General features: G+C 52.7%; 1 protein-coding gene across 1 annotated transcript; it reads left to right on the top strand.

The window, feature by feature from the left end:
* The first annotated feature begins 25,361 nt into the window (after positions 1-25,361).
* Positions 25,362-62,773, top strand: LOC135875115 (oocyte zinc finger protein XlCOF6-like). The gene is made up of 4 exons (XM_065400099.1): positions 25,362-25,586; positions 28,061-28,181; positions 30,634-31,589; positions 61,697-62,773. The coding sequence occupies exons 1-4, from the start codon at positions 25,362-25,364 to the stop codon at positions 62,771-62,773; spliced, it is 2,379 nt and encodes a 792-aa protein (XP_065256171.1).
* Positions 62,774-71,095: the final 8,322 nt, after the last annotated feature.

Genomic DNA, 71,095 nt, shown 5'->3' with positions numbered 1-71,095 from the left:
GTTGGGACCTGGAGTAGTGGGTGAGCCTGGGTCCCCCCACCTGTGGAGTGGCCAACGCCCGAGAAGGGGACAAGTTTTGTTCGGAGCCCAAGAAGGGGCTAGTGCTTAACCAGGCCCTGAGATGGGAGTGAAGATCATCCCAGAGAGGACCAACCATTTATTGGATTGTGTCACCCCAGAAGAGGTTTGTTTGGTTCACATACAGATGGTGTGTGACTCGGTCGGAGGGCTGAGTCACTGAAAACCTACTGCAAAGCAGAGTGCACAGGCACACACCCGACCAGCAGGAGACGGTCGTGGGAGGTGAGTGGCCACACCGTTACACCCCCTCACCCTCATCTAAGTACCACCGCCAACAGTTCAGCTAGAGAAGCCATTGGCCTCCTTCCATGGAAACTTGTCTCTGTGGGCAGCGGTCCCTGTGCAGTGGAACTGCCTTGGTCCTTCTAACTTTCAGGCCTGGGATTTGGGCTTTAATGTGGTTGATGAAGTCACTAGAAACTCAGCAGAGGCCACAAGGTGCATACAGCACAGCTACAGGCCTTAGCAAGTCAGTAACATCCTTGTGCGGCAAGTGGGTCTGGGTGAACAGGACCCCACGTTCTGTCCTACCCCTGCTATCATTTTCCCTAGGCACTGACTCCGGGGGTGCTCCAGGGCTGGAGCACCCACAGAAAAAAATTAGTGGGTGCTTAGCACCCACCAGCAACCAGCTCCCCCCTTCCCCCCAGCGCCTCCCATCCGCTGGCGGCTCCGCCAATCAACTCGTCCCAGGAGGCGCTGGTGGGGAGGGGGAGGAGTGGGGATTGGGCACGCTTGGGGGAGGGATGGAAGGGGTGGGACAGGGCAGAGCAGGGGCAGGAAGAGGCAGGGTGTGGGTCGGGGCTTGGGAGAAGAGGTAGAGGAGGCAGAGCTGGGGCGGAGTGAGAGCGTTGAGCACCCCCAGGGCCCGGAGGAAACCGGAGCCTGTGTCACTACAAAAATACTTTGCACTATAGAAACGTTATTAAGACAGGTCTCAAACAGCCCTATGAACGCGTAAATGTCATCCCACCGCCACAGCCGGGCCAAGCGACTTTTAGACGTTACGTGATTGATCCAAGGTCCCACCGAAAATCAGCGTCAGAACAGTAATGAGAATGGAGCGAGGAGATGACAGAATGAGTCAGAAGCCAAGCGAGGCAGGTCAGGCAGAGACAGATTGAGCCAGGAGGAGACTGAGACGTGACCCAGAAGGGGAAAGGAAAGGAACCAGGAGCTGTGGGGGGGACACTGTCACGGGGCAGACTGCAGACAGGGCACAAGACAGGGACCAGGGTAGCAGGGGTCAGTCCTGCTGGGGGAGAGAGGTGGAAGGGCCCCGAGTCTCCAGTGTCCTTACCCCCGACTATTATGGCAGATAGCTTCCCACCAGGGGGCGCTACAGTGCAATGATGTAGAGCAGGGGTCGGCAACCTATGGCACGCGTGCCAAAGACGGCACGCAAGCCGATTTTTAATGGCATGCTGGAGCCTGCCGGGACTCCAGCGTGCCATTAAAAATCCTGCCCAGCCCGGCCCGCTCTCCTCTGCCCGCGGGGGCAGGGAGCAGAAGCATAGCCGTGCGCACGGGGTGGGCAAATGACCCCACTCTCCCAGCACGGCAAGCCGCGGGGTCCGCGCTCCTGGGCCGGAGCGCAGCAAGCTGCCGGCCCCTCACGCGCCTTCTCCCCTCCCCTGGAGCTCTGCCACCGCGCGCGCAGCGCTCTGGGGGTTGGGGCTGCGCGCTCCCGCGGGGCAGCTTATCAGGCTCTGCGTGGAGCCTCATGGTAAGGGGTCCGGGGCCAGGGGGGTTGGATAAGGGGTGGGCGTGGGGGCAGTCAGGGGACAGGGTGGGTTGGATGGGGGGGGTCTCTGGAGGGGGCAGTCAGGGAGCAGGGGGGGTTGGATGGGGCATGGGAGTCCCGGGGTCTGTTAGGGGCGGGGGGTGGATAGGGGTCAGGGGACAGGGAGCAAGGAGGGTCCTGGGGGGGGGGCAGTTAGGGTGGGGGGTCTCTGGAGGGGGGTGGTCAGGGGACAAGGAGCTGGGGGGTTGGGAGTTCTTAGGGTGGCAGTCACCCAGCCCTCTCCCCTGAGCCCTGACCCCCCACACACACCCTGCCCTCTGCCCTGAGCCCCACACACACCCCAGACCCCTGCCCTGAGCCCTGTACCTCCCTCATACACACCCAGCCCTCTGCTTGACTCCTTCATCCCACCCCCACAACCCTAGCCCTGACTCTGGCACCCCCACACATCCCCAGCCCCCCCTCTGCCCTGACACCTGCACCGCCCCACATCCCCAGCCCCCCCACACTCCATGCACCCGCCACATCCCCACCCCCACCCGGAGCACCAAACGGGAGCTCCTGCACCCCCCCCCCACACACACACATTCCTATCTGCACCCCTCGCATCAAATGGGAGCTGCCCAGGTAAGTGCCCCACACCCGAACCTCCTGCCCCAACCCTGAGCCCCCTCCCTCATTTTAGCTCCTGGCCAGACCCTTCACCCCCAGCCCTGTGCTCAGTGCACTGCCACCCTCAGCTCAGTGCAGAGAGAGGAAGAGAATGGCCAGAACCAGAGAGAAGGTAGGTACCCACTGTATGTGGGGAGGGCCGGGACCCCAGACTGGCAGCGGGCTGAGTGCATCCGGCAGCCAGGATCCCGGCTGGCAGGAGCCGGCGGATGGAACCCCTGAGCGGCAGTGAGCTGAGCCGCTCAGTTCGCTGCCGGTCTGGGGTCCTGGCCGCCGGCCCCACACAGCCCGCTGCTGGTCTGGGGTTCCGGCTGCCGAACCCTTGCCAGCCGGGGTCCTGGCCGCAGGCCTCGCTCAGCCCGCTGCCGGCCTCGGTGAACAGAACCCCAGACCAGCAGCGGGCTGAGCGGGCCGGTGGCGTAAGATCAACATTTTAATTTCATTTTAAATGAAGCTTCTTAAACATTTTGAAAACCTTGTTTATTTTACAATACAACACTAGTTTAGTTATATAATATAGACTTATAGAGAGAGACCTTCTAAAAAACATTAAAATGTATTACCGGCACGCGAAACCTTAAATTAGAGTGAATAAATGAAGACTCGGCACACCGCTTCTGAAAGGTTGCCGACCCCTGATGTAGAGGAACTTAGAGAGCCCCACGTTCAGGAAGCGCTTGTGGGGAATCACAGAAGACTAGGTTTGGAAGAGACCTCATGAGTTCATCTAGCCCAGGGTGGCCAACCTTTTCACACCCAAGGTCACTTTTTGAATTTAAGGGCAACCCAGGATCTACCCCGCCCCTTCCCAGAGGCCCCACCCCTTCCCCAAAGTCCCGTCCATTCCACCCCCCCCCCCACCCTCACTCACTTTCACCTGGCTGGGGCAAGGTGTTGGGGTATGGGAGGGGGTGCAGGCTCTGGGCTGGGGCCATGGGGTTCAGGGTGTAGGAGGGGGCTCCTGGCTGGGGCAGAGTGTTGGGGTGCAGGAGGGGGTGAGGGGTCGGGCACTGGCTTCTCAAGTTGGGCACCCAAATTAGTGGATGTTTTTGACAATTTTTTCCTTACTTTCTGTGCCTGAGTTCCTCCTATGTAAAATAGGGATATAAACACTTCTCTACTTCACTGGGGTGCTGTGAAGAAAAGTGTATTAATGTTGATGAAGGACTTAGATATGGTGATGGGCACCCAGGAGGAAATGAACAGTTCTGTATTCAGTTCAGGGTTTGAATAGTGTACAGTACATTAGGCCTGGGGCCACACATTGAATGTGTAGTATAAAAAGAAATATTGAATCATAACCATTCCGGTGAGAACCATTCCAACTGTGCATTGAACGAGGAGTTCTGTGGAAAATATATTTGATCATGTAATTAAAGATGGTGTCCTAATGCATACACACAAGGTGGAGAAGAGGACAAGTTTTGTTCAGAGCCCGAGAAGGGGCTAGCGCTTAAATAGGCCCTGAGATTGGACTGAAGACCCCCAGAGACAATGAACCATTTGTTGGACTGTGTCACCCCAGAAGAGGCTTGTTTGCTTCACGTACAGATAGTGTGTGATTCAGCCAGAGAGCCGGGTCTCTGAAAACCTACCCCAAAACAGATTTTTAATCTTAGTTATTTGCTTTCCTAACGTTTGACTGCTTGGCTTTGAAGCCTTCACATTCTTAATGTAAAAGGTTTGTTTAATTTAAGTTTATAGATATTGTACTGTAGAAGGAGCTAGTACAATCTGCTACATGCTTTGGGATCCACTTGGATAATAACTGCATGTACACGTAAGAATCTCATTATCAGCCGCTAAAACAGCCCTTAGGTGCAGCAGGCTACAGTAAAAATGTCATTTTAATCATGCAGAGTGATCATTGTGTATTTATGTTAGACTTTAAATGCATGTTAATCTATTTTTATTCTCATACAGACACAATGAGTGAAGCATGTTACCGGATCAGACACTTTGTTCAGGGACATTCAGCTCTTATTTTAATGTTAGAAAATGTCTTGCAGTTACAGAGCAGAAAGGTTTCTTACCCTCTCTACCATTTACCACATGTCTGTCTGTACTATTCTAGGCATCACTTTATGGGACCTGGAGACACTTCAAAATCATGTAGACTCAAAGCCACAACCCAAGACTGAATTTCAGATTATTGCATCTGACACCACTGACGACAAGGCCTCTGCCCTCAATGTTACAACATCGCTGAAGGCCAGTTTCCTGTCTGGCCTGGTGGAAGTGAATGGAGCCACAGAATATTTCAGTGATACCAAGATCAAAACATCAAGCCCGTGTTTCTCTCCAGTACTCAACTACAACACAGTTTAAGCAACTGACTATGAGCCATTTAGGGCACCATAATATCTCTTACCCTGATGTGTTTGACCAAGGCACGGCCACCCATGTGGTCACGGCTGTGCTGTAAGGGGCACAGGCTTTCTTTGTGTTTGATCAGGAAGTTATTTCATCTGAGAATGAACAAGAGATAAAGTGAAAACTCCAGGTTCTTCTTCGAGTGCTTGTTCACGTCCATTCCAATCAGGTGTGTGCGCGCGCACATGCACGTTGGCCGGAAGATTTTTCCCCTAGCAGCATCTGTCGGGTCAGCCTGGGCACCCCCTGGAGTTGCGCCCCCATGGCGCCTATATAGAGCCCTGCCGACCCGCCACCCCCTCAGTTCCTTCTTACCGCCAGTGACGGTGGCTAGAACTTCCCTTGCTCTTGCTCAGCAAGTTTCCTCTCTATTCCGTTGCATATAGTTAGTTCTTAGTGTTGTTCCAGTTAATAGTTTAGTATAGTGTTTGTTGGGGGTGTCCCCCCGCACTCCGGTCCCTGACGCCGTGGTATGCCGCGGTGCCCGGGTTTCAAGAACTGCGTGGCCTGCGCCAAACGCATGCCGAAAACTGACCCGCACGAGTTCTGTCTACGGTGCCTGGGGGAGACCCATCAGACAGATAGTTGTAAGTTCTGCCGCAAGTTCCTTCCGAAAACACTTATAGAAAGGGAAAAGCGTCTCAAGAAGAGGCACCTGGAGGCAGCCCGACGCCCCCACTCCGACCCGGACTCGGGAGACCCGACTCCTACGGCATCGTCCTCGACGCGGAGCGCCATGGCGGCATCGGCGAGTTCGGCGCCGAGGAAGGACTCTTCCAGGGACGCTCGGCACCATCACGGCTCCTCACAGGGCCCGTCTGACGGTAGGCACCACTCCCACTCGCCGGTGCCTCAAAAGAAGAAGAAGCCGGACGATCTTTCTCCTCCGGCTACGCCACAAGATGTGCAACCCCAGGCGGGCCACTCCTCAGGATCTCCTTCCGGGGCTGTGTCGAGTCCTGCCCAGGTGCGGAAGTTGAGTCTGACCCTGCCTCAATCACCGGTGCCTACACTGCAGCTGGAGTTCCTGTCCTCGCCGGAAGTGTACCAGGCTCTTGAGGAACTCCTCCACCAGATAGCACAGTTATCGCCTGCCAGGGAGGAACCCTCAGCACCGGCGGATCAGGCTTTTCACCAGGACCAGGGAGGAACCCAGGGTCCACACTCAGCAACATCTCCCAGGGCCACTGCCACTTTCATGCCACCTTTCGCTGAGCATCTGCCCTTGGTGCCTACGGTCCCGACGCCTTTGCCTCCGGCTCAGTCGTCGACTGTGGCACCGTGCTCGACTCCGACCTCGGCACCACCCTTCACGGCGTCTATGCACCCGTCTCCCACGCCTGCACCATTGTCAACATCGACCTCAATGCAGGCACCAACGGCCCCCCCGACCCCGGAGGCTCCTGTGAGCGTGTCGACGCAGCTCCCTCCGGTGAGACTAATGCCGACGTCTGTTCTGATGCCGATGGCCCCGGCATCACTTCCTCCAATGCTGCCCCGGGAGTCACGTGACCCCTCCAGGGCAGATGGTAGGGAGCTTCCACTACTGGCACACGCTTCCTCGTCACCGGACGAAGCGTTGGCAGGGACGGCCATAGCCCCTGCGTTAGAAGACAACAGAGTCCTGCAGCAGTTGCTCCGCAGGGCCGCCCAGGGTCTGGGCATCAAGGCTGAGGAGGTGGTAGAGGAGACGGATCCCATAGTGGACATCCTCACACCCTCGGGACCTTCACACATAGCCTTGCCCCTTATAAAGACGGTTGTGGACACCACTAAGACCCTGTGGCAGACGCCGGCATCCTTGCCACCTACTGCCAAACACAACGAACGGCGGTATTTCGTGCCCTCCAGAGGCTTCGAGCATTTGTACTCCCACCCGCCTCCGGACTCGGTGGTGGTCGATGCAGCTAACCAGCAGGAGAGACAGGGCTTCCAACGTCCCTCCCCAAAGGATAGGGATGCTAAATCCCTTGACCTTATGGGTAGGAAGGTTTACTCGAACGGTGGTTTGCAGCTCCGTATTGCTAACCAACAGGCCATTGTGAGCAGGTACTCTTATAACACCTGTGCAGCGATGGCGAAGTTCATGGAGCTCGTCCCTTCGGACTCTTGGTCGGAGTTCACTGCCTTGGTGGAAGAAGGGAAACTGGTCTCCCGGGCCTCCTTGCAGGCAGCTTTAGACGCTGCAGACGCCGCCACTAGAGTGATGGCGACAGGGGTGGCTATGCGACGTGGGGCTTGGCTCCAAGTTTCGGGTTTACCCTACGAGGTCCAGCAAACCATTCAGGACCTTCCATTTGAGGGTGACAATCTATTTTCAGAGAAGACGGACAAACGGCTCCACAGCCTCAAAGATTCCCGAGCCACCCTCAGATCCTTGGGCCTGCACACCCCCGCCACGCAGCGGAGTTCGTTCCGCCCGCAACCTCCTCAAAGGTTCCAGCAGGAGAACCGCCAGGACGGTTCTCGGAGGAGGAACAGGAGTGGCAGGAGGAGGCAACACCCTCTGGCCAGGCTCTGGCCAGCCCAAACCACTCTCTGGCCCTAAACCAGTGTGTTGAAGGTGCGATCGAGGTCGCCGTTCCAGATCAGAGACTGGATCTACCCCGCCTGACCTTTTCCTCCCGACTATCCCCCTTCTACCGTGCATGGGCCCATATCACTTCGAACCGCTGGGCGCTCCGCACGATAGAGAGGGGATACTCCATCCAGTTCTGTGCCCTCCCGCCCTTCCACCCCCATTCCCCGTAACCAATTGGTGTGTCTTACTGTAGAACAGGCAAAGGATGACTCAACAGTAATCATACCTGAGTGTGGCATGGTATCTCCAGTGGAGGACTCTGAACCTGAGGGGTATGATTTAAATAAATTAGTGGCTAATCATGCAGACCAACCTGAGTTACAGGCATTACTTCGCAAGCATGCAGATGCCTTTGCTAATGTATGGCAGTCACTATTGTTGTAGAGGGAGGAGATATACCAGCCCAAAGACAATATCCTTACCCAGAACAAGCAAACCCATACATAGAAAATACTTTATTGACATAGGGAGTGCTACATAGAGGTATTTCCACTGCCAATTCCCCTATTTGGCCTGTGAAGAAACCAGATGGTTCTTGGCATCTCAGAATAAATTATAGATGCCTGAACCAGGTAACACCCATTTGTGCCCCTACAGTGGCCAAGATGCCAAATCTAATCAAGTTCTTTAATCCAGAGGCTGTGTGGTTTACTGACCGTGACATCAGTAACAGCTTTTGGACATTATCATTGGCACGCATTTCACAGTAGCATTTTGCATTTAGTTTCCAGGGAGTCCAATATTCCTGGACACATTTACCCCAGGGGTATAAAATTCTCCAACTTTATTCCATGCACAAATAAGGCGGATACTGTCACGGTTTTCTAAACCAATTGTTCTATTTCAATATGTAAATGACCTGTGTTTAGCAACACAGACCAAAAAGGAGCATCTAGAAAGGCTTAACAAGCTCCTACAGATCCTAAAGGAAGCAGGGTTAAAGTGCAATCTGGCCACAGCACAGCTAATGGCCAACCGTGTCTCTTTCTTGGGCCTCATCCTGGCAATAAGGGGGGAGGGATAGCTCAGTGGTTTGAGCATTGGCCCACTAAACCCAGGGCTGTGAGTTCAATCCTTGAAGGGGCCATTTGGGGATCTGGGGCAAAAATTTGTCCTGCTAGTGAAGGCAGGGGACTGGACTCAATGACCTTTCAAGGTCCCTTCCAGTTCTATGACATAAGTATATCTATGTATATTAAATTATATTTATATAAAATGGGGTAGAACCCCAGCGCAACAGAAAGTAGATGCAATCCAAACATTGCCTTTACCACAGGATCCTTTAAGATCCTTTTTTGGGTTTAACTGGGTACCAGAAGGATTTCATTCCCAATTTTGCTTCCATTGCAGGTCCCTTGTACCAGCTATTTAAAAAAAAAAAAGGGTGTCCAATGGAAATGGACTGAGCAACACAGGGAAGCAGTATCCCAGCTGAAACAGGCCATTGTCAAGGCTCCGGTGCTGATCACTCCAAATCCTGAGATACCCGATCATCGGGAGGTAGCGGTGAGTGTTGATGCGTTAGCAGCTGTGGCCTCACAAGAGAGACATGGGAAAATCAGACCTGTGGCCTACGCCTCACGTTTAATGTCACCAATTGAACTGAAGTGTGACAACGGTGAAAAGTACCTATTGGCCACCAGTTGGGCCATACAACACTTTTTTTTCTCTAATTGGCCTCAGCCCGATCATATTACACTCATCGCACACTCCCCTTCCGTTCTTACTGTCCAACAGAGTAAAAGTTGGGCAAGTCTCAAATGCTCGCCTAGCCCACTGGGCATTATTGCTGCAAGAAAAAATATTGCAGTAAAACCTATTAGGACACCATCCTTGTTACCAACTGCCCTATTGTATCAAGGGAAGCCACACGTGTGTCCCAATCTTGATCAATTGGATCTAAGGGGGGAGGGAAAACAAAAGCTTTTCCAACCATTGAACTAGATTCTGTTAATAGATATTATTTCTTTGTTAATGGTTCTAGTTATTACCATCAAGGTAAACCTCATACTGAATTATAAAGAAATGCAGAAATCGGATAAAAACATAGTGAAAGTAATCCGAGAGCTTTCCAAAACAGAAAGAGAAGGATCGCTAACAATAGATCCTTTGTACTAAAGAAATGCACCATTAAAATCTCAGGTGCATGAAGATCCTTGGATGGCTTTACAGATTGACTTTATAGGTCCTTTGCCAAGGACTCAAAGAGGTAACCAATACCTGTTAGTGGTTATCGATCCTTTTTCAAAGTGGGTAGAGGCATTTCCTCTTAAAGCCAATACTGCAAAAGCCACCGCCAAGGTCCTAGTAGAGCAAGTCTTCTCTCGATGGGAGATCCCTGCAAAGGTAGAATCGGACCAGGGATCACATTTCACGGGACAATTCTTTAGAAACTGTCTTAAATTAATGAAAGTCATGAAGAGACTACACATCCCATACAGACCACAGTCATTTGGGATGGTGGAACGAACCAACTGGGCAATAAAAGTGATGTTGAGGAAACTGATTAATGCCACTGGATGTAACTGGGACACTCTCGTGCCTCTAATTTTAATGCCATTGAGAGTGACACCAGCTGCATGTACTGATAAAACACCCTTTAAAGTGATGACAGGCCGAACAATGTAATTACCAAAACATTTAATTGGGCACACCAGTGGCACTCAATTAGAGGAAATAAAAATGGATACCTACCTGCAGAATCTGCAAAAACATTTAAATCAAATCCACATGCAGGTAGCAGCTAAATTGGGAAAATCCAAACATAAGGCAAAGACTTACTTTGACAAAAACCAAAGAGTGAATATTTGGAAGGTTAAAAACCAAGTAATGTTGTTGTTGTATAAATCACCAGAACATGGGCTGTGTAACCGATGGATCGGACCCTTCCGAATCATCGATAAACTCAGTTCAGCCGTGTATTAGATTAAAATAACAGGAGGCAAGTGTAATAGAGACAGAATCTATCATACTAATCAGCTAAGGTTGTGTAGATCATCCAGGTCGCAGGAGCAACTTTCTCCTCAGGACTTAAGTGAACAACATCCAACAAAATTGCAGCAACTGAAGCCCAGAGATTGCAACCATAAAATGGACATTGATATTTCTGATTTGCTCGAAGGGTGAGCCTGAGCCAACATCACAAATTTGGGACTGAACTGTTACAACCCCATGAAACCAAACAACACGGTCATGCTCAATTGCCTGAGCATGTGAAACAGGACATACCAACACAAAAGAAATGGACTATTATACTCAACCCAGGACTTATCCACAAACTGAACAATTTACTGTTTATAATATGTAGAACATAACCCAACTGTTTAATGAAACCCAACGTAAAAGTAATCAGCGGATCACTTTAAACAATGATCAGCACAGGGATCAACATTTAGAAAAGGAGATTATATGCTCTACATATGGGGAATATGTCATAAATGCAATCGCTGATGCATTACGATCCTTAAGATTGGGAAAGGTTCCTGACTTGATTAAAAATGAGCAACTATTAAGTCGGTACTGTTCCAAGTGTTTTCAAAAGCTGGAAAAGGAACAATCCACGTATTTGGATTCATGCCAGCATTTGTCAGTGGGTGCTATGCGAGAGATCGGATCTGTGACACCTCACCCCAACCGAGAGAGTTGTTTTCTTTCAAAAGATTGTATGATGGCACAATCCTTGTATATCTCATGTACGGTCTCGTTACCAGTATTTGACCCAGACAAGGATGTGTACAGGCAATTGACTGCTGTCCATTCGATAGGTCACCTCGAAGACAACATCTATATGGAACGCATTAATGCACCTCCCCTGGCAGGGCCGGCTCCAGGCACCAGCATTCCAAGCAGGTGCTTGGGGCGGCAATGTGCAAGGGGCGGCAGTCCGTGTGTTTTTGCCGCCCCGAGCAGTGCGCCGAATTGCCGCCACAGACGGCGGGGGCCGTCCGTGTGCCGTTAGGGCGGCACGCGCGTTTCGGCGGCGGCGGCAATTCGGCAGCAGCTTCTATGTTCAGCTGCCCGCGGCGGCAATTCGGCGGCTTCTGTCTTCTGGCTGAAGACAGAAGCTGCCGCCGAATTGCCGCCGCCATGGAAACGCGCGTGCCGCCCTAATGGCACACGGACTGCCCCTGCCGTCCGCGGCGGCAATTTGGCGCGCTGCTTGGGGCGGCAAAAACAGTAGAGCCGGACCTGTCCCCTGGTGGTCTCTCACATTCCAACTCGGACTTGGAAAGTGCCACAGATGTTGCTCTAAAAAAGAGCCTCAGTACATCTGTAGGTGTAAGGTGTTTGAAACAAACACTGTTCTGTGTGGACTGCAGGGAGAGAGAGTATGGAATTCATCATTGTCATGCCTGGTGAGGCTGGAAGAATCTGATGGAGAGGGTGACCTATGCTGGAAATAACCAATTTTGCGTAGTTACCAACCAAAAGAGGTACCAATATGGTCCCTTGGAGTGTCTTGTCACAGAACCAAATTTTTTGTTTTACTCCAAAGCAACCTACTTTAATAGGGAATTAAGTTATTTCACCTGTTCCCACTTTTGAAAACATTACTATTATTCAGTCCGACCCAGCCTATCATCTTTATGAAAATGGTGTTGAGACTGTCCCCATAAATAGTTAGCCACCTACATCCTACCTGTGTGATGGGGTTCATTAGTGCAAAACACCCCATCAAAGGGGGGGGGTGTAGCCTATAGGACTAACCTGCTTGCTTGTGTATATATATATATATATCTTTTCTTATAGTTTAAGTATTTGGTTTATTGTAATAGGTTTATAAATTTATATTAAAGTAAGTTTGGCTGTAATGCAAGAGACCTACAGGCCATATCCTGTATGTTAAGCTAAAGCAAAGTTAGCATATCTATATTGGGTACTTTTACCCAGAAAGTAAAGTTGACCTTTATCTTGTTTATCCTATGCCTAAATAGATAAGTACTCACGCCTATGTCTATGACCCTTTATCTAGACCAATAGACAATGGAGAATGGCATAGGGGGCTTTTCAGTGTTGTACCCACAGACTTAACAGGTACACCACAAGGGAACATATGTGCGTAGGTACATGTCATCAATACGCACATACATACTAGCCTATGGGGTAAGCGTACCCTAACATTTTGTGGGTGAGGAATTAAATTTTGGGCATGGGAGTAAAGATTTCCGACACTTAGCCCTATAAAAGAGGTGACCCACCTCAATAGAGTACTCCATTCTCACTTTACTCTATTCTCATTTACTTCCTCCACTCTTTCTATCTATCTACGATGACTACTACTATTAGAAGGCTATATTTGTTCTTCTTAAACTTTAAGTTTCAAGGGAACTAGGCTAAGCTCGGTTTCCCTACGTTTTAGTCTTTGTTTATTAGATTTTGATTTTAAGTTTGTTAGTCAAGTAAACCCTAAGTTCGCTTTAATAGCTAAGAGCATTAGTTTCTTCTAAGCACTGCATCCCTCACTCAAGAATTGAGAAACCTGAACCGCAAGGCTGTTCCTGTGTCTCTTACCACCAGGTTATCGAGGAAGGGTGTGACTATATTAACCAAAGCTTTGTTGCATATAATACTATATTATCATATGTAACTTTTGAATAGCAGTAATGCCATTGTAACTTTGTAACCTTGGTTATTTTACCATTTACTTACTATTCCTGATTTTAATAAAAAGTCTTTACAACTGTATCTGTCTCAGTGTGAGCTTCCTGTCGTAGCCCCGAGGGTCCTTTGTAAATTCTGTGGAGCCTGATACAGGACAAGAACTTTTATCTTCTGATCAAACAGATTGGCAAGCCTAAGACCCATACTAATTAATATTAATGATTCATTATTATTAATATTATTTATTAATAAAATAAAATAAACATTAAATAAGACTTAAATTAATATTATCAGTACACCCTAAATCAGGCTACATGCAAAAAAAATGATTAGGGGTCTGGAGCACATGACTTATGAGGAGAGGCTGAGGGAACTGGGATTGTTTAGTCTGCAGAAGAGAAGAATGAGGGGGGATTTGATAGCTGCTTTCAACTACCTGAAAGGGGGTTTCAAAGAGGATGGATCTAGACTGTTCTCAGTGGTACCAGATAACAGAACAAGGAGTAATGGTCTCAAGTTGCAGTCGGGGGAGGTTTAGGTTGGATATTAGGAAAAACTTTTTCACTAGGAGGGTGGTGAAGCACTGGAATGGATTACCTAGGGAGGTGGTGGAATCTCCTTCCTTAGAGGTTTTTAAGGTCAGGCTTGACAAAGCCCTGGCTGGGATGATTTAGTTGGGGATTGGTCCTGCTTTGAGCAGGGGTTGGACTAGATACCTCCTGAGGTCCCTTCCAGCCCTGATATTCTATGAAGTATCAGCAGTTCTGCTCCTTCCAGAATCACAGCCCGGGTTCCACAGTGAACGCATTCCTCCTCCATTCGCGGGGTGCTCTTCTATATGCCTTCCTGCCGATACCGCTCGTCCACAAGGTCCTGCTCAAGATCCGCAGAGACCGTGTGTCATAAACAGATAGTTAAGGGTTAATGCCTCTTTTACCTGTAAAGGGTTAAGAAGTTCACCCAGCCTAGCTGACGCCTGACCAGAGGAACCAACGGGAGGACAAGATGGTTCAAAAGGAAGGAGGGAAGTTTCCTTTGTCTGGGTCAGTTTCACTTTTGACCGGAGTGGAAAAGCTCCAGAATTCAGCGTCTTATTAAGTAGTGAGTATTAGTGAAGGAAATAAATAGGTTTATGTTTATTTCTTTGTAACTTGTCTTGTGCAATTAGAGGAATAATCAAATTGGGTATTCATTTGTTTACTAAGTTTTTGCCCAGGGGAACATCCTCTGTGTTTGGAATCTGTTGTTTGTGAGAGTAGCTGGTATGCTAATCTCTCCCAGAGGGTTTTCTTTTACCTTTCTTTTCTTTAATTAAAAGCCTTTTTTTTAAAGAACCTGATTGATTTTTCCTTGTTTTAAGATCCAAGGGGGTTGGATCTGGATCCACCAGGAGTTGGTGGGAGAAAGGAGGGGGGATGGTTAATTTCTCCTTGTTTTAAGATCCAAGGGGTTTTGGATCAGTGTTCACCAGGGAATTGGTGAAGAAGTCTCTCAAGGCTACCCAGGGAAGGGAATTAGTGCTTGGGAGTGGTGGCAGCCAGACCAGATCTAACCTGTTAATTGAGCTTAGAGCTTCTCATGCAGGTCCCCACATCGGTACCCTAAAGTTCAGAGTGGGGGAAGGACACCATGCTCGGGTCATTCTGATAGCACCGGCCTGGCCCCGTCAGCATTGGTACACGTCTCTCCTAGACAGGTCTGTGGGAGCCCCGATTACCTTACCGCTCTTCCCGGACCTTCTCACACGGGATCACGGGTGTGTCCAACACCCAAGCCTGCAGTCACTCCATCTCACAGCATGGAGGGTTCATGGTTGAATCCGTCCCCTACTCCCTGACTATCATAGACACCCCGGGATTTGGTGACACCAGAGGGATAGAGCAAGAAAAAGCGATAACAAGGCAGATTTGAGAGTTTTTCTCCACCCGAGGAGCCATTGATCACATAGACGCCATCTGCGTTGTAGTTCAGGCCTCACTAGCTCATTTGACACATGCCCAGAGGTACGTGTTTGACTCAGTGCTCTCCATTTTTGGGAAGATATAAAAGACAATATACAAATCCTGATCACCTTCACAGATGGACAGACATCCCCTGTTCTAAAGGCCATTAATACAGCTGATGTCCCTTGTGCTAAAGATGCTAAGGGCAACCCGATTCATTTCAAATTCAGTAACTCCGCACTCTTTGCCTGTAATGCTGGAGCTGACAAGGGCAGTTTTAATTTTGATTAAATGTTCTGGAAAATGGGAGCATGAAGACATTTTTTGAATCCTTAGTTAAATTAGAAACCAGAAGTTTAACTTTAACGCAGGAAGTTCTCAGAGAGCAGAAGGAGCTGGAGATGGCTGTGGAAGGGCTGCAGCCACAAATCAAAGCTGGTCTGGTGAAGCTAGAAGAACTGAGAAAGACACAGGAAGCTCTGGAACAGCATACGGATTATATGGAGGCCAATAAAGACTTTGAGAAAACAGTGGCAGTGGAGGAGGACATCTCTGGTACAGCTTACTACATAAACTGCCAGCGGTGTCACTATACATGTCACTATCCCTGTACAATCCCTAATGATGATGGTAAGCGTGGGTGTGCGGCTATAGATGGGAATACAGGATGTTGCAGAGTTTGCCCTGGTAAATGTGTCTGGAATGTTCATTTCAATCAAAAGTACAGGTGGGAATATAAGGTAGTAAAAGTGAAGCAGACCTATGCACAACTGAAAGAAAAGTATGAGAAGGCATCTGGTGAGGTGTTATCGACACAGAATGTGGTTGAGAAGCTGTCTCAGGAATCCGCTGCAGTGGAAGAGATATTAATGGAGCTTATTGATAAATCATCTCGCAGCCTCCAGCGTCTGCAAGCAATTGCTTTGAAACCCAACCCGCTGTCCATTCTGGAATACATTGACCTGCTGATCATGTCGGAACAACAGGAACTAAAGCCCGAGTACCAAGAAAGAATAAAATCACTGAGGGAAGTGAGGAAAGTAGCTGAGAAAATAAGAAAGATTGCCAATAAGGAGGCCCTGCTGCCAGGAGAGAAGGATATATACAAGAAGCTTGAAGAAAAACAGTCTACACTCAAAAAATTTGTGAAAGGAAAACTGGATGTTGTTAAAAGCTGGTTTTGATTAAAAATTGACTGCAGCTTACCCATGAAAATGAAATCGCCAGTTTAAACAAAGCACATAGCTGAGCCATGATTCAAGATTGGGGTGTCTCGTTGTTTTTATAACATTTTCTTTTAAGATTCAATAACCTGATTCTCCTCTGACTTACCCGACTTTTATTGCACTGACATCAGTTTACACCAATGTAACTGACAGCAGAATCTGGCCCCTGGAATCTGGGGGGGGGAAAACATTTTTATAAAAACAACAAAAAATGTAGTTTGACTCCTTCAGAAGCAATTGCTTCGGTATCAGATGTTCACATGGAAACGTCTCAGATCAGGGTTAGAAACCCATGTTCCGGCTGTACGAGCGCTCGCTCTGTTACTGCCCAAACTGAAGCTGCACCAGTGTCAGTGCCACAGTGAGACGTTTCCTCCAAAATGCTGACGCTGACAACACTTTTCTTTTTGTAATACCCGAGCTCTCTCCGTGTCGGTGGTTTGTGAGTTTATTCATCGTTAAAACGTTTGTTGCTGAGGGGTGTTGTAGCGGGGTGGCCACCCGCTGCTGAGCTGAAGGGCTTGAAATCAGTCCCGAGAGAGGGCTGGGGCAGGGGAAAAGCTACTAGGCTGAATGGGGAAGCAGCTGCAGCTGGGCCACGCCCCAATCCGGCCACAGCTGCCCCTATAACAGGCCAGTGAAGCCAGGCTCAGAGAGAGTCTCTCTCTGTCTGTAGAGGGAGATGGGCCTGGCTGCAGGGACCTAGAGACCGGGTACCTGAGTGGAGCAGGGCTGGGGAAAGGCAGAGGAGCTGGGGAGCTCCAGCCTGGAAAGCCCCAGGCTGCGGCCTAGAATAAGGCCAACAGGTACTGGGGGTTGCAGAGGGCAGCCCAGGGGTAGGCAACTCAGCAGGTCCAAACCCAACCTTGCCAGTGATGAGTGGCTTATACTGCAGTCTGCCCCAGGGCACGGGGGCTAGACAATGACTGGCAGTAGCCTATGACTGAGGTGAGCTGGGGATAGGGGATATGGGTTTCCCGGGGAGGGGAGACCCAGAGAGCGAAAGGGGTTACTGCCAGGGGGCAGCACCCCAGTGGAACGGGGCACCGGGTCCTGGGAGGGACACGGGGGCCAAGAGGCAGCGGGATACCAGCCTGCAGAGGGCGCGCCAAGGCTGGGAGAGCTAATTCCCTGAGATGACCAGCAGGAGGCGCCGCAGGGTTGAGTCCCACATTGCTACAGGTATGAAAAAAATACCTCCCTGAATGACAAAAGTTGTAATGATGAAAAGCACAGGTGTGGCCAGCACTTCGTCGGCAGGAGCTGCACTCCCACGACAAAGCTACCGCCCCTCGTTGGAGATGGCTTTATTTTGTCACGGGGAGAGTGCTTGCCCACCACCCTCAAATTGCTACTAACTTCAATGGAATCTGGGGAAACACAACAGAATATAGGATTAACCCTATAAACAAGTTTTCATAAACTTTACAGCACTTAGTGCACTACTGGTGCTATAGAACAAAACAACCCCCTGCCCCCCATATCTGAGCATTGTCCTTGTTGGGCCAAGTCCCTCCTGGGTAACTGCACAGGAGGTTTGGACACAACTAACTTCGGAAATCTCTCCCTGGTGGTTGTGTGTAAAGTTATTCAATCTGCACATTTTCCCTGGTCTGGGGCAGAGAAATGGACAGAACTCGCCTTCTGGCTGGCACCATGCCCTGCCCCCGCTCCAGTTAGTGCTTTGGATCAAGGCCTTTGCAGAAGGAGAATTTTGCTCTAAAAGCAGGTGACTGTCTGGCTCTGAAGCACAATGTGAATTAGCCAAAATAGACAAAAAAAGTTTATCTTAGTGAGCAACCCGTAAAATTACAATTAGGAACTAAAAATCCACATCAAAATTCGGACTCTTAAATAAAGGGAAATACAGTACAATTGGGATAGACATCATTAAGGAATTGGGACTAATAATTGACATAAAGTGTAAAGTATTATGGAAAAAGGTAGGGTTTTGTGAAAAATGTCAAAATTGTTGTTTGTGAGAAAGCATTGTTATTATAAAAAAGAGAAATTATATTGTTACAAAATTTTCAAATAAGTAATTGTGTTTTGTTAAAATCTATTTTTGTTCCATTAAAATAAAATATTTTGTTACATATAGTAACATTTGTTGGTTTTATTGTAATAGAAAATGAAACTCCCAACCACAAAGGGAGGAAAGAATGTCTGGTCTTTATTTTACAGAAAACAAACAATCCAAAGGACAGCAGACGAAGTCTTCACACAACTCACAGTCAACTTGTGGGACTCATTACTGGGGATGTTGTGAAGGCCAAAAATGTAACTCGATGCAAAAACCAATGAGATAAGTTCCGCAGGATACTTCCATCAACTCAGAGTTAAGGCTGAAACTCCAAATTGTTTTCCATTTCTCTCAGTCTAAACACTTGACTGCAGCACAGCACAGGCAGACGCTCTGCAAGCTTCCCAGACACAACAAGGATTTATTGATAGAGAAAAATCCACAATTGGTGGAATCCTAGCCACACATATCATCTTGTGTCACTCCTGTCACACCCACAGTCCAGGCAGTGGTGCTGCCTCAACTGCCTATTTGTCTGTTTCTCCAACAGCCAAGCCTGTGGCTTCTTCCACCCTGCCCCATGCCTGGAATACACACCTTGAATGGATCCCTAAAGCCAGTACCCTCGCCTCCTTCCATTCCCCTGTCAAGTCCTTCCGGAGGTCAGCCAGCGACCCTTGGAGCAGTCAGGAGTAGCTCAGTCTTGGCCAGTCAGCAATAGCCGATACTTGTTCATAATTCAGAACCATCACCCACGAAAGTTTATGCTCCAATACATCTGTTAGTCTTAAAGGTGCCACAGGACTCTCTGTTGCTTTTTCCAGAGAAAAGGGGAGCTTCTCCTACCCCAGAGCCTCCACCCATGTGTACGAGTGTGTGCACAACAACACAGGGAGGAACTGAAACCACTGCTGGACAGGGATGTGTAGATGTGGAGGTCATAGATGCGCCTACCTAGGAAGAATCCAGTTGAGAGAGGAAAATCTCCCCTTTGGAAGTGGTCCAGGGAAGGATGGGTGAGAGTGAGAGACACACACTGAGGGATTCTGGGTCTGGTCCCACACCATTGGGGCAGCTCCGAGGCCTGGTCTGCACTGAGCAATTGACTGTTTGCTGGCTCCAGGTGTCAGCTGGGAGCTCAGGCCCCGCTCCACTTGTGACCGGAGTCCTAGTGGGGAGCCAGCTGTGGTCACTCAATTAGGGTGAACTGCAAAGAAAGGGGCAGACAGTCCCCAAAAAGCTGGTGGATATTCCAATACTTAGATTCACAAAACCAGCACAAAACAGCTTCTGTGTTACCTTAAACAATGAGGAGTCCTTGTGGCACCTTAGAGACTAACACATTGATTTGGGCACACGCTTTCGTGGGCTTTAGCTCATCACCACTATCTAGGTGAAAGGTCCCAAACACATGTATGCAAACTTTGCCTTAGCTCAACAAACAGGATGTGGCCTGCAGGTCCCTTGTGTTACAGCCAAAATATACTCTAATATAGACCTATCAACCTATTATCATAAAACAAAGAAGCACACCCATAAGGAAATAAGAAACTTATAAGTAAAGATATATAGGCAAACAAGCAGGCTAGCCTTAAATGTATCTCGTATACCTTTTATGTACATCAGTTCATTGCCAGGATTCTTCTGTGATTGAATTATTTATTAGTGGTCAGAACTTCCCCATAAACTTTATTTTCAGCTTCAGTTTATCTGTTCAAAGTTCATAGGTCTCAAGACTTATGCTAACTTGCGGAAGGTAATGTCTTGCAGGATACAGGCCTGTAGGTTTCTTGCATTACTGCTGAATATAAGGCAAATCAGAATATAAGGCAAAGCAGTAAATATAATAAAGGCAAGCTAGACCACTGGGCTACAACCCCCCTGAGCGACATAAGTTACACCGACATAGTGGCCGTGTGTACAAGCCCACAGCTCTGCAATGTTCACCTGAAGATTCTTTATGTCCTTCTGCTGCCCGGGCACCACACTGCCTGGCTGGCCCTTTCACGGCATTTCGTTAATCCTCGATGTCCTTCCTGGAGGAGGTTTAGGATTTCTCCTCTCATTTTGCAGCTGCTGAGATTTGTTTCAATAAAGTCTCTGACACACAATGCCACCTAGTGACTGAACAGTACCATACAGTGTAGCATCCCATCCCACACCCAGAGCCAGCCTTCCGAAGGGGCGGTTTCGCTCCAAGTCATTAGGCGCTGGCTGATCTTTGCTAGGGGCTGCCTCTGCCACCTGCAGACAAATGTAGGCACATGACAGCCATCTTGACTAAGGGCAAGAAATGTCTTCAGTCCCACAAAGTCATGGAGACAGTGGCCATTGGGAATGAGGGGAGAAATTCTTTGTTTAAAGAAACCCCGTCTCCTGCCCCACTCCTGCCCCACTCACATGGTTACCAGCTCCCCTTCCGATCTGGCTCATTTTCACAGGCTCCTTCTGCCCCTGCTGTTCCCCTGCATCCCCCTCAGTGTTCACCCCTCTCCCCCCAAATCCACTGTAACCCCTTTCAGTTTTCTCCTGCACCTCACAACCCTCTGCAGCCTCCCTTCGCCCCTATGTCTTTATCCCCCCACTTTGCTGAGGACTTGCCTACCCACAGAGCCCAGGGGTGGCCATCTTCCCAGAGGCTGGGCTGGCTTCAGGTCCGTAGGAAAGAGTAGGAGATGGTGGCCATTTCACTCGGGTCAGCCTCACTTTGTGTCCGTTTCATACTCCCCAAACAAATGCGCCGTGCCCTGTTGGGAATGAGATTGGGAAGGAGCTGAGAAGCTTGGCTGGAAGGGGGCAGCGTTCCTTTAGCTGCGTGCTCTTGGCTACATGGGATCCTGGGGTCTGTGGCACCTCATTTCAAAGGATTGTGGCACACGGAGATCACGAAGGGCGAACTGTGGCACGTGGCTGCAGAAATGATCCCGGGCAAAGTCAGCCCGGAGCTCGGAAACGAATGAGAACCCGAGCCGCTGCCAAAGGGCAGCGAGAAGCACTTCTCCCCTGGGCTGCTGCTGCGTACTGGATGTGGCGGAGAAGAAGAACCAAAAGAGCGAGTGGGGGACACATGGCCAGGCAGCTGCTGAGACGCGGGCGGCCAGGACACGCGGCAGACAGAAATCCCCCTTTCCTGCTCTGGCGGCGAGGCCTTTACCCTTAGACACAGTCTTCGTTTTGTTTAATAATCGGATTATTAATTCCCCTCAAACCTCACGGGTTGGTTGACTTCTGCCAGCCCCGTCTAGTCACCAGCTGCTGGAGCGGGAGCTGGCTGACAGCCTCCTTTGGCACAGCCTCCGCACATGGGAGTGAGGCACCTCGGTTCTTCTGAAAACCTCACTCCGTGACAAGCTGCATCTTTAGGTGCCTGAACGCCCTTAACCCCCTGGCCCGTTGTTGCTGATCAGCAGTGGTGGTGGGGGTGTTTTATTTATTCAATGGTCTATTTAGGGTTCACTCTTCGGGTTAATAAGAGGAGATCACACCCACCCCAACTCCAAGCTGGGACCCAATTGGTCCCCCCAACAGGGACACATGGGAAATGCGAGGTGGGGCCTGAGGAATTAATACAGTGGGTCCCACTTCATTCTGCCCCACAGACAGGGGCGGCTCTAGGCACCAGCAAAGCAAGCACGTGCTTGGGGCAGCCCATTTGCAGGGGCGGCAGGGATCCAGCCTGGGAGCTGAGAACCAACAGGGGGCCCTGGGAGCTGTAGTTCCTTGGTTAGCTCCCTGCCTACAGAGCCAGCCCTGGAGCAGGGAAAGAACTACATTTCCCAGCATTCCCTCGGCCACTACCAACAGGAAAGAGGGGGAGGGAGGGAGGTAGCTGAGACCTCATGCTGCAGTGAATGGAGAGCTGCCCTGGGAAGGGCAGGGATACCATATTTTAACATTCAAAAAATAGGACACTCCACGGAGAGGGAGGGTAGCCCCACCCTGCCCCCATCCACTCCCTCGGACTGCCCCCCACAGAAACCCCAACCCATCCAACCCCCCTGCTCCCTGTCCCCTGATCACCCCCTCCCGGGACCCCTGCCCCTAACTGCCCCCCAGGACCCCACCCCCTATCTAAGCGCCGCTGCTCCTTGTCCCCTGATTGCCCCCTCCCGGGACACCTGCCCCAACTGCCCCCCAGGATCCCACCCCCTATCTAAGCGCCGCTGCTCCTTGTCCCCTGATTGCCCCTGCCCCTAACTGCCCCCCAGGACCCCACCCCCTATCTAAGCGCCGCTGCTCCTTGTCCCCTGATTGCCCCCTGCCCCTAACTGCCCCCCAGGACCCCACCCCCTATCTAAGCGCCGCTGCTCCTTGTCCCCTGATTGCCCCCTCCTGAGATCCCACCCCCTATCTAAGCCTCCCTTCTCCTTGTCCCCAACTGCCCACTCCTGAGACCCCCCCAACTGCCCCCCAGGACCCCACCCCCTATCTAAGCGCCGCTGCTCCTTGTCCCCTGATTGCCCCCTCCTGAGATCCCACCCCCATCTAAGCCTCCCTTCTCCTTGTCCCCAACTGCCCCCTCCTGAGACCCCCCCCAACTTCCCCCCAGGACCCCACCCCCCTATCTAAGCGCCGCTGCTCCTTGTCCCCTGATTGCCCCCTCCTGGGACCCCTGCCCCTAACTGCCCCTTGGGACCCCATCTAAGCCTCCCTTCTCCTTGTCCCCAACTGCCCCCTCCTGAGACCCCCCCCAACTTCCCCCCTAGGACCCCACCCCCTACCTGTCCCCTGACAAACCCCCAGGACTCCCATGCCTATCCAACTGCTGCCTGTCCCCTGACTGCCCCCCCAACCCCTGACCCATCTAACCCCCCCTTCTCCCTGCCCCTGACTGCCCCCCCCGAACCTCCGCCCCATCCAACCCCCCAGCCCCCTTACTGTGCCACTCAGACCAGCGTGTCTGGCTCCACGCAGCGCCAGACACACTGCTGCATACATGCTGCCGTGCTCCCCCGCAGAGCCACACCCCCCCCCCCCCAGCACCTGCCTTCCAGATTTGAACACCTCAAAATTCAGGAGTGCTCAAGATCTGTTTGGGCAGCTGTTACTTCATTTCTCCCAAATCAAATATACTGATCCACTGTAACTTGCTGTAGAAAAAGGAGGATAAAATTGAGCAAGAAATGCTTCCCAGTGGTTATTAGGACTGGAATTGCTATTTTCAACAGCCATTGCCTTTTTTGTTTGTTTGTTTGTTTGTTTAAAAGGAAGACAGTGATATTGTATTGGCAAATTCCCCATAGAAAGAAAGAGAGGAACAAAAGAATAATAAAGGCACCTCAACTTTTCTTCATTTATGTAGGACAGTCTTATAATATGCATCCAGATATTCTCTAGTCACACAAGCTGAAAATTGTTCCACTTTACTGCAGTTCTGTAACCATATGGGAACCAATCCTGTCTGTGTTCTGTGCACATCTAAAATTCCTGCTGAATGACCTGCCGTGGGAGCGAGTTACCAGTGATCCAGGGCTGCGGCGGAAGGAGGGTGCAGGTGGGGGGGGGAGAGCCCAGGGCTGGGGTGGCAGGAGGTGTGTGGGAGGAGCAATGGTGGGGGGGAATGAGGGAGCCCAGAGCTGGGGCGGCAGGGGATGTAGGTGGGGGGAGAGAGCCCAGGGCTGGGGCAGCAGGGGGGTCCGGCAAGGAGCCCAGGGCTGGGACGGGGGGCAGCCAAAATTTTTTTTGCTTGGGGCGGCAAAAAACCTAGAGCCGGCCCTGCCCACAGACTTGACAGAACAGGAACCAAAGGCGGATAACGAACTGGGGAGAAGGCTGCTTTCGAGGGGGCAGGTCACCTTCCCTGTAGGGCCTGGGCATGAGAAGACTATAGAGACATATAGCTGGACAGTCACTGAGCCCTCGGCAGGAGACGTCCGTGGGAGGAGCGTGTGTGAGACGGATGGGCACTGAGTGCAGAGAATACAGCGAATAAATGCTCAGCTATAGTATCGCCAAACCCAAATATCCAACAATCATGAGTCAGGGCACCCAAAATCACAAGATTGGCTTGAAAATCATGAGATATTCAAGCTAATAAATCTGTGGTTCTTTTCATTTGTCTTTAGGGGTCCCGCTTCCAGGCTTTTCTCTGCAGCCATGAGGGCTAGAAACTTACTTGTTAAGAAATGAAAGCTGAGGTTTTCGTGTACTCACTGGACTCCAGGAGCTGGGGCTTTCAGAACAAGCACCAAATATTGCTAGACTGGTGGTAAAATCACAAGAACTGGCAGAGTGGATCCATGCAAATGTACCACAGCAGTCAGCGAGGGTGGAGCTGGGAGGTGACACCTTGCCCAGGTCCCTGGGGACCAGAGGCCCATTCTCAGCGTTTCCATAGGCCTCAGCACATCAAGCTGGGAATGTCTGAAAGCCAGCACCTACCTCACCTAGCCTGTGCCCTGCCACAGGAATGGCTAGGCGTGTCTACACTGCATAACACACCTGCAAAAGCAAGTCTCGGAGCCTGGCTCTTCAGACTCAGCGTGGCGGGGCTGGCACTACAGCGCTACAAAGAGCCATGTAGACATTCCCGCTGGGGCTCTGAAGCCTGCAGGGGCAGGGGGGAGTTCAGAGCCTGAGCGCCAGCCTGAGTCTACACAGCTCGCTCAGTGCAGCGGCACAAGCCCGAGTCTGCAGACCTGGGCTCTGAGATTCACGGCCAGGGTTTTTTTTTTTTGCAGTGTAGACGGCACACCCTCATATCCCCCAGGGTAGGTCTGCACGGCATCGTAACCCGGGCCTGTGGGCTTGAGCGTCCACACTGCCCTGCTGCCGGGTCTGGTTGCAGGAGGCAGAGCTCCCGGCTCGGGCCAGCGGCTTGAGCTGCGTCCACACAGCAGCACCGCAAGGCTTGGCCCCCGGCTCAGCGGGACACGGGTTCCCACCATCCCGGCGGTGGGGGCCTAGAGCCTGGGTGCCGGCTGCAAGGGTCCCAGGCGGGTTTCCACGCTGCGCGGACCCCCTGCGATGCAGGGCTGCAGGGGACCGGCTGCCCCGTGCCTTGCCCGGACCCTGCGTGGAGCCGGGCGATCCCGGGGTCTGGCTTTTGCGCTGCGCCCCCGCGCAGGGCCTCGGGCGTGCCCGGAGCTGTCAATCAGGCGGGACTACATCTCCCACAATGCCCCGGGAGGCGGGGGCTGGCTGGCTGCGGAGCATCTCGGCCCGGCCGGCCGGGCGCTACAATCAGCCGGGCGGGGAGCGCAGCCCCGCGGGCCGCCCGGGGCCCTGCTCCAGCCTGGTCCCGATCCCTGCGTCCTGGGGCCACGGGGCCGGAGGCCAGGGGGATGGCCGCAGCGGGCTCTGCTCAGGTAGGATGCTGGCCCCGGGCCCCGGGCCAGCGGTGGTACGAGGGGGGCGCTGAGACCTGGGGGACTTGGCCCCATGGGTCCCCGGGGGGCGCTGCCCGCTGGAGGCAGGAACCGGCCCCACAGCAGCGTTCCTGGGCTGGATGCTGGGGTGGGGGGTAAACAGGGAGCGCCCCCTGCAGCCGGGGCAGAGACGGGACTTGTAGCCCCACCGAGCAAGGCTGGCCCTAGAGACACAAGGTTGGCCGGGGGTCTCTGCTCTCCAGGGCCCAGAGGGGGCAGTGGGCAAACAGCCTGTGGGGCGGGGCGGGGGTGTCTGCTGTGCCAGGGGCAGGAGAATGACTGCAGTGGGGCAGGGCTCTCTGCCGGGCTCGGGGGGACGTTGGGGTGACTGGGGGCTCTCTGCCCATATATAGCCCCGGGATGGGGGGCTCCCGCTCTCTCACACCTCCCCATATATTGACAGGGGCTGCAGGGAAGGGGGCTCTCTGCGTAGCAGATAGGCCCGGGGTGGGAGGGTCTCTGCTGTTACCCCCAGTATGGGCGTCTTAGGGTGGCTTGAATACTAAGCTTTGCTCCCTAGCACAGGCTCCTGGGCGACAGGGCTGCTGAAGGCGGCCCCGCTCGCAGGGAGCAGGGCATTGTAGGATGGCACAGGAGTTCCTGCCTTGCCCTTGCCGGCCTGGCTCAGCAGAGCATGCACAGGGGGGCTGGAACAATGTGTGTAGTGGGGGAGCCGAGAGCCATTGAACCAAACTGTCAACCCTGGATGTGATGGAAACCACTTCCAGCCAGGGGGTGCGGCAGCCCCCGCAGCACCCCTAGATCCAGCACCTATGAGTGTGCGGCTCTTGACTCCTATCCCGTGTCTCCGCTCTCCCCTGGCTCCTGCATTCGCCGCTTTTCCAGGCGATGCTGTTTGGGAGACAGGGAAGATGGTTTAGGTGCAGGATTTTCTGCTCCTGAAACCTGGCCTCTGACCTGGTCACAAGTGAACTGAATGACTGAGGTGTCCCAGGCTGGCACGTGGCGGATGTTTGCCCTCGTTCTAAAACCACCTCCAGGGGACATGGAAACAGAGGTTTCTGGTCAGGAGAGGCTGTACCGGTCGGGCTGCGCCACGTAGAATAAAGTGCTTCACTCCTGTCCCCATTATTCCTGGTTTTCCTTGCTAATCCTTTATGTTCACAAGAGTTAAAATTGCCTCTAAAAATAGCAGCTGGGAAAGGCGGGGGCGGTTCGGCAGCCTGGGGAGGACAGGCTGCTCTCGGGAAGTCATTTTAAAATGTGACTCACTCTCCTTGAAGGACACAGTAAATTCAGGCACCGAGGGCCTGGGACCCGTGAGAACTGCCAGCGAGGGCTGCTTGTGCAGCGTGACTGATTCCTGGGCCAGGTCGTGCAGGGTCAGCACGGAGCGGGTCTGACTGCTCAGTGTTCAGATCGAGAGTCCGGTCTGGTTCTAGCTCATCCTGGGTTTTGCAGGCTGCTCCTTGAATTGTTCTCGGTGCTGTCAGAAAACCACTGAGCTGCTGGCCTGAAAAGAACCACGACTTTTAATACAAAAAATAATAATAATATATGGAGCTATACCTATCTCGTAGACCTGGAAGGGACCCTCAAAGATCATCGAGTCCAGCCCCCTGCCTTCACTAGCAGGACCAAGTACTAATTTTGCTCTAGATCCCTAAGTGGCCCCCCTCAAGGATTGAACTCACAACCCTGGGTTTAGCAGGCCAATGCTCAAACCACTGAGCTATCCCTCCCCCTGTAAAAGGCATGTTTAAAGCATACTGTCCCGAACAGCGAGCAGAGCTTGCTCCTGCACCTCTCCCCCGTATCGCTCTCTCTGGGGCTGCGAGGTTTGCAACGCTGTGCGTGGCTGTCCTTGCCACAGCGTGATCCCTTCGCCCGGCTTCTAGCTCTCCTTGCATTCCTCCTCTTTCCCTCGGTCAGCCCATGTCTCCAGGATTCAGGGTCCTTCCCCTTCCCCCACACTTGTCCCTTTAACCTGGATCACCCCATAGCCTCCAGCACAGGAGGGTTGAACCCCGGCCTGGTGAGGTGCGCAATGCAGAGGGGCTGTCTAGAGTGACGTTACTGTGCAGTCTGATGCTTTCTCTCACTTTCCCCATTCTTGTCTTAACCCTTGATTTGCAGGATTGCGGGATGCGTTTTAAGTCTCTCAACCCACCCCAGCCACCCCCAAGACTGAAGGGGCCCATCACGCATCAGGAGCTAGTTACTGCCCCTGTGTCTTGCTGTACTTACTGCAGATTCAAAGCAGTTTTGTTTTATCCTTTCCCCAGCAGCCCCTCTGCGCTCACCTCCTGGCTGTCAGTTTTCAGGTAACGCCGTTGCTGGCAGACGGGCCTGGTGGGGAGTGGGAAGCAGACTGCGTGGCATTAGGGCCAAGGGGTTTTGCCCGTATCGGGATCCTACTGCAGTCCCCAGCGTGGGCTCTGGCTATCCGTGCAGCCCAAGATGTTGAGCCGGGCGGCTTGTGTTGCAGGTGGCGTTCGAGGACGTGGCGGTCTATTTCTCCCCGGAGGAGTGGGCAGCGTTAGCGGAATGGCAGAGGGAGCTGTACCGGGACGTGATGAGGGAGAACTATGAGCTGGTCACCTCGCTGGGTGAGGATCCCTTTCGCCCTTCTCACAGGAGCTGGGCCATTCTTATCTAGATGCCTGAATATGGAGTTAGGCATCTAACGTCAGGCTCCTAAGCTTGCAAATTTGGCCCATATACTACCCTGTCATTGAACATTCATAGCACGCCATGAGCGTATGGTGCACTCTACGGACATACAGCGAGACGTTAGAATCTAACACGGACACGGTAAAACATGGGACAGTGGATGGGGTAAGGAGCCCTAGATAGGAAAGATTCCTGCAGAAAGAAGATTGAGATGTGACGCTAAAGACTGACCGCTGGAGCAGAAGAGGTATGTAGGGGCAGCAGGACAGAAGACACGAGTCAGAAGTGGGCCAGATAGATGGAGGGAGCCCTAAGGTTAGAGGAGTGTGAAATGTGCATGCACATGAATTTGGAGTAGATAGAGCTGAGAGCGAGGGATAGTACCTTTGACGATGAGGATGGAGGAGCCTTCTTCCAGACTCTAATTACATACATGTAAACATGAGACTTTACTGTTCTCCGTCCCTGGAACAGGGTGGCCTGCTGTCAAACCAGAGATCCTATGTAAACTTGAGCAAGAAGAAGAGCCATGTGTTGGAGACCCTCCGCATCCCAGAGAGTGGGGGACCCCCCAAAGCTTCTGCTCAGGTGAGTAGTGGGGGGGGGGATCCCAAAGGATGGGGAGCTAGACCAGGGGTGGGCAAACTTTTTGGCCCGAGGGCCACATCGGGGTTGCGCAACTGTATGGAGGGCCGGGTAGGGAAGGCTGTGCCTCCCCAAACAGCCTGGCCCCCACCCCCTATCCACCCCTCCCACTTCCCGCCCCCTGACTGCCCCCCTCAGAACCCCTGACCCATCCAACCCCCCCCTGCTCCTTGCCCCCTGACCGCCCCCTCCCAGGACCCCTGCCCCCTATCCAACCCCCCTGCTCCCTGTCACCTGACTGCCCCGACCCCTATCCACACACCCGCCCCCTGACAGCCCCCAGGGACTCCCGCCCCCTATCCAACCGCCCTCTGCTCCTCGTCCCCTGACCACTGCCTCCCGGGACCCCCCTGCCCCTAACTGCCCCCAGGGATCCCACCCCCTTATCCAACCCCCCCTTCTCCCTGTCCCCTGATTGCCCTCCTGACCCCTATCCACATCCCCACCCCAACAGCCCCCAGGGACTCCCACCTCCTATCCAACCACCCTCTGCTCCTCGTCCCCTGACCACCCGCTCCTGGGACCCCCCGGCCCTAACTGCTCCTCAGGATCTCACCCCCTTATCCAACCCTCCCTGTCCCTTGACTGCCCTCCCAATCTCTATCCACATCCCCGCCCTCTGACACGCCCCCCGGGACTCCCACTCCCAACCCTCCCTCTTCCCCATCCCCTGCCCGCCCCCCCAGGACTCCCCGCTCCCTTACCCAACCCCCCCTGCTCCCCGCCCCCTTACCAGCAGCAGGAGCTCACAGCCGCGACACCCGGCCAGAGCCAGCTGCACTCCCCAGGCTGCCCAGCAGGAGTGGTGGGCCAGAGCGTGGCCCACACGGCGGCGTGGCTGCGGGAGAGGGGGTATAGCGGGGGGGCGCGGGGACTAGGCTCCCTGTCCGGGAGCTCAGGGGCCGGGCAGGACGGTCCCGCGGGCCGTAGTTTGCCCACGTCTGAGCTAGACAGAGAAGAGTTGGACATTCCAAGGGTGGCCTGGTGAACAGAGCGTTGGACTGAGAGTAACATTCATTAAAGGCAATGAGGGACCCATACAGTGCTGAAGCCTGTGTGTGTCGGAAGAGTGTCCCTAACTCTGTTAGTGTGTAGCCAGAATTCCTCCATGGCTGGAGCCAATTGGGACTTCCCAACAGGACTAATTAACTCATAGCCGGAGTCCCTCCCCCTCCCGCACCGCTCCAGGTCCGAGAAAGTTACTCGCTTGTAAGGCCACTCCAGAGTTCGCGTTCCTGTACGCTCACGTTCTGCGCTGGGGAGGGTGGGGTCAGACCTAGGCTGAATAAAATAGAAACATGACTGGCAGGAATCCCCAGTTTATAATCCTGACTGCCTCTGCAGGCTGGGCGTAGTGGCCGAAACGTGCTTTCTTAGGCCAGAATAGCTCTGTTGAAGTCACTGGGCTGCACTGGTACGACTGAGAGCAGGATCTGTGTCTCGGTGGGGGTTATTTTTCAGGTCGCCGTCGTGGGAGCCAGACCTGTTTAGGTGAATGCAGCTGCCTTCCATTGGCTATTTCTTGGGCGGTAGAAACTTGGATGTGATGGGAATGTCTCTGTAATTTGTGGGAAGAGAGGGGATTTCCCAATCGCTGAACTTCCCAGCAGATTCATTCACAGATTCTCACTGGGAACCTATTGGGATTCCCTCTGGAATGGGGGGTCTTGTTGAATGGGCAGTTTTTTCCCATCCTCTGCACCTGAAATAACATCTGGACTCTTCCCTCTGTCTTCTTTCCAGTAGATGATGGAATCAGGATTAAAAAGGAGGAGCAGGAGGAAGACACAGAGACCCCGGAACCGCCCAGTGCATTCTCGGGAAAGTTGGAGGAAGGGAGCAGCCCGCCGCAGTGTGTGAAGAAGAAGAGTGGCCTGGCTCGAAGCAAATCCCGCCAGAAGCTGCGAAGCTGGGTGGCGAATGCTCAGGACAAACCCCCGAGGGCTCCTCCCCAAAAAGCCTCGCTAAAGAAGATTCCCCCGACGTGTCCGGAGTGCGACAAAAGCTTCAAGAGTAACACAGCCCTGACCATCCACGAAAGGAGTCACACGGGGGAGCGGCCCTTTAAATGCCCTGAGTGCGGGAAGGGTTTCCCATCCAAGGGGGACCTGAAGAGACATCAGAAAACCCACGTGGGAAAGGAGGATGCTGCCCCCGAGAGAGGGAGGAGCCTTTCTGAGAAGCTGCAGAGAAGCCCTCAGGCACCCAAGCGGCCGTACACGTGCGCTCAGTGCGGGAAGAGCTTCAACAAGAGCAGAGACCTCAAAAAGCATCAGCGCACCCACACGGCGGAGAGGCCGTTCCTGTGCCTGCAGTGCGGGAGCAGCTTCCGGCTCAAGCAGATCCTCGTGTCCCACCAGAAAGTGCACAGGGGAGTGAAGCCGTTCCAGTGCTCGGACTGTGGGAAGAACTTCAGCCAGAAGCACCATCTCTTGAGCCACCAGCGCACCCACACCGGGGAGAAGCCCTTCTCCTGCGCTCAGTGCGGACACAGGTTCAGCCAGAAGCACCATCTGATCAGCCACCAGCGCATCCACACGGGGGAGCGGCCTTTTGCCTGCCCCGAGTGCGGGAAGAGCTTCAAGGACAAGAAAACCCTCATCATCCATGAGCGGATCCACACAGGCGAGAGGCCCTACAAGTGCAACGAGTGCGGGAAGACCTGCAGCCAGAAGCAGCACCTGAAAAGCCACCAGAGGGTGCACAGGGGCAAGAGGCCACGTGGCAAAGGGGAGGAAGGCCTGGAGGATGACGTGGGTTTCTGCCGCCAGAAGGTCCCGGCAGAGGAGAAGCCGTATGAGTGTGCGGAATGCGAGAAACGGTTCCGGGACGAGCGGATAATGCTGGCGCACCAGAGAACTCACACTGAGCAGGCGCTGCTGAAGAGCATGAGGACAGGTGCCAGTCGGAGCCCACAGCCCGTGGTCCAGCAAACGCCCTTCACCAGCACCCCGCAGTGCAGGGCAAACGTTAGCCAGAAGCCACCTCTGAGAGCCCAACAGGGAACCCCGGCTGGCAAGAGACCTTTGGTGTGCAATGAGTGTGGGAAGAGGTTCATGCAGAGCAAACGCCTTGTGCTACATCAGAGGAGCCACACGTGAGAGAGAACCATTTGTGTGGGTGGAACGTGGCAAACACTATGTCTGGGAGTTGGGATCTGACAAGGTGCAGGAGTGAAACACCGTGAGCTCTAGGTTAGGCAGAACTGCTCCTGTGAGGCAGCATGTCTTCAGAGGCCAACCGAAAAGCCTCCTTGGAAGCTACCTTCCAACCTGGGTGTGCAAAAGTGACATTTGTGACACACACACTCAACTCCCCAGGCCCATCCTTGCTGTGGGACCTTGCTTAAAAGCATCTGACGTGTCAGTCTCCTCTCCAGAGTACGAATTTTCTACAAGCAACTGGATTGGCCTCCTAAATGTATAGGTTGTTTGGCTGCCTAGTAAATACACTAAAATATCTTAACCAAAATATAAAGAAGTGCCCCATGACATACGCTAGCTTTCTAATTACAGTAGAACCGTGCTATTTTGCACAAGTGTCTGTGAAAATTGCTGAATCTTGCAAATGAGACGCTCAGCGTATAATCAAAGAGCCAGGCTGCTGCCTTGTAATGAACATTGTTCATTTATTCGGGCATGCCGTTTAGGTTTGTTTATGCTATAGTCTATTAGGAAGTGTTCTGCGGTGTACTTTGTGGAAGCGAGGAAGTCTGAGTAATATGAGAACTCACTACACCACTCGATCAGATCTTGGCAGAAAATTGTGGCAAAGCTGTCTTTTTTTTGTTTGTTTGTTGAGTGACGTAATTAGCAATGGTCTGCTGTGTCTGCTTTGATTTTATCCTTCCCGTATGTCTCCTGTATAAATCACAGAGCATTTTAAATTCGCGAATAGCAGGAAGATGCTATTCCTAGTCACGTTCAAGTCCCTATGGAATGATGCAGCATGCTGGATAAAATCCATGTTCATACACACACAAAAGGGGGGTAGATTTTTCTCTCTAATCAATAAATTAAAAGCCTCTAAAAATGGCAGATACCCTGTGCCAACCCTTGGCAATCCTGCACTTCTCCTTCCACCTGGCACACGGCTCCTACCCTCCATATCTCTTGTGCCCTGAACTCAAGTGTCGGCTGTGTCCATTTCCTGTCCTTTAAAGCGATTTCTCCTGCCGGTTTCCTATCGCCATACAGCAGTGGATTCTCTGTGCTGCTCAAGAGTTGGATCCCACTGATTTGACTTGAACAGGAGTCCGATTGGGCCCGTTGGGTGTGGGAGTGAGATCCTAGGGTGACCACCATCTCCCTGTGACCTGTGGAGGTGCCACCCGAGGCTGGACGGACAGCTGCTGTCGCTGCCTCTCCAGTGTTCGCTACAAGAGAGTTAATCTGCAGCTTTTACCCACAGAGCCCATCACCTCGACCAGTGATAGTCAGACTGGGGCTCGCGAGCCACAAGCGGCTCTTTATTGGGTCTCCTGCGTCTCTTTGCAGCGCATGATGTTATTAACCAAGCCAGATGCTTTTACTATGTAATTAACCAATTCAGTTATCAGCTTGCTCTAAGTTAGTAATTTATTTGCTGTGAGAATAATTATATATAAAACCAAGTATTTCCCCTGTCGGTCACGCTGCGGGGGCTTTTGGGGGCACGTTGATCGCTAATTTGGCTCCTGAACCCCTAAGTTCTGAGTATCGCTGGCCAGACGCTTCAGTCCATCTGCTGCAGGTGTTTCTGATGTGCAGGATTTGTGGTGGCTTCTTGCCTGGGCCTTTGTGGATTTGATAATCATCTGGTTGCTGTAAGGAGATGTAGGTACCAAATGTAGGTTGGGTGAAGGTTTTGTAAAACCCAACAGGAATAAACCCTCTTCCCTGTTGCGTTTTAATTTAAATGGAACAGTTTGGGGTTTTTTTTAATCAATCCCCTGCTGTGCTGAGTGGCACTGTGTTACCATGCGGACAGGAAGTGAAGTGGACTACAAACAGGAAGGCTTCAGCACCCCCACTTTGGAGAAACTGAGGCGCAGAGAGCTATGACTAGCCCAAAGTCATATGGGAAACTGGAAATCGAATTCAGCAGTCCTAGTTCCCTCTTGCTCTAGTTCTCTAGACCTCACTCCCCTCCCAGAGCACAGAATAGAAGCCAGGTGTCCTGACTCCCAGCTCCCCTCTCTAGTCCTGTAAACCCCCCTCCCCTCTCAGAGCTGGGCATAGACCACAGGAGTCCTGGGACTTGAACCTGGGAATGTAATGGTCAAAGAGCTGGGCTTCTCTGAGCTGAGCGGAGGGGGGAGGGACAGCTCAGTGGTTTGAGCATTGGCCTGCTAAACCCAGGGTTGTGTTCAATCCTTGAGGGAGCCATTTAGGGTTCTGGGGCAAAAATCTGTCTGGGGATTGGTCCTGCTTTGAGCAGGGGGTTGGACTAGATACCTCCTGAGGTCCCTTTCAACCTCGATATTCTATGATTCTAGCAAAGCAAGATGTCTAGTTCCACCTCCCAAGCTGACTGACGTGCAAAATGTGAACTAAAACCAGCCTGATTCATGAGGAGCCAAAGGAGATGGTTTCATTTTTTCTGCGTAATACTAGAGCAGAGTTTTATGTATTTATTATGTTGACAGTTTCCCTTTAATAAGTCATGTGGCATATTCTCACTGGAGACTAGTCTGTCCAGCAAAACGCCAGCCATCAAAAACACAGAAATCAACAGAAAAATCTCAGTGCAGCGTGGTGTGCCGGCGGGAGGAACTTAGCCGGCTTGGAGGGAGTCCTATCTGAGAAGGGACTGAAAGAGGATGCCTGGTGAGGAGACGGGAAGTGAGTGCTGCGGTGGGATTCAATGAATGTACCTTAGCCAAAGTTCTGCATGCTCTGTATTGGGTGGGGCGTTGGTAACGGTGTAGCGCTGTAATGTCTGTATGTGGGCTTGCGTTTGCTTTCTTTTTCCTTCAAAAGAACAATTAAAATATCAACTAAAAGTAAGTGTGTCAGCTGGGGCCTCCCAAGCCGTTCTCTCTAAGGGCCAGGAAGTGGCTGTGTAGTGCAGATCTCATTCTCTGCCCCACAGCTGCGGGGCAGGAGCCAGTGAGAGGTCATAAAGGGGAGAAGGGCTGTTTTGCAGGAGTGCAGGTCAGCTTCTCTGTACAATGGGCATGGAGGCCAGTCCTGAGAAGTGCAGGGGGTGGCCAGGCCGAGCACTGCAGAACAGATAAACTAGTCCAGTGGTTCTCAACCAGGGGTCCAGGGCCCCCTATGGGGCCTCGAGCAGGTTTCAGGGGGGCCTCCAAGCAGGGCCAGCATTAGACTCGCTGGGACCCAGGGCAGAAAGCCAAAGCCCCTTTGCATAGGGCTGAAGCCCAGGGCCCTGAGCCTCCCTAGCTGGGCTGAAGCTGAAGCCTGAGCAATGTAGCTTCATGGGGGCCCCTGGGGCCCCAGGCAACTGCCCTGCTTGCTACCCCCTAACGCCAGCCCTAGCTTTTCTATGCAGAAAACCAGTTGTGGCCCAGGTGGGCCATGGAGATTTTATAGCATGGGGGGGGGGGGGGGGGCTCAGAAAGAAAAACGCTGAGAACCCCTGCGCTAGATGGAGAATCTCTGACCCAGTCAGACAGGCCACTCCAAGGAAAGCCATGTGATTAACCAGACGTGCTGAGCGCCAGCGTTCAATCACACAGCTCTCTATTGCACCCCTCAGGCGCTGGCTGCATGGGTCCCAGGGGCCAGTGGAGCAGTGGGAATCGGTGAAGAGCCGGCTGGCTGCATGATGCTGATTCGTTCTGTTTCCAGCTTCTACATTGCAGCTACAGCGACATCCAGTGTTTCCCGGGTGTTACTTTTCCATAAAGCAAACTGCTCTTGTCGTAACTGTAGTTTAGCCTGGTGTCAAGCCTGGGCCGTGGTGCAAGTGGAATCCATTTCTTACCAGTACAGAGGGAGCCATGGGGGGCATGTGACCCTCCGCGTGACTCCACCCCGCCCCCAGCCAGGGGCCCCCACGCTCGGCGAAAGGAGCAGAACATGGGGCCGCTGGGCAGCCCCACGCCCACAGCTCCTCCAGCGCGGCTGTATTGCCCCCAGCCCTTCCCTGCAGGGTCTCCTCTGTCTGTACAGCAGCCAGCCCCGCTGGAGCACAGGGCTGGGGGCTGGTACAGCAGCGGTGCCGGAGGAACTGCTGGTGTGGGGCCACCCGGTGGCCTGACGCTTTGCTCCTTTCCCCTTTGTGGGTCAGGGCTCTCGCGGGAACCGCAGCGGGGAAAGGAGCAGAACGCCAACCGCTCCTCCAGCGGCTGTACTGCCCCAGCCCCACCCCCAGCCCTGTCCTCCGGCGCGGCTGCTGTCAGACGGAGGAGACCCTGCGGGGAAGGGCTGGGGGTGGTACAGCTGCCCGCCCAGTGGCCCCACGTTCGGCTGCTCCTCTTTTCGGCACACTGTACCAGCTATAAATATCTTGCAGCTATGGCGGACCGGACCGGACTGTCCTACTTACACTGCTGAGCCTGGGCAAAATAATGGAAGAGCTGATGAGGGATTGAGTTGATTAAAGAATTAAAGGATGGGAATGTAATTAATGCCAGACAACATGGTTTTATGGAACATGGGTCTTGTCCAACAACCTGCTTTCATAAGAACAGCCACACTGGGTCACACCAAAGGTCCATCTAGCCCAGTATTCTTTCTTCGACAGTGGCCAGTGCCAGGTGCTTCTGGCAGTCAGAGGTTTAGTGACACCCAGAGCATGGGGTTGCATCCCTGCCCATCTTGACAAATAACCATTGATGGACCCGTCCTCCATGAACTTGTCTAATTCTTTTTTTAACACAATTATACTTTTGGCCTTCACAACATCCTCTGGCAAGGAGTTCCACAGGTTGACTGTGTGTTGTGTGCAGAAATACTGCCTTTAGTTTGTTTTAAACCTGTTGCCTATTAATTTCATTGGGTGAGGGTGACCCCTGGTTCTTCTGTTATGCGAAGGGGTAAGTAACAGTTCCCTATTCACTTTCTCCACACCATCCATGCTTTTGTAGACCTCTATCATATCCCCGCTTAGTTGTCTCTTTTCTAAACTGAACAGTCCCAGTCTTTTTAATCTCACCTCATATGGAGGCTATTCCATCCCCCTAATCATTTTGTTTCTCATCTTTGCACCTAAGATATTTCATTCTTTGATGAGATTACAAATTACTGTGTAAATGTTAGGTTTCAAAGTAGCAGCCGTGTTAGTCTGTATTCGCAAAGAGAACAGGAGTACTTGTGGCACCTTAGAGACTAACACATTTATTTCAGCATAAGCTTTCGTGGGCTACAGCTCACTTCTTCGGATGCATATAGCTATATGCTGTATGCTGTAGCCCACGAAAGCTTATGCTGAAATAAATGTGTTAGTCTCTAAGGTGCCACAAGTACTCCTGTTCTTTATGTAAATGTTAGACTTTTGTAGGAGATTTGACTGAGTACCACATGGCATTCTTATTAAAACATAGCACTATACAATGTCAATAGAGCACACGTTAACTGGTTTAAGAACTAGCTAACTGACAGATCTCAAAAAGTAGTCGTCAATGGGGAATCAGCAGCAAACGGGTGTTTCTAGTGAGGTTCCACAGGGATCAGTATGAGGCTCAACACTATTCAAGACTTTCATCTGTGATCTGCAAGTAAATATAAAATCCCAGTTGATAAAATTTGTGGATGACAGAGGTTGGCAGGAGGACAACAGGGCAGTCAGACAGTGCGATCTGCATCGCTTGGTAAAATGGGCCCATTCAAACCAAACGCATTTTAGTACAACCCAATGCAAAGTCTTCTACAGGTAGGAACAAGGAACGCGGACCCCACCTCCAGATGGGGGAACTGGATCCGGAGTCTGAAAAGGGTCTAGGGGTGAGAGCAGACGAGACTGAACCTGAGCTCCCAACATGTTGCTGTAGCAAACAGGGCTAATGCGATCCTTGGACGTATTAACAGAGGAGTGGTGAGTGGAGCAGGCAGAGGATTATACCCTGGTACACAGCACTGGTGGGACTGATGCTGGAATACTGCGTCCAGTTCTGGTGTCCACATTTCAAACAGGATGTTGGGCAGAAAAGAGTCACAAAAATGACTCAGCTGAAGAAAATGTGAGAGGCTGAAAGAGTTTCGTCTGTTTATGAAAAGGAAGCCTGAGCGGGGAGCTGGTTACAGCCTGGAAGTACCTTCATGGGGAGAAAAAAACAGGTATGAGCGGGCTCTTTAATCCAGCAGAATCATCACAAGAACTACTGGGTGGAAGCTGAAGCCAGACAAATTCAAATGAGAAATGAGACATGAATTTGCAACAGTGAGGGGCTTAACCCTGGAAACAAAGGGTCAAGGCAGTGGTGGATTCTCTAGTTCCTGGTGTCTCCAGATCCAGACGGGCTGCCCTGTGGGAGACAGACAATAACATACACGTTACTGGGTCAATACAGGGGTAACTGGACGATGTTGAATGGCCTGTAAGATACATGAGGTCAGACTAGATGGGTGGTTTTCAACCTGTGGTTCGCGGACCCCTGGGGGGGCTACAGACTGTCTACGATTTTCAGAAAGGCCCACACTGCCATTCGGAATATTTTAGGGGGCCACAAATGAAAAAAAAGGTTGAAAACCACTGGACTAGCTGCTTGTATGGTCCCTTCTGGCTTTAACATCTCTGAGGGGAACAAGGGAGGGCAGGCTCTGCCCGTGGAGGTGCTTGGGTCCAGCAGGATGAGCTGAGGGACAGGCGGAGATGTCACCTGAACTGATTTAAAGATGGTTTTAGAACTGGGGTGGCTCCGAATCAGCTGAGAGCTGCAGTTTGATGCGGAATCAGCCAGTAAGCGACTTGCTCATTAGTCACGTGCAGGCAGCGCACCTGGTACTTTGATGCTGCATAGAAAGGGGGCGCAGCCAGGTTAGCAGAACATTAACCAACCGTTACCACTGCTCCTGCTAGCACCATCTCCACACAGCTGGCCTGACTGGGGGCGCGAGACAGAACCATTCTAACACTCTCCCGATCTAGCCACAGGCCATTCTCACATGGTACCATGATTCAGTCACGTCGCTCAGCACTAGTTCTAAGGGACCACCCAACGCACGTTCTGCCGCGCACTCCCAAGAGCTGGGGAAGTTCACAGGTGAATCTGGATCCAATCTTCACAGCTCCAGCTTCTCCAGCCAAGGAGCTCAGGGCACTTGAGAGTTCTGAATACGAGAGCTTCACAAGTCACCACTCTTCTCTGACCGCTCTGAGTATTATCTCCATTTTACACTGGGAAACTGAGACATCTGGCAGAGCCAGAAACAGTATTCAGGTGTCCTGAGCGCTACCACAAGACCATTACGATCTGAGCGTCCTGTCTCCAGAGCCTTTTACAAAGAAGGACTCTGCTGTGTTTACACGGCTGAAGTGCCCTTCGGTGCAGCATGTGGGGTGGGTGCAGTCCTGCATGGCTGGCTAAGGGAAGAGAAGATCCACTCCGACCCGGCCACACCCTGATGTCCTCACTCAGTCTGCAATCAGGGCTATGCTGGGTATCGGCAGCAAGATAGAAATCCCGACTCTGCCTCCCAGCCAATCTGGGCTGCTCCTCACCCACCCTGGCTGACCAGATGAGGGGTGGGGGTAATTAGAAAACAAACCTCTCTCTCCATTTATTTCAGACACACACACACGCATTGAGGTCATGCTGGCTGGTTCTACTCCTGTGTGGTCCCTCCCTGCTCTGCATCAGCCTGTGACCCCCGGGAACCAGATCCACCCCCACAACAGAAACGCATGCGGACAGGCTTGCGTAGGACCTGCAGGGTGTCACACGGGGCAGTAGATATTATTTCACACCCCATCGGGTGTATCAGTCATTAACAACTGTCTCAGGCGCTTCCCTGTTTGGGGCTGAGTGGTGCCCCCTGAAGGCGGTGTGAGGACATGGCCTCCAAGGGGTATGGAGCCAGTGTACCTCCCATCCCCCTGCGCAGGCTCCAGGTGTGGGGGCAGCCGAGGTGCCGAGTGGGGGCTGTTGTTACAGGTGCTGGTGGACACCTTCACACCCAGCAGGTACTTCCCCTGGGCAGCACAAACCCAACTACCTGTATTTCTAACAATTACTATTCCCTGAACAAAGAAGACTTGAAAGGAGAAGTATTTCCTGTCTGGTCTTTGCTAGAGGTCTCCCTCAGTGGACTTAGACGTGTGACTGGATCTTAGCCCTTAATTGAAAGGGCCAGCGGTGTTGGATCTTTTACACGGGGAGCTTTTCTCCACAGTGGGTTTCAGGGGCTCAGTTACACAGCAGTTAACAAAACCAGATCATAGCCTTTTAACCGGTTTGAATCAAACCCCTTCCTCTTTTCATTCATCACTTTCACTTCCCTGACAGTGAGGTCATCATCAGAGGGTCTGCCAGGACCACAGGGCAGGCCAGACCCGAATGTACATTGTCCTGTCAACAGAACCACGTCCCGGGCCTTCTGCCTCCATCCCAGAGAAGCAAGACAAGAGGAGACTAAGGGGGGATATGATAGAGATCTATAAACGCATGAGTGGTGTGGAGAAAGTGAATAAGGAAAAGTTATTTACTTGTTCCCATAATATAAGAACTAAGGGCCACCAAATGACATTAATGGGCAGCAGGTTTAAAACAAATAAAAGGAAGTTCTTCTTCACACAGCGCACAGTCAACCTGTGGAACTCTTTGCCTGAGGAGGCTGTGAAGGCTAGGACTATAACAGGGTTTAAAAGAGAACTGGATAAATTCATGGAGGTTAAATCCGTTAACGGCTATTAGCCAGGATGGGTAAGGAATGGTGTCCCTAGCCTCTGTTTGTCAGAGGGTGGAGATGGATGGCAGGAGAGAGATCACCTGATCATTACCTGTTCTGTTCACTCCCTCTGGGGCACCTGGCATTGGCCACTGTCGGCAGACAGGATACTGGGCTGGATGGACCTTTGGTCTGACCCAGTGTGGCCGTTCTTATGCACAAGCCCCTTTCCCGGGCAGGCCCCCCTCCGGGCGGTGTGGAAGCCAGGGGCGGGTAGGAGATGGGGTGTGGGCGCCTTTCCCCGCTGCAGCCCGGTTCCCGGGCAGGAGCCTGCGGTGCGGATTGCGGAGGGCCCGGGGTGGGAGTGGGACACTCCCCGCTGGCCGCCCCGCCAGCCCGTGTGCGGGGAGCGGGGCGCTGCTAGGACCCGGCCGGGAGGCTCCGGGGCCAGGCGAGGGGGAGGCGGCCCCGCGCTATGGGCTGCCGGGAGCTGTAGTTTTCTCTCCCTCCCGCAGCAGGGGGATGCCCGGGTCCCCCCGCGCGGCTCCCCGGGAGAGCCGGAGACCTCCGCGCCCGAGCTCCGGGGGCTCCCCGAGCCCAGCTCCGCGCCCCGCTGCCCGCCCGCCCCGCGCAGCGCATCCTGCGCCCGCCCCGCGCCCAGCCGGGGGCTCGGCGAGCTTCGTCCCGACGCGTCTGCCCAGCCGAGCCCGGGGGACGATGCCCGGCGGGGGCCGGGCGCAGGTAGGCGCCGGCTCGGGGCGCAGGGAGCGGCAGCGCGGTGACAATGGGAGCCCGGAGCCGGGCCGGGCCGGGCCAACAGCCCTGCCCGCGGTCCGTAGCCACCTTCGGGACCGCAGCCCGTCTTACCCCGCCCGGCCCGGCCCGGCAGGCGCTGGCCCCCGGGAGCCCGGGGCGCTGGGTGGGCGAACCCGGCTGGGGCTGGCTCTCGGGCCCGGCCCGCTGTGGGTGGGGGGTCCCGGGGGGGCAGTGTCTCCGCAAGCCCCGGGGAAGCCGAGACCCGGAGAACAGACCCGGGGGGGCGCTGGAGAATCTGCGTTGGGCTCCCTTGGTTTAGCCTCGGTATTAACGACCCGGGGAAGGGTGTAACCGGCAGGAAAACCCGCAGCCTGCTGCTCCCGGACTCGCTGGGCGGCTGCGGAGAGGACAGAGACAGGCCGGGCCCTAGGGAAACAGCTAACAAGCCTGTGCCTGGGATCCCCCCTGAGACCCGGAACATTCATTGGCAGGGGGCGGCTGGGGACCCCTCTGCGCCCGCAGAGACCGAGGGGCGCCCTGGGCAGCAGATTGGACAGGGACATGCCATGGCTGGGGGGCTGGCAGCAAAGCCAGTGCTGTTTGGAGCTGCATCTGCAGAGGCCTCCGTCTGGGAGCAGAGCAGGGGACAGGTCATCCCTTTGTGGCGCTGGTGGGAGCACGCTGGGCGCCACATCAGGGAGACCCCCTCCCAGAGCCCCACAGAAGCAACAGCAAATTATTCAGAGGCTGAAGGAAGGATTTTAATGCATAAACTCAGGCCCGTGGAAAGGCCGGGAACATGGTACCAGTCTGCAGAGTGTGGGCCTGACGCAGGAAGAAGTGTTCAGACTGCACCAAGGCACTCTGGACTCAGGCCGCAGGGGTTTCTGTACCGACTCGAAAGAGCTCTTTGCTCTAAAGGCAGAACCAGAGCCAGTGGCTGGACACTGAAGGTCGATACATTGAGGCTAGGAACAAGGTGCAATTTCTGAGCAATGTGGCAATTAACCATTGGAATCATTTACCAAGGGACATGATGAATTTGCCATCACTTGAAGTCTTTAAATCAAGACTCGGTGGCTTTCTAGTAAATATGCCCTAGCTCAACCACAAGATATGGGCTTGATGCAGAAATCACTCGGAGAAATTCTCTGGCTTGTGTTGTGCAAGAGAGAGAATCATAGAATCATAGAAGATTAGGGTTGGAAGGGACCTCAGGAGGTCATCTAGTCCAACCCACTGCTCAAAGCAGGACCAACGCCAACTAAATCATCCCAGCCAGGGCTTTGTCAAGCCTGACCTTAAAAACCTCTAAGGAAGGAGATTCCACCACCTCCCTAGGTAACCCATTCCAGTGCTTCACCACCCTCCTAGTGAAATAGTGTTTCCTAATATCCAACCTAAACCTCCCCCACTGCAACTTGAGACCATTACTCCTTGTTCTGTCATCTGCCACCACTGAGAACAGCCGAGCTCCATCCTCTTTGGAACCCCCCTTCAGGTAGTTGAAAGCATCTATCAAATCCCCCCTCACTCTTCTCTTCTGCAGACTAAACAATCCCAGTTCCCTCAGCCTCTCCTCATAAGTCATGTGCTCCAGCCCCCTGATCATTTGTGTTGCCCTCCGCTGGACTCTTTCCAATTTGATCAGGCTAGATGATCAGACTGGTCCCTTCTGGCCTTCCAAACGGTGAATCTATGAATAAATCCTGCCCAAGCAACTCAATGGCCTTTTAAAAGCCAATGACTAGCCGTAGGGGATGACGTAGTTATAAATCTGGTTGGATTTTAGTTGAATGTGTGAAATCTTAGGTGAAAAATGAATTTGCAGTGACTCCCTAGAAGCACGTCATGCGGACAGAAAACTGGCTCGAAGCCCCCAAAGACAGGGCAGCGATAAGCCCTGGCGCACCGGTAGGGACTTCTGAAATTAGACTTTTAGGCTGAGATTTTCAACGCTGCCTATGGGATTTAGATGCAGAGTATGGGATTTAGGTGCAGAGTCCCCATTGGCGTTACTGGCAGCTGTGTGCCTCCATGAGACGCACCAACAGGAGAATCGTCTCCATGAGGGAAGCGCTGGAAGCCCTGGTGCTCGGCACATTTCAAAATAACTTAGAGCCCTAACCAGCATCGCCGGGTCACTCCTGCGGCCCTTTCTGGCCAGAACGCCCTCGGATTGCAGCGGAAGTTTGGTCTGAACCCAGACTGCAGGATCTGCCGGGGTGGTGGCCAGGACTGGACTGGCAGAGAGGGCCGGGCGCTACCCAACCTCATTTCTATTAGTCTGCGTGGCCGTGCGGGATGATTTGTACGTGTATAAATTAGAATCAGGTTGATACTGTGGCTCTGTGTCCCGCTGTCTCTCGTGTGGCCGTTTACACCTGGGCCAAGTGGGCGTATAAAGCCACCCGGTCGGAGCAGTTCCATCTTACGCCCATTGTGCACTCCCTTTGCAAACGTTACTCTGGGGCAGGGCAATGGGGAGTCGGACCCGGGGCCTGGCAGAGATTCTGCTGGCGGATGAAGCCAGCCAGGAGACACAAACAACAAGGAGTCCGGTGGCACCTTAAAGACTAACAGATTTATTTGGGCATAAGCATCCGAAGAAGTGAGGTTTTTACCCACGAAAGCTTATGCCCAAATAAATCTGTTAGTCTTTAAGGTGCCACCAGACTCCTTGTTGTTTTTGTAGATACAGACTAACACGGCTACCCCCTGATACTTGACACCAGGAGACACAGTGAACTCTGGAGTGAGGGAGCTCTTAGCCAGGCTAATGGGCCCTACTCAGGTGAGTCAGTTCCCACCATGCTTCAGCTTCCTCATCTGCAAAACAGGGACCGTGCTACCTGCTAACTGAAGTGCTTTGGGATCGCGAGATAAACAGTGCTCCACCCGGTACTGCTGATCATGAATAAAGAGGGATGTTTGCTCCGAAACACCCAGGCTGGAGGGACGATCTTCGGGAAAAGTCCAAAGTATTAAAAAAATAAATACTGCGGTTGATCAGGAAGGGCCAGAGGTCTCGATGCAGAAACGTTTATGGAACCAACTTCCCTTTGCACAGAATCAAAAGAATTCTTTGCAATCCGCCAGCTCCCTTTGCTGTGCTCAGCTGCAGATACAGAGCGAGGAGGTAGTGAGCATTACCAGACGGTTCCGAGGTGGGGACTGTGGGGACGAAGTCCTGACGCTGAGCAGAAGTGCTAATGGAGCAGTGTCTCCATAGAGCGCCCAGCCCCGGGGGTAATTGGAGTGGGCCCTCCAGGTACAAGAAAGGGAAGTAACCGGGCCCTTGGGTGGAATTCCCTGGGCCTTGCCTTGTCATGGACACTTGTGGAAAGTGGATGCAAACCACGGCCACATCAGCTTCACGCAACTCCTGCCGGGAGCTGGAAGTCGTCTTTCCTTGTGGGTTCCTGTGGAAGGGCTTTTCCCCTCATTTGATTGAACCACTCTAAAGCCTGTGTCTGGGGCCCTCAGCAGCCTAGAAGGTCCCAGGCAGTTTATTTGCTGGGCTGGGGCCTGGACCAGCCAGGTTAAGCAGGACACAAGTGGGGTGAACCTGGCCATTCATTAATATGCGAAGGGCATTTTGGAGGCAGCCGCTGCTATTGTTAATGTTTGCCAGGTGGCAGCACTCACAATGCACTGGGCACTGCGCACAGAGAGGAGGAGACGGTCCATGTCTAAAAGGCGAGTTGTGAACCTTGTTGGCCCCCTTTGTGGCATGGCTGATGTAACGTCTAGACTGTCCTAAGTGGTACCAAATGACAAAATAAGGAGCAATGGTCTCAAGTTGCAGTGGGGGAGGTTTAGGTTGGATATTAGGAAGAACTTTTTCACTAGGAGGGCGGTGAAGCACTGGAATGGGTTCCCTAGGGAGGTGGTGGAATCTCCTTCCTTAGAGGTTTTTAAGGCCCGGCTTGACAAAGCCCTGGCTGGGATGATTTAGTTGGGATTGGTCCTGCTCTGAGCAGGGGGTTGGACTAGATGACCTCCTGAGGTCCCTTCCAACCCTGATATTCTATGATTCTATGAAAGTCCTTCTCTGTAACTCATGGAGTTCCAGCACTAGTGAGCCCTCTTCTGCCCTGCTGTGTTTTCTAACCCGGTTGATCCGTGCGTAGCCAGCGTTGTTTCTGATCAGGCGCACACGTAAAAAGGCCTCGGTTAGCACTGTGACTCAGACACGTGGAATATCCCTAGCCTGGAAGGCAGTCAGGGCTGCCGGTGGTGGGAGGTACTGAATGGGGCCACTTGTTTTGCAGGTGCCGGTGTCGTTCGAGGACGTGGCGGTCTATTTCTCCCCGGAGGAGTGGGCGGAGTTAGCAGAATGGCAGCGGGAGCTGTACCGGGACGTGATGAAGGAGAATTACGAGCTCATCACCTCCTTGGGTAAAGAGACACTTTTCCCCGTGTTACCGAGAGCTGCGTGGTCTGTGTAAGGCTGGTTCCTGGCACTTTCGAGGCATCTCTCTCCCAAGAGTGGTTAAGGATCGTTATCCTGAAAGTTCGCAGACCCTTTGCAAACAGAAATGCAAAGAGCATTGTTCTTATGGAATTAATTTTCAGGTGCCCAGGAGGGCCGGGAGCTCCTCCCACCCTCCCCAAACAGGAGCGTTTCAGTCCCCCAAACTCAAATATTCAATCCCCCCAAACTCAGACCCGTGGAGCTGAGGTCCCTCTACATATCCCTCCAAGAGCATCAGTGTCACAATTCAAACACAAACGTCACAAAACCAGGAAATGCAGAGTTCAGGGGACACTTCCTACACAGCCTTAACTCTGCCCCCCGAGGGGGGCCAGCACCTTGTTGTTTTAGGGGTGGGGAATATTTTTCCTCTGAGAGACCTGGGTAAAGTACAAGAAAGTAATTAGAGGAAATCCCCATTGCATCGTTAGCCCCTTTAAATTGTGATTGTGCAGCAGGAAAGGAGAGGGGGTTCAGTGTGATCTCCAGCAGTCCCGTGGGGCTCCCCACCCACGTGGAGGATCACTGGACAGCCTTCAGAGGAGGCCTGCACTGGGGTGGGGCCGGGCCCAGAGATAGGGCAGGTTTCGTTGGCGAGAGGGGTAAGGTATTGTCATGTTCCGAGTGCCTCTTGGCATCCCAAATGGGCATCATTCGAGGGATGTTTCTGACACTGATTATAAAGAGAGGTTCTTATATTTCTCAGGCCACGTCTACACTACAAAGTTAAGTCAATCTAACGTCCACCCGATGTACAGCCACTGCAGTAATCACATCGCGTGTGCATGTCTGCACTTGGCGCCTTGCGTCAGCGGGGGGCGGCCTCCCCAGCAGCGCTTGTATCAGTTGTGCTGTCTGTGTGGGGCATTATGGGAAGGCTGAAAACCAGTGACAACGCAGTGTCTGCACTGACACTGGATCGACCTAACTGCATCGACCTGGACTCTACGCCACGGGTGGAGGTGGAGTTACTACGTCGGCGTAGTGGCGCAGTTACGTCACGGAGCAAAATGTTAGTGTCGACCAGGGGCTTAAACTCAGCCAGAGCCCACCAAAGCGGAGCCCCAGCAAACACTTTCAAACCCACAGAAGCCCCAGCACCTCCCGTGGGGCTGAAGCCCTGAGCCTGGCGCCTGCCGCGGGGCTAAAGCCCCGAGCCCCAATGCCCCCTCACGGGGCTAAAGCACCAAGACCCTGCACCTCCCTGCAGGGCTAAAGCCCCGAGCCCCCCGCACCTCCTCCCACGAGGCTAAAGCCCCAAGCTCCAGGCCCCAGCATCTCCTCCCGCAGGACTAAAGTCCCTGCACCCCCTGCCCCCCACGGGGCTAAAGCCCCAAGCCCCAGCATGCCCCATGGGGCTGAAGCCCCGACCCCCGGCACCTCCTCCCACGAGGCTAAAGCCCCAAGCTCCAGGCCCCAGCATCTCCTCCCGCAGGGCTAAAGTCCCTGCACCCCCTGCCCCCCACGGGGCTAAAGCCCCAAGCCCCAGCACGCCCCATGGGGCTGAAGCCCCGACCCCCGGCACCTCCTCCCATGGGGCTAAAGTCCCAAGCCCCAGTGGCTCCCCCGCAGGGCTAGTCCTGAGACCCCCGGCTACGCAGCTGAAGCCCCTAATGGGGGGAGGAGGGAGCCAGGAAATAATCTGCGAATTGAAGCCCTGGTGTAGACCCTTCCATACTTAGGGGGCGTAAGCTGCCTCAGGTCAACCCAGCTCTCTAGTGTAGACCAGACCTCAGTCATGTGAATTCAAAGCTACTTCGAATGCTGGCCAGTTCCCTGCCCCTCCCCGCTCTGAAACATCCTCCTAGAGACTACAGATAACCAGCGTGGGTTAAAATCAGTGTGCGGCTGTCGCTGGCCGGTGTCGGCCGTCTGTGTAGTCACCTGGGCCAGGCCTTGGGGAGTCACCGAAACAAACACAGACTGCTTAGCCAGAGTCCATGAAAACCCTCCTGCCTGGTGCTGACATGCTGAGCGTTGCTGGAACGTGTCACCCTCCAGGGAGACCTGGTGGGTGAGGTAATATTTTATTGGACAAACGTACTCATACTAAGTTTGCCAGCCCTGAGGAAGGGCTCCATGTAGCTTGAAAGCTGGGCTCTGAGTTGATATTCTCACCTAACTTGTCTCTACTGTCCTGGGACCGACACGGCTACCACAACACTGCATGACCCTCCCATGTCATTTACAATCCAGGTCACTGGCGGACTCGCTGCCTTTCCGGACCCAGAGGGGGGTTCAGGAATTAAGAGGCAGCTGGGGAAACCTACTCACCCTGTGCAACAGAAATGATCAGGGGGATGGAACGGCTTCTATATGAGGAGACATTAATAAGACTGGGACTTTTCAGCTTGGAAAAGAGGGGACTGAGGGGGGATATGATAGAGGTCTGTAACATCAGGAATGGTGTGGAGACAGTGAACAAGGAAGTGCTATTTACTCCTGTGGGGAAATAGAACAGGGGGGCCTTCTTTTTAATAGCCAAAGCTTTGGATCTGAAGGCCCTGAAACAAACCCTCCAACAGAGATCTGTTATGCTAACTACCCTTACACAGAGCAGTACAGGCCCAGGCCTGAGCAAGATTGAACAACACAGTTCTCTGCCAAACTCGGTCAAGGGTAATGGCCAGAGGAGGGGGGAGAAAAAACAAAGAACAATGCTAAAGGCTACAACAGAAACTGCTTTAGCAATAGCATAACCGCAAGTTTATGAAATACATTAAGAAATTGCTTTTGCAAAGAGCTGATCACTCTTGCAGTTGCAGTTATCTGCAAACTTTCCAATTCCAGCTATCTGCAAAATTAGCCAATCATAAATCTTCTTTAGGCGTCCCATGGTAACCCCCTTAACCGTAAAACCCCGGAAAATAACATGTACCTTGCCAAGAAATGTACCCAAACTGGTGCCAAGTACCACCCCTGGGGAAAACCACCAAGCGCCCCCGTACCCAAATAAAACACCCAATTCTCGGAAAATAATGAGGAAGGTGCCAGGAAGGGGGGACTGACCCCAACCCCAATTTCTTAACTCATGACGTATTGTTTGTACGTTGCTTGCGGTTTAATGAAATAAAAGCCGCCTGCGAGTGGTCCTCGGGGTGTCAGTCTTCGGACTGCACCCCAGTGCACTGGTATGTATGTCAATAAACTGGCCTCAGGCTTGAGTCTTTGAACTAAAATCACTGCGTGGGTGTCTTTGACCATGACAATTTGGGGGCTCGTCCGGGATCACTCGACGTCCCACCAGACCGGAGGACCGTGGACCGCTTCCACACCGATCCCAGGCGCCAGGTAAGAGACCCTTGTCTCTATTTGGGCTTCGGTGGAGAGCTGTCCATAGGCTCTGGGTTCAGGTAAGGACGCGCTGTGATCTGAACCTTTTAAGGCTAGACTCATTTGCCTGACGCCTGTTCATTTTGTGTGTGTCCGTCCTGTAACTTGTCTGTTTAATTTCTTGCATCATGCTGCGCTATCTCTATCATTGTTTACTTAGGCTATAAGCTGGGGGGGGGGGCGTAGGGAACTGTCTGTTTTGTGGTGTGTACACGAGGGTCTTAGACCCAACGGTTTCCTTGGAACAGCCTTGGTGAAATTACTGGGACATCCGTCTGGCAGTTAAACACTTTTAGAGTGCCAGCCCAGTATAAAAACAAGTTTTGGATGACAGGAGATTATTCAGGCAGGAACAGAGGCTAAATAGACTGTGTGGGCTCTCCGGGACATAAAGGAAACCGTTACTAACTACGAGGACAAGAAGAACGCCAAGCTCCTATGCTTTGCTTTTATAGCTTCCTACGTTGTGTTAGTCAGCTTTATGGCTATCGCCATTTGGGGAGTGGTTCCCCCAGAGGGTGAAGAACAGGCTGCTGAGGAACCCCGGAAAAGTGGACCCCATAGTGAGTAGGGGATGGAATCCACTCCCTGGAACCCACTGCGGGTGGGGCAAGGGACTGGAAATACCGGAGACCCCCGCTGCGTGAGTGGGGCAAGGTACAGGGCACCCTGAAACCTACTGCGGGTGGGGCAAGGGACTGGGAATACCGGAGACCTCCATTGCGCAAGTAGGGCAAGGTACAGGGAATCCCGGAGCACGGAATTCCTGAATTAGGTGTGCTGTGTGATTGTGGGTCGTAAGGGGGTCCCCATCCTTTTCTGCCCGTTAAGTAACGATTGCGTCCCTCCTTGCTCGGAGAGCGGGGAGGCCCCGGGAAACCGCCCACGTACGCCTAGGTAGTAGAGTAACCCATCCCATTCTCTTGAAGGCGGGCCGGTGCTCTCTGCTGGGGGAGGGGTGTACGGGGACCAAGCCTTTCCTAACCCTCTGTGTGGATGACCTACGACCGAAACCTTACCCCAGATCTTCCTCTTGGAGCATGGACTCGCGTATGGAGTGAGCTTCCTCCCCTGCTCAGAGAGAGGGGGAGTCCCTGGAAATCGCCCGCTGTACCAGAGGCAATAGAGTATCCTACCCCGTTCCTTTGAAGACAGGCTGGTGCTCTTTGCCGGAAGGGGGGTGTACGAGGTCCTCCCTTATAAATTCCTACCCATTGGTGTGAATGTTGGGGATCTAGCCTCACCCGTAAAATGAGGGGGCTTGGGCGAATGGTCTCGCCTGGAAAAGAGACCTGGGCTTATTGCTGTGTTTTAGTGTTGTTTGACTATTCTTCAAGCATAATAGCAGTGTTCTAGTATTGTTGTGTTGTTTAACCACTCTTTGTGTATAATAGCAATTGCTTTGTTAAATAATTAATCCTCTCCTACAAGGGGGGTTAGCCAAAAAGCCCACCCTCCTTGCTGAATTGGTAGTAAAACAATGCCTATGCCCATGAAGAAAAAAAAAAAAGTGAACCAGCAAAAAAAAAGAAGAATTGGGCCCAAACGGGCAGGCAACCGCAGTTTAAGGAATTTAAAAGAAAGAAAGTAAGAAGTTAACTCTGTAATTACTGGTGGGAATTAAGCAGTGAAACTATGTATAAATGTTAAAAGAAAAAATTCTTGGTTTCTTTGCAGCCATTCCTTTGGGAGTGTCTGTAAATAATCCAGGCAGGGAGGTTATATAGGTAAATCATTTGACTATGAAAAAGTTAGTTAAATTTGTTAAAAAACACTCCTGGTGTGTATAATTTTTTGTTTTATAAGTTTAAGATAAATTAATGTTGTGTTGGGGTTATAGAACCAAAAAAATACTTTTGTCAAACAAAGTAAACTAGTGTTGTTTAATTTTGGTATTTAGCATTTAATCCTTAAGGTGACTTAATGCTTTACAAGATATAAATTGTTTTAAATAAAGACCAAAGTTGTGGCTGCAGCAGGGTAGTCAAAGCCAGAAGAATGGAAAATTTTAAATCTGTTTTGGTAACAAATAGCAAATAAAAGCGAATATCAACTAAAAAGCCACAAATTGTTCTTGAAGTGTTGCTGGGTACACCTTGCACCTGATCACCTTTGGCGCTCCCTGGACGGTTGCGCCTCAGGTGCTCTGGCCCTGTTTGCTCGCGTGCATCACCGGATGACCGTGCACTGTTGATTGCTGCAGTTAAATAGGACTTTTCCTCTGTGGCCCAGCACTGCTGCCAGCGACATAATGATTAGGCAGGCAGCACTTTTCCCTCTTTGGGAACTTTTTCTAAATATTTGGATTAATTTTATTCAAATGTTTAAATGTTATAATTGTAAGTATGTGTTAGTTTTAGTAATGTATTTTCTTGTAAAAAGGGCAAATGCAAAAACTGTTGTAAAACTTTTGCTTAAGGATTTTGTGTCACAATCTGGCATATCTGAACTGATTATAAAAGAGCTATGTGCAGCTTCACAGATCCAGTATGGCCAAATGCCCTTTCAAGGCCACTCCCAATCAAAAAACCAGATTCAGCCCTCATAAAATTTTTACCAGGGCACCCAATGCAACTACCGGCAGTGCCCTGCTGGCCCTGGCTCAAATAAACAGTCGTTTAATAAATTACACAATAGTCAGGCACTAACGAAATGTGTTAGGTCTTTTTATATACAGCAGTCCTGCCACTCACTGAAACCAGAAGACTGGGTCTACATAAAGGTCCATCAGCAAAGAACTGCCCTGGCCCCATGCTAAGGGACTCTTATCAAGCCCTGTTAATTATCAACACCGCTGTAAAGTACTGAGAATTGACTACCCGCCCATGTTTCTCATTGAAATGGCTCTTCCACTGATTGGTCTATCTTTCCTTCTGGCGTTGTTGCTCCTTCCGGACAACAAAGGTGAAGGAAGGGGGAAAGGTTGCCAGCTTTTTGCCTTGTCCTTCACTTCTGGGTGGAAGGCTGGTGACCTCTCCTTTGTCCGTTGACAAATCCACTAAGCCTTTGGATCTTGCTAAGAAAACAACTTCTCCACCTGAGGCCATAATAAAGCCTCCAACCAAGCAAGGTGATTGTGCTGGTAACCCCTCCCTTGCAGCCTCATTGCCGGACAGCTGAGTGAACTAAGGCCAGGTCTACACTACCGCGGTAGTTCGACAGCTGGCAATCGAACTTCCGGGTTCGATTTATCGCGTCTGGTCTGAACGCGATAAATCGATCCCAGAAGCGATCCCGACTGCGGTACTCCAGCTCGGCGAGAGGAGTACCGCGGAGTCGACGGGGAGCCTGCCTGCCGCGTGTGGACCGCGTCTGAACCGCGGTAAGTTCGAACTAAGGTATGTCGACTTCAGCTACGTTATTCACGTAGCTGAAGTTGCGTACCTTAGTTCGAATTTGGGGGTTAGGCCTGGTCTACACTACGACTTTAATTCGGATTTAGCTGCCTTAATTCGAATTAACGCTTGACCCGTCCACACAACGAAGCCATTTAATTCGAATTAAAGGGCCCTTTAATTCGATTTCTGTACTCCACCCCGACGAGCGGAGTAGCGCCAAAATCGAATTTGTCAATTCGAATTAGCGTTAGTGTGGCCGCAATTCGATGTTATTGGCCTCCAGGAGCTATCCCACAGTGCACCATTGTGACCGCTCTGGCCAGCAATCTGAACTCGCATGCACTGGCCAGGTGGACAGGAAAAGCCCCGGGAACATTTGAATTTCATTTCCTGTTTGCACAGCGTGGAGAGCACAGGTGACCACAGAGAGCTCATCAGCACAGGTAACCATGCAGGCTGATAATCGAAAAAGAGCACCAGCATGGACCGTACAGGAGGTACTGGATTTGATCTCTATATGGGGAGAGGATTCAGTGCTAGCTGAACTGCGTTCGAAAAGACGAAATGCCAAAACTTATGAAAAAATTTCCAAGGGCATGATGGAGAGAGGCCACAATAGGGACACAGATCAGTGCCGCGTGAAAGTCAAGGAGCTGAGACAAGCCTATCAAAAAGCAAAGGAGGCAAACGGTCGCTCCGGGTCAGAGCCGCGGACATGCCGCTTCTACGCTGAGCGAAATGCATTTCTAGGGGGGGCCGCCACCACTACCCCACCTCTGACTGTGGATTCCGAGCTGGGGATAATATCATCAGCTACACCTGATGATTCCGTGGAAGGGGAAGAGGAGGAGGAGGAGGACGAGCTGGCAGAGAGCACCCAGCTCTCCGTTCTCCCCAACAGCCAGGAACTGTTTCTCACCCTGACTGAAGTACCCTCCCAAGCCTCCCAAGCCAGCACCCAAGACCATGACCCCATGGAAGGGACCTCAGGTGAGTTTACCTTTTAAAATATAAAACATGGTTTAAAAGCAAGCATTTTTAATGATTAATTTGCCCTGAGCACTTGGGATGCATTCGCAGCCAGTACAGCTACTGGAAAAGTCTGTTAACATGTCTGGGGATGGAGCGGAAATCCTCCAGGGACATCTCCATGAAGCTCTCCTGGAGGTACTCCAAAAGCCTTGCCACAAGGTTTCTGGGCAGTGCAGCCTTATTCCGTCCTCCATGGTAGGACACTTGACCACGCCATGCTAGTAGCAAGTAATCTGGTATCATTGCCTGACAGAGCCTGGCAGCGTATGGTCCCGGTGTTTGCTGGCATTCAAGCAACATCCGTTCTTTATCTTGCTGTGTAATCCTCAGGAGAGTGATATCGCTTAGGGTAACCTGGTTGAAATAAGGGAATTTAATTAAGGGGACTGAGGTGGCCGTTCCTACTGGGCTGTTTGCCTGTGGCTGAAAAGAAATCCTTCCCTGCATTTAGCCAAGTGCAAAGGGGGGGGGGAGGATTGGCCCAGAGCTTTTCGCGTTTTGCTAGCAGGGATCTTCCCTGATACCAGCCAGGCGGTGGGGGGAGAGAGAAAGCACTCATCCCAGAGAATTCATGGCGGGTGGGGGGGGGGGGTGTTAGTTTGGTTCCTGCAGGGATCTTCCCTGATACCAGCCACGCGGTGGGGGGAGGGAGAAAGCACTCATCCCAGAGAATTCATGGCGGGTGGGGGGTGGTGGTGTTAGTTTGGTTCCTGCAGGGATCTTCCCTGATACCAGCCACGCGGTGGGGGGAGGGAGAAAGCACTCATCCCAGAGAATTCATGGCGGGTGGGGGGGGGGGGTGTTAGTTTGGTTCCTGCAGGGATCTTCCCTGATACCAGCCACGCGGTGGGGGGAGGGAGAAAGCACTCATCCCAGAGAATTCATGGCGGGTGGGGGGGGGGGTGTTAGTTTGGTTCCTGCAGGGATCTTCCCTGATACCAGCCACGCGGTGGGGGGAGGGAGAAAGCACTCATCCCAGAGAATTCATGGCGGGTGGGGGGGGGGGGTGTTAGTTTGGTTCCTGCAGGGATCTTCCCTGATACCAGCCACGCGGTGGGGGGAGGGAGAAAGCACTCATCCCAGAGAATTCATGGCGGGTGGGGGGTGGTGGTGTTAGTTTGGTTCCTGCAGGGATCTTCCCTGATACCAGCCACGCGGTGGGGGGAGGGAGAAAGCACTCATCCCAGAGAATTCATGGCGGGTGGGGGGTGGTGGTGTTAGTTTGGTTCCTGCAGGGATCTTCCCTGATACCAGCCACGCGGTGGGGGGAGGGAGAAAGCACTCATCCCAGAGAATTCATGGCGGGTGGGGGGGGGGGGGTGTTAGTTTGGTTCCTGCAGGGATCTTCCCTGATACCAGCCACGCGGTGGGGGGAGGGAGAAAGCACTCATCCCAGAGAATTGGATGGGGGGGGGTGTTAACCTTCAGCAGCAGAAAACAAGCTAACAGGAAAACTGCAGCACAACGGGCTTTGCTTGGTATGTGGGAAAGCAGGGCGCAGAAGCCTAAAGACAGTGGCTTACCATGGCAGCATGCAAGGTGAATTCTGTTGCCCCGACCTGCGTCTGTGATCTCTAGCAGCAAAGCCACAGGCACTCAATATTAAGAGGCAAAATGCGACCTTGCACAGAAATCACATGTGCTATGTAATGTGAATAGTATACACCGTGAAAGAGTATAAGCATTGTTCTGAAAAATGTATCTTTTAAAAAAATTCTCTCCTTTTTTCACTCCCTCCAGCAGGTGCAAATGTTTCAAGCCTCCCTCCTCCTTCCCGAAGGCTATCCCAGATAAGGCGTCGTAAAAAAAAGACGAGAGAAGAGATGTTTTCCGAAATCATGCAATCCACCAGGAATGAAAGAGCTCATCTGAATGAGTGGAAGGAGACGGTTTGCAAGTATAGGAAAGAAGCCAGTGACCGTGAGGACAGGAGGGACCAACGTGAGGACATGAGGGACCAACGTGAGGACAGAAGGGACCAACGTGAGGAGAGGAGAGACGCTCGAGATGAGAGGTGGCGGCAGGAAGATCAGAGGAGTCGGGAAGCAACGCTGGGGCTGCTGCGTGAGCAAACAGACATGCTCCGGCGTCTGGTGGAGCTTCAGGAACGGCTGCTGGAGAACAGAGTGCCGCTACAGCCCCTGTATAACCCCCCTACCTCCTCACCATGTTCCATAGCCTCCACACCCAGACGTGTAAGAACACGGGGGGGGGGAGGCTCCGTACACCCTCCCATTCCACCCCAGTGGACAGCCCAAGCAAAAGGCTGCCATTTTTTAAACCTTTTTTTACTGGGCTTTTCCTTCCCGCAGATCCTCCTCCCAAACCCCACTCAGGTTCTGTGCCGCTACAGCCCCTGTATAACCCCCCTACCTCCTCACCATGTTCCATAGCCTCCACACCCAGATGTGTAAGAACACGGGGGGGGAGGCTCCGTACACCCTCCCATTCCACCCCAGTGGACAGCCCAAGCAAAAGGCTGCCATTTTCTTAACCTTTTTTTACTGGGCTTTTCCTTCCCGCTGATCCTCCTCCCAAACCCCACTCAGGTTCTCTCCCTCTTTTTATAATCAATTAATAAAGAATAAATGATTTTTAAACAATGGTGACTTTATTTCCTTTGAAAGCAAGCTGGGGGAAGGGGGAGGGTGGGTTCCTTACAGAGAATGAGTCAATAAAGGGGGCGGGTTTTCAGGAAGGATAAACAAACATAAATTTCACACTGTAGCCTGGCCAGTCATGAAACTGGTTTTCAAAGCTTCCCTAATGCGCAGCGCTTCATCGTGTGCTCTTCTAATCGCCCTGGTGTCTGGCTGCGAGTAATCAGCAGCCAGGCGATTTGCCTCAGCCTCCCACCCTGCCATAAAGGTCTCCCCCTTGCTCTCACAGAGATTGTGAAGCACACAGCAAGCAGTAATAACAATGGGGATATTGGTTTGGCTGAGGTCTGAGCGAGTCAATAAGGATCGCCAGCGACCTTTTAAACGGCCAAATGCACATTCTACCACCATTCTGCACTTGCTCAGCCTGTAGTTGAACAACTCCTGACTCCTGTCCAGGCTGCCTGTGTATGGCTTCATGAGCCATGGCATTAAGGGGTAGGCTGGGTCCCCAAGAATAACAATTGGCATTTCAACATCCCCCACGGTTATTTTCTGGTCCGGAAAGTAAGTCCCTTGCTGCAGCCGTTTAAACAGATTGGTGTTCCTGAAGACGCGAGCGTCATGAACCCTTCCCGGCCAGCCCACATGGATGTTGGTGAAACGTCCCTTGTGATCCACAAGTGCTTGCAGCACCATTGAGAAGTACCCCTTGCGGTTTATGTACTGGGTACCCTGGTGCTCCGGTGCCAAGATAGGAATATGGGTTCCATCTATTGCCCCACCACAGTTAGGGAATCCCATTGCAGCAAAGCCATCCACTATGACCTGCACATTTCCCAGAGTCACTACCTTTCGTAGCAGCACCTCCGTGATTGCTTTGGCTACTTGCATCACAGCAGCCCCCACAGTAGATTTGCCCACTCCAAATTGATTCCCGACTGACCGGTAGCTGTCTGGCGTTGCAAGCTTCCACAGGGCTATCGCCACTCGCTTCTCAACTGTGAGGGCTGCTCTCATCTTGGTATTCTGGCGCTTCAGGGCAGGGGAAAGCAAGTCACAAAGTTCCATGAAAGTGCCCTTACGCATGCGAAAGTTTCTCAGCCACTGGGAATCGTCCCACACCTGCAACACTATGCGGTCCCACCAGTCTGTGCTTGTTTCCCGGGCCCAGAATCGGCGTTCCAAGCCTATAACCTGGCCCATTAACATCATAATCTCCAAAGCACCGGGGCCCGCGGTCTCAGAGAATTCTGTGTCCGTGTCCATGTCCTCATCACGCTGGTCGCTGCGCTGCAATCGCCGCCTCCTCCTCCTCGCCTCTTTTTTCTGGTCCTGTGTAAGCATAAACTCCACGAGAAAGCGCGAGGTGTTTATAATGTTCAAGACTGCGTTCTGGAGCACAACGGGATCCATGCTTGATGCAGAATGGAGTCTGCAGAGTTCACTCAGGAAAAAAGGCGCGAAATGGTTGTCTGCCGTTGCTTTCAGGGAGGGAGGGGGAGGCTGTACCCAGAACTACCTGCGACAATGTTTTTTGCCCCATCATGCACTGGGGTCTCAACCCAGAATTCCAAGGGGGGTGGAGACTGCGGGAACTATGGGATAGCTATGTAAAAGCTACCCACAATGCCACGCTCTGGAAATCGATGCTACTATGGTAGCTTGGACGCAAACCACCGAATTAATGGTGCCTAGTGTGGCCGAATACATTCGAATTTATAAAATCGGTTTCCTAAATTCGAATTATATAAATTCGAATTAATCCTGTAGTGTAGACATACCCTTAGTGTAGACCAGGCCTTAGACTACGAAATCTTGAAGAATAGCTTGCGGAAGCTGCCAAAACTACCTGAAAATGAAACTTTTAATATTCCTCAGCCTCTACTCCTTAACGAACCTGGGGTGGGGAGGGAAAAAGTAATATTTTTCTAAATCTTGGCCAATCAGTAGCCTCCGATTTAGCCTGTATCATCAATATACCCCTACTCTACATGACTGCCTCCTAGCCCATCGTTATAATCCCCACTCCCCAGCTACTCCCCCTCATATCTTCTCCAATTCCCATACAAATCTGTCTGGCCGTGGCCTCAGAGAAATTCAGGTCTCAAAACAACAAATGTGGTATAGCACACCCTACCGACGGGATTATCGTTTCCAATGGTGGATTGTGCTAAATGCTACTATGGGAACCACCACTTTCTCATTTCCCCTCTCTGCCTTCCAAATAAATACCCAATACCCCAATTGTACCCAGGGAGCGGCCATTCGACTGGCCAGCTTGTGCAGTGGGAAAGTTTTTATCTGGGAAAAAGAGGCTTGGTGGAAGGGGCCTTACATGGCCTAACTGGAGCAGCCACTATTTGGACAATAAACAAAGCCCAGGATCATGAAGAACGTCTGGGAAATTTGGAAAGGGCATCAGGCCTCCTTACTGAGGCAGGGCTAACTGGCACCTATACCAATATAAAGGCCCTCCATGCCCTGTCAGGACTGGGAACCACAACCCAAACCCTCCTACAAAAATTAATAAACACCCTTGCCCTAGTGGGAAAGGACACTGGCTGGGATTCAGCTTGTAGCCAAATGCAGGATTTCTTTAACGGTCTCTTAGCAGAAATGCAAGGCGATGTCCTAGGACAGCGATGGCCCAAAACCCTTACCACTACTGTGGGAGTGCCACCCGAGCTGTGGAAGTGGAGACATACGTGGACATTGTCACAATGGAGCTGTGACTCCGTCGCATGTACCTTCCAAGCTTCGGGGCCTATTAATGGCACCTGGGCTCTAGTGCAATTGCTTGTGCCTGGGCCATGGGCAAACTGTCTATGGGACTGGGTCATCAATCGGCAGGTATGGGAAGTCAAACCACCCCACGGACCTAGCCGTTTCATCACCACTCCCCATGATTTCACTGCGCAACACGTCTGGGTGGGAATCGGAACCTTGTGGTCCTTGTGGCCCTTGGAACCCCCACAGTTGTCCTGCCTCCGCAAGCTGCATCCCGGGGAAGTACTCAATGTCTTAGATATGGCCTGTTGGGAAGGGGAAGCAATAGGGAAAGACCCAGAAGAAAAATTGTTTTTTAATAAAAAGGATGGGTGCGCCCTGCCATCCAGTCCCCAACTCCCTCTTCCTTTCCACCTTAACTTAACCACTGCACAAGGTACCACTTCATCACCTGGCCTGGTATGCCCCAAATCTATGTGTCCCTTCGCCCAGCCATCCCCCTTACTTTTGATTGGACTTCCCTCATCTCTAACCGTTTCTTAAACTTAACCTCTCTATTTTCCCTCCTCTCTAACATGTCTTACCTTCAGACCCAAATCCATGTAATAGAAATCGAATATAATAAGACAGCCAAAGCATTTCAGGCCGTTTACCAATTAGGTGCCCTATGTTCTTCCCACGACATTGCGTGTTTTATCTCTAAAGCAATCACCCAAGTAGCACCCAGCTGGTTTACCTCCTCAGCCCTCCACCTTCTACTTTGGGTAGTTATTGCAGTTTGCTGCGGATTAATGTTGGCTGTCGCCTATTGCCTGTGTAAAGTATGTCATTTGCCCCAGCTACCAGTTCAGCCTCAGCCACCACCTAGGGCCCTTTTCTTCTCCACAGATGCCCCCGAACCCACACTATATTATCCCTCAAACCCAAAGATTAATCACTTTAGTATCAATTCTAAATCCAAATACTGTCCTATGACCTCTTTGTTAAACAAGAATAGTGATGCCTGTATGGTATCAGAGGAGGGAAATTGTGGGGAAATAGAACAGGGGGGCCTTCTTTTTAATAGCCAAAGCTTTGGATCTGAAGGCCCCGAAATAAACCCTCCAACAGAGATCTGTTATGCTAACTACCCTTACACAAAGCAGTACAGGCCCAGGCCTGAGCAAGATTGAACAACACAGTTCTCTGCCAAACTCGGTCAAGGGTAATGGCCAGAGGAGGGGGGAGAAAAAACAAAGAACAATGCTAAAGGCTACAACAGAAACTGCTTTAGCAATAGAATAACCGCAAGTTTATGAAATACATTAAGAAATTGCTTTTGCAAAGAGCTGATCACTCTTGCAGTTGCAGCTATCTGCAAACTTTCCAATTCCAGCTATCTGCAAAATTAGCCAATCATAAATCTTCTTTAGGCGTCCCATGGTAACCCCCTTAACCCTTAACCGTAAAACCCCGGAAAATAACATGTACCTTGCCGAGAAATGTACCCAAACTGGTGCCAAGTACCACCCCCGGGGAAAACCACCAAGCGCCCCCGTACCCAAATAAAACACCCAATTCTTGGAAAATAATGAGGAAGGTACCGGGAGGGGGGGGACTGACCCCAACCCCAATTTCTTAACTCATGACGTATTGTTTGTACTTTGCTTGCGGTTTAATGAAATAAAAGCCGCCTGCGAATGGTCCTCGGGGTGTCAGTCTTCGGACTGCACCCCAGTGCACTGGTATGTATGTCAATAAACTGGCCTCAGGCTTGAGTCTGTAAACTAAAATCACTGCGTGGGTGTCTTTGACCACGACACTCCTTCTCATAACACAAGAACTAGGGGCCACCAAATGAAATAAACAGGCAGCAGGTTTAATACAAACACAAGGAAGTATTTCTTCATGCAGCACATAGTCAACCTGTGGAACTCCTTGCCAGGGGATGTTGCGAGGGCCAAAAGTATAGGTGGGTTAAAAAAAGAACTAGATCAGTTCCTGGAGGGTAGGTCCATCGATGGCTATTAGCCAGGATGGGCAGGGATGGTGTCCCTAAGCCTCTGAGTGCCAGAAGCTGGGAATGGGCGTCAGGGGATGGATCACTCAATAATTGCCCTGTTCTGTCCATTCCCTCTGAAGCACCTGGCATTGGCCACTGTCGGAAGACCGGATACTGGGCTAGATGGACCTTTGGTCTGACCCGGTACGGCCGTTCTTATGTTCTTCTGAGCCTGTCTCATTGACCTGTGATTTTTGCCTCCTGCACAGGGTGTCCGGGTGCCAAACCAGAGATCATCTGTCAGATGGAGTGTGGGAAAGAGCCGTGTGTGTGGGAGCTGCAGGGCTGGAGAGAGAGGAGACCCCAGAGCCCCTGCTCAGGTGAGTCATGAAGCAAACACCCTAAGAACACAGCCCATCCCGTGACTCTTGTTTAGTGTTAGGAGTTCGCCTTTGTTCCAGCCGACGAAGTGATGTCTGGGCTCTCTCCTCTCTCCAGCAGGTGTTGGCATCACCATTAAAAAGGAGGAGCAGGAAGAGGGATGTCGTGGTCAGGAAGATCCCGAAGCCCTGGCACCACGGGGGACCGTATCCGGAATAGTGGGGGAGAAAGGTCTCCAGCTCTTGGAACTAAAGAGCTGCAAGAGCGAAAGCGGGTCCCGCCGGAAGCCGAGAGCCCAGGCCGGAGACCCTCAGGGGAGACGAACCGGGAGGGTGGCAGAGAGGCCTCATGCGTGCCCGGGCTGTGAGAAGAGCTTCAAGGACAGGACGGCTCTGATAATCCACCAGCGGATCCATACGGGTGAGAAGCCCTTCACCTGCGCCGAGTGCGGGAAGCGCTTCACGCAGAAGCAGCACCTCACCACCCACCAGCGCACCCACACCGGGGAGCGCCCCTTCTCCTGCGCCCAGTGCGGCAGCAGCTTCCGGCTGAGGAAGGTCTTCCTGACCCACCAGCGGGTCCACGCCGGGGAGCTGCCCTTCACCTGCGCCGAGTGCGGGAAGATCTTCAACCACAAGCACCACCTGATCACCCACCGCCGCACCCACACGGGCGAGCGCCCCTTCCCCTGCGCCCAGTGCGGCAAGCGCTTCACCCAGAAGCACCATCTACTGAGCCACCAGCGCAGCCACACGGGCACACGACCCTTCTCCTGCGCCCAGTGCGGGAAGAGCTTCAAGGACAAGACACCTCTGAGCATCCACCAGCTCGTGCACACCGGGGAGAAGCCGTTCTCCTGCGAGGCTTGCGGGAAGATCTTCAGCCACAAGCACCACCTGGTGATCCACCGGAGAACCCACACTGGCGAGAAGCCCTTCACCTGCGCCGAATGCGGCAAGCGCTTCACGCAGAAGCACCATCTCGTCAGTCACCAGCGCATCCACACCGGGGAGCGCCCCTTCGCCTGCGCCCACTGCGGGAGGAGCTTCAAGGACAAGATCACCCTGAAGCTGCACGTCAGGCTGCACACCGGGGAGCGGCCCTTCGCCTGCGCCGAGTGCGGGGAGAGCTTCCGCCTGAAGAAGGTGCTGCTCACCCACCAGCGGGTGCACACGGGGCAGGCCCCGCTGATCTGCACCGACTGCGGGAAGACCTTCAATCACATGCAGCGCATGGCCATGCACCAGACGAGCCACCACGCCCAGCAGGGGCCGTTCCGGAGAGCTCAGCGCGGGGAGAGCTGCTCGGGGAAACCACAGCTCCGACTGCCCCAGCAGGGCCAGCCCGCCGGCTGCTCGGCGCACGCAGTGACCTTCCAGCCGCCAGCACCCGGGGGCTCCCCCTACGCAACAGGCGGAGTAAGTCCTGGGCCTCAATTATACACGGAGCCGGCCCCGCGGGATCACCCAGAAGAAACCATCTGACTGCGGGGAGCAGGGAAAGCGTCACTCACGAGCGCAGTCCGAACCCCCCCAGTCCTGTGCGATGGGAGTCATTAATCCAGCAGCGCCCTCTGCAGCGCGGCGCCGGCGTGAGACAGAAACTGAAGACAGCCCGGCTGTCCCTGCGTAGCCCGGGTCAGTTCTCCTGCAAAACGGTCCGTGCTCATCAGCGGGAGAGACGCTGCGGAGACGGGAAATAACCCCGCTGTGACAGCCTGACCCTGCGCTGCCCTGTGTGCCTCCTGCTGCTGCATTGGCCACACCATTTCAGTGTCCCGACGGGCTGGCCCAGCACCCCCTGCTCCCCACCTCCCCGCCACGCGCTGGGGATGTCTGCGTCCCGGCTGCTTTACCCAGCTGGCTTGTCTCCAGGTCACGCACGTAACAACAGTAGTGCAGAGAGCGCCGCGCATGCGTCAGAGCAGGCTGAGAACGTCCCCAGGGGCTGGGCTGGGCGTGTCCTGCCCACTCGCAAGCCCCTGCGTCCCTGCGCTCAGCGCTATCGTTCCCCAGGCTGGCCAGGCCCAGCTTGTGCTGTGTAGACAGACCTGCTAGCAGGGGGTGCAGGGAAGCAGTGCTGGAGATCCTAGAGATCCCTTTGTCTGGGCTGCAGGGCGGGTCCCAGCAGCTGCTCCGTCCCACCCTGTCACATGCTTAGCGCTGCGTGTACCTGCATCAGGCAGCCAAGGAGCGTCCACCTGCCCTGCCTGAGCCCCAGAAGAGCGAGAAGGGAAATATTTAGCACTTACGCAGCAGATTCGCAGCCCGCTGCCCAGTCAGGGACACACGGAGGGCTGTGGAAAGTGGGAGTCTCTGTTGTAGGACACGTGCAGACGGAGGAGTCACAGCGTTGCAGAACTAGAGATGGACAAGCCCTGTTCGGTCATTCGGTCCCTCTCCCAGGGGCTAGCGCTGGATTGTTTCCCTTCAGCACATCTCCAGCCCCTTGTCCAGTCCCGTTCCAAGTGGTGGGGCTCCCCCCCGTCCCTTGGCTGACACCCCCCGCCCATGCATCTCGCTGCCAGGAAGTTACTCCTCATATTCAGTCCACGGCTTCCCTTTCTCTGTTACAGCCCGTTCTTCCTAGTCACGTCCAGGTGCCAGTCGTGAATATCATCCCTCTTTGGTTTGTACGCGCTACGTACCCATAGACTGTCATAAGATTTAGTTGGGGGTTGGTCCTGCTTTGAGCAGGGGGTTGGACTAGATGACCTCCTGAGGTCCCTTCCAACCCTGATATTCTCTGATACTGTGTTAAAGCAGGGCTGTCACTCAATCACGGTTAACTCACGCAATTAACTAAAAAAAAATTAACTCAATTAAAAAAATTAATCATGATTAATTGCAGTTTTAATCGCACTGAATGCCAATTTAAATTTATTATAACTATTTCTGGAGATTTTTCTTTATTTTCAAATATATTGATTTCAATTACAACACAGAATACAAAATGTACAGTGCTCACTTTATATTATTTTTATTACAAATATTTGCACTGTAAAAATGACAAAAGAAATAGTATTTTTCAATTCACCTCATACAAGTACTGTAGTGCAATCTCTTTATTGTGGAAGCGTGTCCTCTGGAATGGTGGCTGAAGCATGAAGGGGCATATGAATTTTTAGCATATCTGGCACGTAAATACCTTGCAATGCTGCCTACAAAAGTGCCATGCGAACGCCTGTTCTCACTTTCAGGTGACATGGTAAATAAGAAGTGGGCAGCATTAAACAGTGGAATAAATTGCCTAGGGAGGTTGTGGAATCTCCATCTCTGGAGATATTTAAGAGTAGGTTAGATAAATGTCTATCAGGGATGGTCTAGACAGTATTTGGTCCTGCCATGCGGGCAGGGGACTGGACTCGATGACCTCTCGAGGTCCCTTCCAGTCCTAGAATCTATGAATCTCCTGCAAATGTAAACAAACTTGTTTGTCTGAGCGATCGGCTGAACAAGAAGTAGGACTGAGTGGACCTGTAAGCTCTAGAGTTTTACATTGTTTTATTTTTGAGTGCAGTTATGTAAAAAAACCAATTCTACATTTGTAGGTTGCACTTTCACGATTAAAAGATTGCACTGCAGTACTTGTATGAGGTGAACTGAAAAATTCTATTTCTTTTGTTTTTTGCAGTGCAAATATTTGTAATCAAAAATAATAATATCAAGTGAGCACTGGACACTTTGTATTCTGTGTTATAATTGAAATCAACATATTTGAAAATATAGAAAACCTCCAAAAATATTTAAATAAGTGGTATTCTAGTATTGTTCAATAGTGCAATTAAAACTGCGATTAATCGCAATTATTTTTTTTAATCTCGCAATTAATCACAATTAATTTTTGTAATAGTTTGACAGCCCTGTATTAAAGCTATGGCTTAGAAGTCAGTGTGCAGGGGGAGAGGTTCACTGGAGGCTAAGCTGCCCCCAGCCTGCTCCCTCGGGCACCATGGGGCTCCCTGGAACTTTGACAGGTGTCTGGGCCCTGCCCCTGGAGGCCCATCGTCCTGCTCTTGCTGGCCTGCCCTTTGCAGTGGGGTTGCACCAGCTCTGGGAGGCTCCGCTTCCCCTTGGACGCTGGGGTGGAACCGTGCCCGGGGCAGAGAGACCAGCCACTGGGAATGTCTCGCCACCCATCTCCAGCGGAGGGGTCAGCCCTGGGGACGGAGGAAGAAGCAAGTGCAGCAACATGGCTGGCGGGCAGGAGGGACCTATGGGAGAGCAGGATCCCAGGCCGTTCAGGTCTGGTTAATGGTGCTCAGACACCAGAGGGACGAGCTCCACGTAACACCAGGCAAGGGAGAGCAGGAATTGAATTACACCCAGAGGCCAGCTGGTAGCCAGTCAGTGGCCAGAACACTGCTGCATTCTGTGCTAGCTGCGATGTCGGATGATCCCCTGTGCTACCCCTGCCTGGAAGTGATTTATTATCCGTCACCGGGGTGAGGTCTGCGCCAGAGCAGAACGGCGCAGCCTTCTAGCCAGTGAGGACGGGGAAGGCGTCTGGGGCCATCCGGAAGCCCAGGAGCTGTGATGGAGCCACTGAGCGTGACCCACTGGGTCACAGAGCAGTCGAATTCCCGTCAATGGGAGCAGCGGCAGCCCCTGCTAACTGCACGATAGACGAGCGTCTCCGGCGGAGCCCGGCCCAACAACTAAAAGGCTCTAGGAGACCTGGCGGGAAGGGCCCAGGCTGCAGCTCCCGGCAGGGACGTGCTGACTTCTGAGGCGAATGCCCGTGCCAGGCTGGTCTCCAGAGTCTCTTGAGGCTCCGAAAGGCACCTGACAAAGGTACCAGCGACTCCGACAGACGTTCGGCTCGGCCCTGAGCGACGCACGAGCCCTCCCCAGTGTGTGAAGGGTCAGGCAGTACCAGGTTTACCGTGGGGCCGCGGCGCTGCCCCCCCCCCCCCCCACACGCTCAGAAGGGGCCCATAACAACAGCCCTGGCGTCTCGAGGGCGGGGGCGGGTCCCTCCCCGGGTCCCTCCTCCTGGCCGGGCGGGAGGCAGGGCCAAGCCCGGCTGCTTCCATATCAGACAGAGCCTTGGCCGGCCCCACAGAGAGAGAGAGAGAGAGAGAGAGACACCCCCCCCGCCGGGACTCCCACACACACAGCTCCTGGGACCCCCCAGCCCAGCCCCCTATGGGACCCTCAAAACCCAGCCCCACAGAGACCCACTGCCCCCAGCCCCACAGAGAGAGAGAGACTGGCCTCCTGGGACCTTAGCCAGCCTGTCCCACCATACACACAGCTCCCAATGTCACCCCCGCACACACAGCTCCTCAGGACCCCCCAGCCCAGCCCCATAGAGAGACCCCCCCCACCGCACACAGCTCGCCAGCACAGCGCCACACAGACTCACTGCCCCCAACCCCACATAAGAGACCCCCTCAGCCCCCTCCCCCCCATACAGACCCCACTCACGACTCCCCATGCCCAGTGCCTCATTGCCCCTGGCTGGCCCCTGGCTCTGGGAACCGACCCCCCCCCCCACATGCCATGCCCCATTGTCCCTGGCCGGCCCCTCATCCCTGGGGGCCCATAAATATGTTTGGCGCCTGGTCCACAAAAAGTTAATCCGGGCCTTGCTGGGTGTTGGGTTTGCCTGTGGTTAGCCTGTGTAGGTCACACCAGAGGGGAAAGTAAGCCGGTACCGGACCAGCTGCCCCAGGCAGCGATTTAAAGGGCCTGGGGCTCCCAGCAGCAGCTGGAGCCCCGGGCCCATTAAATTGCCGCCAGCGCCCCGCTGCCGGAGCCCCCGGGTGGTGGAGGTGGCTGGGACCCCTGGGGCTCTGGCGGTGATTTAAAGGGCCCGGGGCCCCGCTGCGGTAACGGCAGCTGGGAGCCCCAGGCCCTTTAAATCACCACCCGACCCCCCGGCCGCCGCTGCTACCCCAGGGCTCCGGCAGCAGGGCTCAGGCGGCAATTTAAAGGGCCCAGGGCTCCCAGCCGCCACTACTGCAGCCAGAGCCTGGGGCCCTTTAAATCTCAATTTAAAGGGCCTGGGGCTCTAAAGACCCCCGTTCCGGTTGAGGCCCCACCCTCTGCTCAGGACTCCGGCGTACCGGTAAGTCCGTTAAATTACTTTCACCCTTAGAATCATAGAATCATAGAATCTCAGGGTTGGAAGGGACCTCAGGATGTATCTAGTCCAACCCCCTGCTCAAAGCAGGACCAATTCCCCACTAAATCATCCCAGCCAGGGCTTTGTCAAGCTGGGCCTTAAAAACCTCCAAGGAAGGAGACTCCACCACCTCCCTAGGTAACGCATTCCAGTGCTTCACCACCCTCCTAGTGAAATAGTGTTTCCTAATATCCAACCTAGACCTCCCCCACTGCAACTTGAGACCATTGCTCCTTGTTCTGTCATCTGCCACCATTGAGAACAGTCTAGATCCATCCTCTTTGGAACCCCCCTTCAGGTAGTTGAAAGCAGCTATCAAATCCCCCCTCACTCTTCTCTTCTGCAGACTAAACAATCCCAGTTCCCTCAGCCTCTCCTCATAAGTCATGCGCTCCAGACCCCTAATCATTTTTGTTGCCCTCCGCTGGACTCTTTCCAATTTTTCCACATCCTTCTTGTAGTGTGGGGCCCAAAACTGGACACAGTACTCCAGATGAGGCCTCACCAATGTCGAATAAAGGGGAACGATCACGTCCCTCGATCTGCTGGCAATGCCCCTACTTATACAGCCCAAAATGCCGTTAGCCTTCTTGGCAACAAGGGCACACTGTTGACTCTCATCCAGCTTCTCGTCCACTGTGACCCCTAGGTCCTTTTCTGCAGAACTGCTACCTAGCCACTCGGTCCCTAGTCTGTAGCTGTGCATGGGATTCTTCCGTCCTAAGTGCAGGACTCTGCACTTGTCCTTGTTGAACCTCATCAGGTTTCTTTTGGCCCAATCCTCTAATTTGTCTAGGTCCCTCTGTATCCGATCCCTACCCTCTAGTGTATCTACCACACCTCCCAGTTTAGTGTCATCGGCAAACTTGCTGAGAGTGCAGTCCACACCATCCCCCAGATCATTAATAAAGATATTAAACAAAACCAGCCCCAGGACCGACCCTTGGGGCACTCCGCTTGATACCGGCTGCCAACTAGACATTGAGCCATTGATCACTACCCGTTGAGCCCGACGATCAAGCCAGCTTCCTATCCACCTTATAGTCCATTCATCCAGCCCATACTTCTTCAACTTAGTGGCAAGAATACTGTGGGAGACCGTATCAAAAGCTTTGCTAAAGTCAAGGAATAACACATCCACTGCTTTCCCCTCATCCACAGAGCCAGTTATCTCATCATAGAAGGCAATTAGGTTAGTCTGGCACGACTTCCCTTTGGTGAATCCCCTTTTGCCTCAGTGTCACACTGGGAGCTCATGGCCAATCACTTGTCCACTCTCAGCTCTAGACCCTTTCCAGAGTCACTGCTTCCCAGAATCCAGTCCCCCCGTCTGGAGGTAAGGCCAGCATTTCTTGTTCTTACATCTAGCACTTTATATTTGGCCATCTTAAAATGCATTTTGTTTGAATGGGCCCAGCTTGCCCCGCACGCAGTGACCTTCCAGCCGCCAGCACCCGGGGGCTCCCCCTACGCAACAGGCGGAGTAAGTCCTGGGCCTCAATTATACACGGAGCCGGCCCCGCGGGATCACCCAGAAGAAACCATCTGACTGCGGGGAGCAGGGAAAGCGTCACTCACGAGCGCAGTCCGAACCCCCCCAGTCCTGTGCGATGGGAGTCATTAATCCAGCAGCGCCCTCTGCAGCGCGGCGCCGGCGTGAGACAGAAACTGAAGACAGCCCGGCTGTCCCTGCGTAGCCCGGGTCAGTTCTCCTGCAAAACGGTCCGTGCTCATCAGCGGGAGAGACGCTGCGGAGACGGGAAATAACCCCGCTGTGACAGCCTGACCCTGCGCTGCCCTGTGTGCCTCCTGCTGCTGCATTGGCCACACCATTTCAGTGTCCCGACGGGCTGGCCCAGCACCCCCTGCTCCCCACCTCCCCGCCACGCGCTGGGGATGTCTGCGTCCCGGCTGCTTTACCCAGCTGGCTTGTCTCCAGGTCACGCACGTAACAACAGTAGTGCAGAGAGCGCCGCGCATGCGTCAGAGCAGGCTGAGAACGTCCCCAGGGGCTGGGCTGGGCGTGTCCTGCCCACTCGCAAGCCCCTGCGTCCCTGCGCTCAGCGCTATCGTTCCCCAGGCTGGCCAGGCCCAGCTTGTGCTGTGTAGACAGACCTGCTAGCAGGGGGTGCAGGGAAGCAGTGCTGGAGATCCTAGAGATCCCTTTGTCTGGGCTGCAGGGCGGGTCCCAGCAGCTGCTCCGTCCCACCCTGTCACATGCTTAGCGCTGCGTGTACCTGCATCAGGCAGCCAAGGAGCGTCCACCTGCCCTGCCTGAGCCCCAGAAGAGCGAGAAGGGAAATATTTAGCACTTACGCAGCAGATTCGCAGCCCGCTGCCCAGTCAGGGACACACGGAGGGCTGTGGAAAGTGGGAGTCTCTGTTGTAGGACACGTGCAGACGGAGGAGTCACAGCGTTGCAGAACTAGAGATGGACAAGCCCTGTTCGGTCATTCGGTCCCTCTCCCAGGGGCTAGCGCTGGATTGTTTCCCTTCAGCACATCTCCAGCCCCTTGTCCAGTCCCGTTCCAAGTGGTGGGGCTCCCCCCCGTCCCTTGGCTGACACCCCCCGCCCATGCATCTCGCTGCCAGGAAGTTACTCCTCATATTCAGTCCACGGCTTCCCTTTCTCTGTTACAGCCCGTTCTTCCTAGTCACGTCCAGGTGCCAGTCGTGAATATCATCCCTCTTTGGTTTGTACGCGCTACGTACCCATAGACTGTCATAAGATTTAGTTGGGGGTTGGTCCTGCTTTGAGCAGGGGGTTGGACTAGATGACCTCCTGAGGTCCCTTCCAACCCTGATATTCTCTGATACTGTGTTAAAGCAGGGCTGTCACTCAATCACGGTTAACTCACGCAATTAACTAAAAAAAAATTAACTCAATTTAAAAAATTAATCATGATTAATTGCAGTTTTAATCGCACTGAATGCCAATTTAAATTTATTATAACTATTTCTGGAGATTTTTCTTTATTTTCAAATATATTGATTTCAATTACAACACAGAATACAAAATGTACAGTGCTCACTTTATATTATTTTTATTACAAATATTTGCACTGTAAAAATGACAAAAGAAATAGTATTTTTCAATTCACCTCATACAAGTACTGTAGTGCAATCTCTTTATTGTGGAAGCGTGTCCTCTGGAATGGTGGCTGAAGCATGAAGGGGCATATGAATTTTTAGCATATCTGGCACGTAAATACCTTGCAATGCTGCCTACAAAAGTGCCATGCGAACGCCTGTTCTCACTTTCAGGTGACATGGTAAATAAGAAGTGGGCAGCATTAAACAGTGGAATAAATTGCCTAGGGAGGTTGTGGAATCTCCATCTCTGGAGATATTTAAGAGTAGGTTAGATAAATGTCTATCAGGGATGGTCTAGACAGTATTTGGTCCTGCCGTGCGGGCAGGGGACTGGACTCGATGACCTCTCGAGGTCCCTTCCAGTCCTAGAATCTATGAATCTCCTGCAAATGTAAACAAACTTGTTTGTCTGAGCGATCGGCTGAACAAGAAGTAGGACTGAGTGGACCTGTAAGCTCTAGAGTTTTACATTGTTTTATTTTTGAGTGCAGTTATGTAAAAAAACCAATTCTACATTTGTAGGTTGCACTTTCACGATTAAAAGATTGCACTGCAGTACTTGTATGAGGTGAACTGAAAAATTC

Source organism: Emys orbicularis, chromosome 2 (genome assembly GCF_028017835.1).
Source record: "Emys orbicularis isolate rEmyOrb1 chromosome 2, rEmyOrb1.hap1, whole genome shotgun sequence".
Lineage (NCBI taxonomy): Eukaryota > Metazoa > Chordata > Testudines > Emydidae > Emys > Emys orbicularis.
Note: the sequence above shows the minus strand (reverse complement) of the source record. Positions and strands in the feature narration are given on the sequence as shown.

Coding starts and splice junctions, on each gene's coding strand:
- LOC135875115 (XM_065400099.1), top strand. CDS start 25,362: ATGCCCCGGGAGGCGGGGGCTGGCTGGCTGCGGAGCATCTCGGCCCGG. Junction 25,587..28,060: donor CGGGCCCCGGGCCAGCGGTG/GTACGAGGGGGG, acceptor CTTGTGTTGCAG/GTGGCGTTCGAGGACGTGGC. Junction 28,182..30,633: donor TGAGCTGGTCACCTCGCTGG/GTGAGGATCCCT, acceptor TCTTCTTTCCAG/TAGATGATGGAATCAGGATT.